The sequence below is a fragment of the Arachis stenosperma genome, chromosome 5 (genome assembly GCF_014773155.1).
Source record: "Arachis stenosperma cultivar V10309 chromosome 5, arast.V10309.gnm1.PFL2, whole genome shotgun sequence".
NCBI lineage: Eukaryota > Viridiplantae > Streptophyta > Magnoliopsida > Fabales > Fabaceae > Arachis > Arachis stenosperma.
In genome coordinates this window covers 3,118,664-3,171,408 of record NC_080381.1, presented here as the reverse complement: position 1 = coordinate 3,171,408, position 52,745 = coordinate 3,118,664, and the positions used below count along the sequence as shown (strand labels likewise).

The 52,745-nt window shown below is 33.3% G+C and overlaps 8 protein-coding genes and 1 pseudogene across 12 annotated transcripts; all 9 read right to left on the bottom strand.

Annotated features, from left to right (window-relative positions):
- Window positions 1-3,946: 3,946 nt before the first annotated feature.
- LOC130979064 (probable apyrase 7) lies at window positions 3,947-8,178 on the bottom strand. Of its 3 annotated transcripts, none has more exons than XM_057902421.1 (3): window positions 5,845-8,178; window positions 4,997-5,364; window positions 3,947-4,849 (listed from the first exon to the last, which is right to left on the bottom strand). In XM_057902421.1, exons 1-2 carry the CDS (start codon window positions 7,784-7,786, stop codon window positions 5,030-5,032), a joined length of 2,277 nt encoding a protein of 758 aa, XP_057758404.1. In that variant the 5' UTR covers window positions 7,787-8,178; the 3' UTR covers window positions 3,947-4,849; window positions 4,997-5,029. The 3 variants fall into 3 exon arrangements, with proteins under 3 accessions (XP_057758404.1, XP_057758403.1, XP_057758406.1); XM_057902420.1 differs by having other exon boundaries at window positions 3,947-4,834; XM_057902423.1 differs by having other exon boundaries at window positions 3,947-4,834; window positions 4,997-5,340.
- Window positions 8,179-12,492: 4,314 nt separating this feature from the next.
- Window positions 12,493-13,821, bottom strand: LOC130979826 (F-box/kelch-repeat protein At3g23880-like). Its single transcript, XM_057903373.1, has one exon. The coding sequence runs from the start codon at window positions 13,819-13,821 to the stop codon at window positions 12,493-12,495; it is 1,329 nt and encodes a 442-aa protein (XP_057759356.1).
- Window positions 13,822-15,360: 1,539 nt separating this feature from the next.
- Window positions 15,361-18,498, bottom strand: LOC130981808 (WAT1-related protein At3g45870-like). The gene is made up of 7 exons (XM_057905521.1): window positions 18,095-18,498; window positions 17,917-17,979; window positions 17,708-17,824; window positions 17,361-17,625; window positions 17,009-17,164; window positions 16,620-16,771; window positions 15,361-16,516 (listed from the first exon to the last, which is right to left on the bottom strand). Exons 1-7 carry the CDS (start codon window positions 18,481-18,483, stop codon window positions 16,360-16,362), a joined length of 1,299 nt encoding a protein of 432 aa, XP_057761504.1. The 5' UTR covers window positions 18,484-18,498; the 3' UTR covers window positions 15,361-16,359.
- A 362-nt stretch (window positions 18,499-18,860) lies between these two features.
- LOC130983211 (WAT1-related protein At4g19185-like) lies at window positions 18,861-20,477 on the bottom strand (annotated as a pseudogene).
- A 4,855-nt stretch (window positions 20,478-25,332) lies between these two features.
- Window positions 25,333-28,594, bottom strand: LOC130983243 (WAT1-related protein At3g45870-like). Its single transcript, XM_057907450.1, has 7 exons — window positions 28,274-28,594; window positions 27,507-27,569; window positions 27,296-27,412; window positions 26,955-27,204; window positions 26,302-26,457; window positions 25,977-26,128; window positions 25,333-25,856 (listed from the first exon to the last, which is right to left on the bottom strand). The coding sequence occupies exons 1-7, from the start codon at window positions 28,477-28,479 to the stop codon at window positions 25,712-25,714; spliced, it is 1,089 nt and encodes a 362-aa protein (XP_057763433.1). The 5' UTR covers window positions 28,480-28,594; the 3' UTR covers window positions 25,333-25,711.
- A 157-nt stretch (window positions 28,595-28,751) lies between these two features.
- On the bottom strand, window positions 28,752-31,347 carry LOC130980083 (WAT1-related protein At4g19185-like). The gene is made up of 7 exons (XM_057903707.1): window positions 31,023-31,347; window positions 30,506-30,568; window positions 30,284-30,400; window positions 29,916-30,183; window positions 29,525-29,680; window positions 29,232-29,383; window positions 28,752-29,088 (listed from the first exon to the last, which is right to left on the bottom strand). The coding sequence occupies exons 1-7, from the start codon at window positions 31,211-31,213 to the stop codon at window positions 28,953-28,955; spliced, it is 1,083 nt and encodes a 360-aa protein (XP_057759690.1). The 5' UTR covers window positions 31,214-31,347; the 3' UTR covers window positions 28,752-28,952.
- Window positions 31,348-34,356: 3,009 nt separating this feature from the next.
- Window positions 34,357-38,103, bottom strand: LOC130980081 (WAT1-related protein At4g19185-like). 3 transcript variants are annotated; one of them, XM_057903704.1, is made up of 7 exons: window positions 37,474-38,103; window positions 36,809-36,871; window positions 36,592-36,708; window positions 36,121-36,406; window positions 35,359-35,514; window positions 34,966-35,117; window positions 34,358-34,790 (listed from the first exon to the last, which is right to left on the bottom strand). In XM_057903704.1, exons 1-7 carry the CDS (start codon window positions 37,692-37,694, stop codon window positions 34,589-34,591), a joined length of 1,197 nt encoding a protein of 398 aa, XP_057759687.1. In that variant the 5' UTR covers window positions 37,695-38,103; the 3' UTR covers window positions 34,358-34,588. The 3 variants fall into 3 exon arrangements, with proteins under 3 accessions (XP_057759689.1, XP_057759687.1, XP_057759688.1); XM_057903705.1 differs by having other exon boundaries at window positions 36,592-36,635; window positions 37,474-37,646; XM_057903706.1 differs by lacking the exon at window positions 37,474-38,103 and having other exon boundaries at window positions 34,357-34,790; window positions 36,592-36,635; window positions 36,809-36,859.
- Window positions 38,104-43,229: 5,126 nt separating this feature from the next.
- Window positions 43,230-43,959, bottom strand: LOC130982654 (protein PELPK1-like). Its single transcript, XM_057906698.1, has one exon. The coding sequence runs from the start codon at window positions 43,876-43,878 to the stop codon at window positions 43,450-43,452; it is 429 nt and encodes a 142-aa protein (XP_057762681.1). The 5' UTR covers window positions 43,879-43,959; the 3' UTR covers window positions 43,230-43,449.
- A 1,064-nt stretch (window positions 43,960-45,023) lies between these two features.
- LOC130982636 (conserved oligomeric Golgi complex subunit 6) lies at window positions 45,024-50,897 on the bottom strand. The gene is made up of 11 exons (XM_057906679.1): window positions 50,610-50,897; window positions 50,464-50,516; window positions 49,681-49,828; window positions 49,462-49,569; window positions 48,787-48,854; window positions 48,145-48,268; window positions 47,729-47,875; window positions 47,363-47,626; window positions 46,992-47,276; window positions 46,288-46,434; window positions 45,024-45,749 (listed from the first exon to the last, which is right to left on the bottom strand). Exons 1-11 carry the CDS (start codon window positions 50,832-50,834, stop codon window positions 45,234-45,236), a joined length of 2,085 nt encoding a protein of 694 aa, XP_057762662.1. The 5' UTR covers window positions 50,835-50,897; the 3' UTR covers window positions 45,024-45,233.
- Window positions 50,898-52,745: the final 1,848 nt, after the last annotated feature.

The window sequence follows — 52,745 nt, the reverse complement described above, 5'->3', positions numbered from 1 at the left end:
GTTCTTCCGAGGACGAAAACTTTTCTTTGGTGAATAACTGAATACATGAAACTCTCCAAAATCTATATGATCTGTAACACAACCATACTGTCTACAAAGAAGGGGACAAAAATTACTACAAAAGAAAAAAAATAAAGCAAATTACAAGTGATGTTTAAATACCAAATTAAAGCAAATGCACACCAGAGCAAAAAGAAAAATTAGAACAACTCTAATAATAAGATATTTTTTGGATATTATTTTATTTTTATAATAATTAAATTAATTTAAAATTAAAATTTGTATTTGATATCATTTTTAAAATAATATTAAGATCAGTAAAAAGAGATAATATTATCTTAAAAAAAACTAATATAAAATATTATATATTCATTAAATTTAATAAATAAATATTGTAATTTTATTATTATAATATTGTTAAATTAAAATGAGACTAAATATGTATTGAAAGACAAATTTTACATTGAGTCTGAAATTAATTTTTATAATATATAATTTTATAATAAGTAAGTGATATTTTATAAAATTTAAAATAAAATAAAATTAAAATTAAGTATTAAAAATGCTAAATATTCGAGAAGAAGAAGGAGGGAAGAAGAAAGGAAAGAGTATTATCACATGTGTATTAAATGAACATAATTTATTATTCATATCTCTTCTTTTAGACTTTTAGTAATTATTATTTCAAATAAGTAGGGGGTGTATATGGCTCGGTCCGGTCTGAAGATTCGGTCCGATTCCGAACACTTTAAGGACTAATTTAGTGTGATTTTATTGGGTTTAGGGTCGGATAAGGGTCTCAAAAATAGATTTAGTCATTATTTCGGGTCAGGTCCGGATCATATCTCGGGTCACCCGAATTCGGCGTGGTGGTCCGGTCATCATACACAATTAATACTTTGTGTTATTAGTGATTGATGATGGCTATTCTTATGTGGAATTTAAATATTGTAAATCTTAATATTTTGTGTTATTAATCATTATAAAATTATAAGTTAATGTTTTATGTTTAAAATGTATAAGATTTTAGACTAATGCATAATATTGTGTTATTTGTAGTGATTTAAATATTTGGTATTATTAGACAATATTAGCATTAATTATGGTTATGCTTTAATTTTAGAGAATGATTGGTTCTTGTTATATTTTTTAAATGAATTTTAAAATAATGGTTGGAGATTATGTGATTTTTACATGTTAAAGACCAATTTTTTATCCGATCCAAAGTTGCGTAGATTTTACCGGATCTAAGATCGAGTTAGGATCTAAAAATTAGATTCGGTCTATATTTCGAATCGAATCTAAATTAAACCAAATCCGATGTGGTCCAACCCATATACACCCCCTATAAGCAAGGACTAAATACAAAGATGTAAGCATTACGATAGATGCCCGTTATGGATTTTAGAGGAAAAAAAAAATCTAGGTTTTATATACCGAAAATAGTAAGCCATTATTAGTAGAATGTATCTTTATATATATTAAATGAGAGATTGAGAGGAAGATGATAATTAAGATGCCAAACCATTCTTAGATCTTAATAAGCATTCAAAGACATATCTTAATAAGCATTCAAAGACGAAATTATTATTTTCTAGGACAGTTTAAATTTTATGTAAAATGTACTAAAAAGGTTTTTGAAAATATTAATGAACCATTCTCAGATAAAGGTTAATTAATATAGTTTTAAACGGTGTAACAGATTTTATAATTTCGCTACGTAACCAATAAGTGTTTTATCAATTTTTTTCATTCTTATTTATAATTGTATTTAAGGGAAGTATTTTTTATGAATGTATTTAATAAAAATATTTTTTTATAGCGATGTCTAATAAAAGAAGTGTCTTTATAAATATATTTTTTAAATATATATTTTTTAAATATATCTCTTTATACATGTGTCTTTTAGTAGATATATCTTTGATATTAATTATTATTGGTAATAAATTGACAGATAGTATATTAGTACCCTATATTTTCCAAGATTTTATTATTATTAGAGCGAAACCCACTCATAGCGCGAGATGGTAAATTAATGATAATATCTAGTATATTTTAAAAAATATTATATTATTTAAAAATTAATTAAAAATATATAAATAATTATTAAATTTGATGTGTTTTTTACTTAAAATATTTTATAATACAAAAATTTTTTATATTAAAATTATATAGAGCTATATCTTCATTTTGTGGTTTTTATTTTTATATTTGTTTTAATTGAAAAACTTAGACTTAGTCTTTTTATATAGTGTTTGTTCTTTTTTATTTTTAGTTATTGTTGGAGTTGTTTTTTTTTTATATGTTCTTATAGAGACATATTTTTTCTGAATTGTTAAGTTATGTATACATTTTTTTATTATTTTTTCTGTTCCATCTTTGTAGTGGCAGAACTTGAACAGAATAATTGAGGGAAAAAATTTTTAAAATAAAATTATATAATATTTATATTAATTATTTTTAAGTTTGTTACTAGTATAACAAAAAATAAATAAAAAAGTTATAATTATAAAAAAATTAGACTATTATAAACCATGAAATATGTAAAAAAAAATTATAGTTAGAACTTAAAACAATAAATATTAAAAATTATAATATTTATTAAATATTTGAATATATTTTTTTAGAGAAAATTTAATTGAAAAAAGAACGAAATATAAAATAAATACTAAATTCAATATATAAAAAGTTGCCCGATTTATTAAAGACTTGTAAATTTTCTATTAGTTTATATAAATAAAATAAAATAAATATTTATTTAATTATGTTTATATTTTGTCTAATGTAAAAAAAATTTTAAAAAACCAATAAAATCTAAAATAACACTAACTTATATTAAAAAAAAAACTAAATAAATAAGTTTGTAGTTGGATGAAAATAGTGAATAATAATAAGATTGTGTTAGTATCAAATATAAATTTGTTAAGTTGTTAAGCTCATTCTAGCAATTGTCCATTATTAGTCAACATACATATTAAGTTTAAAATAGAAAATATGTTGAATGAATGGTATATATAAAAGTTGAACACAAGTCATTGTGGCTAGAAAAATATAATGCTAACTAATTGAACTAATTTCATTTCTATCTATATACTACTTATGATTTTATAAAATATTTAGGAGGGCCATAGTTCTATTGTCCTAGAAAAGTTCTGTCATTGTATCTTTGTATATAATTTAATGTATCTTAAATTCGTTTATTTTTTTTTATTCTCTTTATTATTATGTTATTTAGGTCTGATAATATTAGTATTGGTAAAGTTAGTTCCTATAATAAAAAAGAATTTATTGTATTACCTGTTTTATTTGTTGTAATAAGAGTTGAATTTTGATATTGTTTGTTGGGATAAATGTTTTTATAATAGTGTATTGTTGAGAACATAGTTAAAATCATTTTTTGACTTAAAATATAAATGTGAAGTTGTATAAAATTTTTAATTAGGATGGTACTTGAGTATCATTAATATCTTGGAGTGTAATTAGATTTAAGGTAATTGTGTCTAATAATTTTTTTGTTTCTCTATTAAATAACACAAAAGTTATTATAGCACTTTTAATCTAAAACCTTTAATTTAATTTTGAATCTATAATAATTTTTACATATTCGTTCATAGGTTAAATTAGATGTTATTATTAGAATAATTGTTGGAGATTCAAATGATGGATATGCAAGTATGATAACATTTACTTGCATTGTATTATTTGATCTACATACCAAAATTGATAACATTCGAGATTATAGTATAAGTAATAAGGGTATTTTTTTTTTCATAAATTTGTTTTAAAAATACAAAAAAAAAAATTCATGGTTTTATTTATTTTTTATTTTTATTTTTCTAAAATTTGATTGTTGATTTTTAAACTTTGTTAAGTAAGCAAATGTGTTGACGTGGCATCATTAGAAAAAACAAAAATGCCTTAAATTTAATGTATAAAAATTTTGGTATCAACTTTGGTGAGTGTGTTGCCTCCTATACTTTTTCTTGCCGACATAGCTACGTTTGATTATTTCGCTGGTTGCGTAAAATGCTTAAATGAAGCCAATATTCAATTGAGAATTTCTATAAGCAATATTTTCTGCTCAATTATATACTAAAAGAACAACCGGTAAAGGAAAAAAAAAGAGTGCAACACATTGCTGTTGATGGTAGAGACAAAGATGTAGTTCTTTCTTAATCAAATTTTGGTGACTTCATCCTTATCGTTCAACAATGACCCGTTTTGTTGTCTTGAAGTTTTATTATTTTGTTGTCTTGATCTATAATTGCCAAAACCAGAAGCAAATCCACTCTTCCACGCCATGTTCATTCACCAATAATTGGCTCCATTTAGAACAAAAACACTGTCCTTATACACAGCACTAATGTTGTATGGTGTAATTGAAATCATATCCAATGGCTTGTTTGATGTATAACATGTTTCATGTTTGTGTACTTATAACTCCTCTCTGTGGTTCATCTTTCCAAGTCAATACTCATCTATGAAACAAGGGGAGATTCTCTAATCTCTATAGTAATGGCACCTAATTAGTCTAAAGAATGGTATTAACTACAGAAAACAGCCATGAATTAATGGATCTAGTGAACTATGTTAGCCATTGATGCTTGAGTAGCACCACAAAAGCTACAATGCTGAGGCAGAAATGGAGATATCAAACAGCTATAAATCGTCCCCGGTTCGAGTGCTTAATGGAAATGGATCCTTTATAATCTGGAAAATCCGAATTGACCATGTCAAGTGTAAATTTCCACAATTGCTTACTTGGCATGATCAATTCAATTTCTCATTTGGAATCAGTTCTTCTGGCTGCTGCTGCATCTTTAGCTCCACTTTTCTGCAAGACAAAAATCTAAAAAATGATGAGAAAAATATAAATTCTTTTACCCATAGAAAAATCACCAGAAAAGATTGTTTGCTTGCTTTACTAATTACTATTACTTATGTTCCACTATAAGGAAGTAAGTATAGAGAAATATGTTAATGTAATCATTCATACCAATCAATGTCAATGTCTACAGAAAATGATTCCCTAAACCTTCACGAGATGTGCTTCAGCCACCGAGGAATCCAGGTCTTCGCGAGATTGTGACCTCCTACTCTGCAGCCGCATCTGAGTTCTGTGGGGAGACCAGAATGCGCCCATAGTATTGCTGTCAAACTGCATCTGCCCTAAACTTGTCGATGAAAAACTATGCGAAAAGCTACTGGCTGAGGGGTACAAGGAAGATTCCATAAGCTGGATGCCACCACCGTCATCACCAAGACCATGACCAACGCCAAAAGGGCTACCTTGTGAGCATGCGACGGTTGGGCTGAGTGGCATCTTTATTCTTCCATCCCCTGAAGACGCATAGGCGTAAACAACTTTAAAGCTCAATTATATAAGGACATTGTGAACAATGCAAATAGAGTGCACAAATCAGCCCATGATAGCCGTTTTGGTTATAAATGATTCTACAGAGCTAAAATCATGCCTAAAATATTTGAAAAAAGAGTTCATGATCAACACTTGCGACAGCAGCAGCTGGGATGCATAATGAGCAGACACTACATAGTGACTAAGTTATAATAGTAAAAATTTAGTGCAAACATGATCAATAGCATTGTTTGATCTATGCAGCTGATCCTATCCAATTGGATACGACTTTGTTGTTATTGTTGTTGTAATATAATAGTAAGAGTCTACCACTTATACCATATCTAGTAGTAAAAGTCAAAAGTAAATCTAAAAGATAACAATTGACAACTCGATATGCATCTCAATTCTCAAACACGTGTTGAAGAAATAGGTCATCAGTTTAAGTTATTTGGTAATCAAAATCAACATGTATTTAAATAGCTTACCGGAGTTGATTGGACTCCATCGCTGGAACTGAAAGGGAGATGGGATATTCAAAACAGAAGCACTGGAAACATTGCTATGTCTGAAAATGGGAAGATATTTCCTCCGGAAGAACCTTGGTATCGAATTGCCAACACATGATAAAGCGCAGAGTAGGATAATCAAGGAAAGCAACAAAATGAGAAAAAGAATAAGGGGATTTATCTTCATTGGAAGCAATTCCAAACCACGAAACCCGAATCCGGTGGAATATGCTTTCCCTGCTTCCAACAAGGCAACACCAAGAGTCCAAGTGATACTTCCAGAGCCAACAGATATTTGGTCATCAGTAATGCGCAAACCTTCTCTCAGCAGTGATGCAATGTATGGCGCTCTAAAGCAGTATTGCTCGATAAAGGGTTGAGGGGCAACACTTTTCTTTGCAACATCCCATTTCTTCCCACAAAAAGTCCTGCCTTTTTCCACTACATCATCAAGTGTGGCCTCAGAACTCAAGTTGAAAAATCTATACACCACATAAAATCCAGAAATCACATAAAAGTGGCCATATGGGCGTGGGAGATTCTTGCGCAAAGCACAAGGTTGTACTCCACAATCAAGTGCTGCACCGATATTGGACCATTCGGACAAATTGACAGCAATTTTTGCAAGTGCATTACATTCTTGCCAATTCGGAGCACCAACAAGCACTACTGAAGTTCCTGATGCTCCTATCTTACCCAATTGTTTCTGATTACCAACAGGATTTCCACCTCCTTTGTTACCAAAAGAACAACGAGGGCAAAAATATTGTTCCTTGTACCCAGCTTGCAAGCAAGGATGTTTGAGCTCTCTATTTTCATTAGCTATGCCGGCATTGGCAGATGATCCGAACTCTCTCTTAAAGAGATGCGCCACAGATTTACCAAATGCCTCATTAAGACCATACCCTGGGAGAGAGTAAGCAGTGAGATGATGGCTCACTGATCCCATCCGAACATACAAACTAGTCTCATTATTCAGCTGCTGATCACTCTCAAATGTTACTTGCAATGATGAGCCACCCAAATCAAGCGCACCATAAGTTGCCTTCCTAGGTCTAACACCCAAGATGCCACTATAATAATTAAGTGATATCCATCCAAAATAAGCCTCCTCAGTACCAGATATAGTCTTAACCCAATCCTTCTTACACAAGAAAGGAGATTGCTTTAACACAGACCAGGCATTATCTAGCAGCCACTTCGAGTCAGTGCTGGGGAGTCTCCGGACACCTGCGGTAGCATAAAGGAAAACCGAAGTACCCCTATGAGCATGTGCCGGTATTTGCTTCTGCGCCCAGCGAATTAATGGTTTCAATGCACCCTTCAAACCAGTAACATTATTCACCAACTTATCAAGGCCAGGCTCAGTTTCCATTCTATCATACGCACGACCACTCTGAGAACGTGGCTTTTTCTGCAAACCACTCCTCAGTGACTTGATAACTATTGGAAGACTATTATATTTCTTGTGCTGAATGGAAGCATGATAAACATAAATCCTATTCCCGGTGCTACCACAATCAATCACAACAAAATACTTCCCAGACCCTTGACTCCAATAGGAATAAGCAATCACCAAAACCATGTAAACTATAAAAAGGAACAGCGTAAGAAAAATTGCAAGCTTGATGGCACTGACCCATTTCTTGCGAGAACAGTTGGCAACACTTTGAACAGGCTTCACCTTATGAAGTGGTTGCTTCAAATGGGTTGGAAGAACAACACCGGTGACATCATCAGCAACATGGCCACGTTCAGGACCAAATTGGGGGTACGAGGAGAAGTCCTGAAGAGAGGAAGAGACTCGCAGGTTGTTATTTTTGGTGGCTGCGAAGGGCAGAGAGAGTGGGTATGCAGAAGAAGAGGAATTTTGGGTATGCAACAAAGTGGATAAAATTGCAGTGATTTTACTAAAGATCATGTCTTTTTTATATGAAGAAGAATACCCACTTTTGATTGAAGAGGTTTATGGATAGGTGGTGGTGGTGGTTGAAGAGCGCAATTGCATAGCATTTGGTGGCACAGGCATAATAGTGCGATCAAATAGAAGGGAACAACCCAATGCGAAGATTGAGTTGAACCCCACTGAGATTTTGTGATGAATTGGAAGAATTAGTAGTCAAAGAGAGATTTTTAGACAAAACGTAAAAAGAGGGTAGAAGTTGGTTGTGGTGCAGACATGAAAAATGAAAGAGAGTTTGAAAGGGAAAACTGAATGTGGAAATTGAAAGAGATTGGAAGGGCAATTGGGAGAAAGTTTCAGAAAAGTTGGTTTTTTATGGTCGTTGATTAGGTCGATGACGCAACAGAAGGTGCAAGTGCAACTGCAAAACTGAGGAAGATGACCATTGTTTTTTCTTTTTTGGCGTTTTCATGTTGGTAAAATTAAAAACTCCCCCCTGTTTTTTTTATCAAGAACTCCCCCCTGTTTTTTTTGGACTGGGCCCCCTGTTTTTATATTGTTCCTGTCACTCATGGGCTTAATGGGCTTCATCAATTACCAATTTAAACGGAAGCACTTTTTGTGGCTTTTTTTTTTAGATATTGTAAAATGAAAGGTGTAATACAATATTATGTAAATTTAGTATAGTACACTGATATGAAATAGATTAATGTAAGAATAAATTGTTGCTAATAATTTGAGCTAGTGACAAAAACTACACTTAATACGTGAGTAACAATTTGATAGAGAACAAAATTTTCTGTTTAATAAAAATAAGAGTAACGTTTTATTTTGGAATCAATGATATGAAAAAATTGATATTTTTATTTTTATTCAACAACTTCCAATTGTTGATCAATAATCTGACTATTCCTGACTCTTTTTTTCTGGATTTTACTCTCAGATCGTGATTTACGAATTGATTAAATCTTGTATAATAATTTATGTAAAAATCGTTATTAATTTTATACATGTAGATTACACACTTAAACTCTTATTTCCACGTATTATACTTATTTGATCATCATATTAAAAATAAAAGCGACTTTTTGTGGTGATAATTTGATTTTTCTATAAGATTTGATTGGATTGTCCTTTATCATAAGGACAGATTAGGTTTTGTGTTATCATAGACTACGACGAATAATTTCGTAATATGTTATACAATGAGCAAGTAAATCTCTTCTAATCAGTTTGGCAATATATTATAAGAATAGGATAGAAAATATTGTAATATTCTTAATATATTATATATTATTAAAATCGAATTTTTTCAATTAATAACATAGTTGATCTATAATATTTTTTAAAATATTTTTTGATTTATTTATTAAATTTATTTAAATATATTAATTAATTAATTACTTTATTTGATCATATTAATTATAACTAATCAATTACGTCAATCATTTAATTTGAATAGAAAAATAAAATTATTTTATTTTAATTTATATTAATTTTTTATTTTATATATTTTGATTAATAATTTTTAAGGGTGTCATAATTAATTATTTATTTGATTTAATTATATTCTTTACGTTTTAATTTTATTTTTAATTTAAAAAATTGAATGATGAAATAACATTAATAAAGATTATTGTATATCTTCTTTTTTTTGTCTTTTTGGCTTGTTTATCTTTTTGTAGGGATCATATTAATATATTATATATAATGTCATTTATGCATAATGAGTAATTAAGTATAAATTGTATCCTATTTTTCTTAATATAATTTTATTTATCCATCTTGAAATAAAAAAATATTATAAATTACTTTGGACCAATAAGTTTATCATCGTTATGACGAAATATTATGCATTCATATTATCTTAAGCAGTTTTGTAAGTGTTTAAACTAACAAAAAATATAAAATGTACAAATACAATTACTTCAACTTAAAAATAGATAAAATATATTGGTAAATTTTAATATGTAATGTTGGTCATGCTATTTTGATTCAAAGAATGAATATGATACTAGAATATAAAATAATTTTAGGTATATTTTAACACAAATAGTTTTTCATAATATTTTTTTTATTATGATAATAAAAAAGATAATTCAAAAGTAAATTTTATCTCATGTTAGATTATACTTGTTCAAATCGGTTTTAACATAAAAATAAGAGGGTATAAAGTTTGAGTTATGAATCATGAAAAAATATTTACAAATTCAATTATTAATGTCATTTTAAAAAAAAATCTTTAAAAAAATCTTTAAAAAGGTAGGATTATAATGTAAATATTTCAATTTAATCACAAATTATATATTATTATTAATAAATAATTGTTATACTTTAAAAACAAATAAAATTATTATTTACTAATTTTATTATTTTCAATATTAAAAATAATTAAACTTTAAAGTTAATTAATTTATAAATCTTTTATAACAAAATTATTATTCGTGATTCTATTTAAAACATTCTAAAAAAATATTGGGTAAAGTATATTTTTTATCCTTAAAGTTTGACAAAAGTTTTAAAAATATTCCTAAGTTTTATTTTGTTTCAATTTTTGTCTCATAAGTTTTCGATTTGCATCAAACATACCCATAACGACTAATTTTTCAAAAAATTTAAGACCAATTCAACAACAATTTCATGAGAATAACCATTAACACAAGCAAATCAAACATAATTTTCATACATTATTGTTAGATTGGTCTTTATTTTTTTGAAAATTTAGCTGGTATGGATATATTTGATGCAAATCGAAAACTTTTAGGACAAAATTGAAATAAAATAAAATTTAGGGGTATTTTTAAAATTTTTATCAAACTTCAAAAACAAAAAATATACTGTCCAAAAATATTTTATATATTTTTGTATATTATCTAATGCAAAAATAAATACATATACTAGTCTTTTTAATAAAATACAAGTCCCATTCAATGAAGGGTCCTCAAGAAATTCACATATTCTTGTTTGGTATAAAATCAGCACTACATTTCAAAGGAAATATGTATCTAGTTAGGGGAGATAAAACTGCATTTCAAACTCAAAATATATTTTAACTAGAGGCATTATGGAAAGAAGAAATTGCAGATATCAATAGGAAAAGAATAATTTTGATGCTTACCAATATACTATAGACATTATTACCCAAATCAGTTCAGTTTTTTTAATCCAATGTGAGCTTTTTAATACTCTGTCTTTACATGAATAAGTGGATCAGAAACACTACATTCATAATCAACATCTGTCTTTCTTTATAAGATTTCCAAGTAACAATGTATAGGCCACAAATGATAAAAATTCCTCCCAATATACTATTGTCAATTAAAAAAATAATAAGAAGAAGAAGAAAAAAAAATAATTTTAAAATGACACTTTTAGATGCCAAAGAACAAAAATGCATCAATAACTTGAAGCAATACATACCTTCCCAAGTAAAGAGGACTACCAAGAAAACTTAGAGATAGAAAGATAGAAAGCAAGGGCAGATGCAACAATTCCCTAAGACAAAAAAAAAAAAAAAACAAGATGAAAAAATATTTGTCACAACTTCTTGTTGAAAACATATTAAGCATTTATTACTTACTCCTCTCTGTCATTAATGCATCCCCTTATTATTATTATTATTATTATTATTATTATTATTATGACCAATTTTTTATTTATTTTGTTCAAAAAAAGGTCAATAATTCATACATAATAATCTTATTATTAAAAATACTTAAAAAGAGTACTATAAAAAAATCTCATAAGTATTTATAACATATAAAATAACATATTTTAGTACTTTTTAAGTACTTTCAATAATAAAATTATGTATGAATTGTTAACCCATTTTGGACAAAGTAAATAAAAAATTTATAATAATAATAATAAGATTATTGAGAATACTTAAAAAAGTAGATATAAAAATATGTTAAAGGAATAAATTTATAATAAAGTAGATATAATATATTTTTATTTCTCTCTCTTATAAAAATATTTCTGCAAGTTATTAATGTGGTTTTATTAAAATTACAAAATTTAATAAAAATTAAAAAATTATTTATTAAATATAATTATTATTAGTTGTGTTTATTGAGATCGGGTCAACTATCCCCTTCCTTTCATAGTCCTTCTACGTGAATCGGAAGTTCTTGCTACTTGCTTCCATGATACCTCTTCATTTTCATCCGAATTGCCATGCTAGAGTGTTACGACAGATGAATAAGAAAGTACCATTTCTTCTGCTATTGAAGAGGTAACATAAATTAATTTCGTTAAATTCCTGTTTTTCTTTATAAGGTATCAAAGGTTAATGAAGTTCTTGAGAGGTGGAGGAACTTGCTGCTATAACAGCTCAACACATGGATTGAGGATATTTGGTAAGTGAAATTGCATATCCTCTCCTTCTTATTATTATTATTATTATTATTATTATTATTATTATTATTATTATTATTATCAATTTTTTATTTATTTTGTTAAAAAAGGATCAACAATTCATATTTAATAATTTTATTATTGTAAATACTTTAAAAAGAGTACTATCAGAAAGTCCACTATCAGAAGCTCCTCTGTGCAGTTGTTGGATACAAAACATAAATTATATAGCATTTTATGATGAATACATATTCTAACTAAAACAAAAGAAAATCGGTATTCATAAGGAACCTAATTAAAAAACATCAACATGAAGCCAGAGTCTATAAAATACAAAAAAAACAAGGCACTACATTAATCATAAGAGATTATAGGCTTGGCTTAATTAAGCGCATCTCAGATGAGCAACTTGGAAGACCAAAGTGCGAGGGTGAAACTAAGCTTTCATGATAGAGTTGAAAGACCCTTGTACATGAGTGCTGAGTTAAAGGAAGAAGTCTGGGCATGCCATCACTGGAGCTGTTAATATTAGGAAGATCTATGCTGCCATCTTTTAAGTTACATAAAACAAACTTGCCACTCGGAGAAATTGCAAGGAGAACATCTTTCAACATGTATATAGGCTGTAATGCAACGCATGAGGGACTATGAACGAGTAGCGGGTGGTGGGGGATTGTGGTCAATTTAGTCCAAGACTGAGGAACTCCATAGTCCTTCATGAACCAGAGAGTCCAATGAGTTTTCTTAGTCTCATAACAAACAGCAAGACAATCCCTCAAGATACCCAATTTGGGTTCCATCAAGAGATTATCATCTGAATCCCTGCTGGGAAGGGAAAACTGACTATAAGTCTCTTTGACCAAGTCAAGGGAAATAACCTTCACAAAACTACTATAGCTGTAAAGAAGCCAATTAAGAGTGCCAGTGCCACTTAAATAAAGCCCTGCAAGACGCTCCAGATATTCCCCGGAATGAAAGTCAAAATAATTATGGGGGAAATCCTGGATTGTTCTCCAGGTAGAATTTGGGCCGAATGTAAACATTCTGGTGGTGACGGGTTCGCCTGATTTCTTTCTCACAACAGCCAAGAGCTTATACTTGTCATTGACATGATCATAACCGAATCCGCAAATGGAGAGGACACCTCCAATTTCAAGCGGCTGAGAAGTGAATCCGGTGCAGGGGTTCCACAGCATGGCACGATGGCTTATTATGAATCCATCCTCGCCGCGCTCTTCATCGTGCAAGCACAGCAATCCATTGCAAGAGCCAATGATGATGCGGTAGCGTCGTCCCTCATAGGAAACTACTTTAGTGGGTTCCTGGGGAGGGTTCTCCATCACAGATCGTACGGAGAACACTCCGATTTTGAGGTATCGGCAGGCTCGGGCAAAATAGGCAATAAGTGGGTGGGTCAAGGCTGGATCCACCGCCATTGAACGTCGAAGGTGGTCCTTGGCAAATTGGGAACTGGAAATTAGGGTTCTCCATGAACTGCACACGCTGTTCCTTAATCGAAGGAGAGACCTCGCCGGTATCCTCAGCAGGATTTCCGCTATGAGCTCGTCCAGAAGGATAGCTGGTGGTTTTGTCGTCACACAGCGGAGCAGTTCCGGCCACCCCCCGGTGGTTGTGACAACCTTTCCCTTCCTCGGAACAGCATCATCATCATCATCAGGAATCGGACCCCTCCTCATACGTACGAGGAAGCTCCACAATATAGCAGGAATAAGAAATAAAAAAAACAATATAATTACTAAAATTCAAATCTCAGCGGTATTGCCATTTAGTTTACAAAATAAAACTATTAATTGTGTCCAATATATATAATGAATTGAAAAAAAATTAAAATTGAAAGTTAGATCATTATTTAATTTTAAATTTTAAAATTTGAAAATTAAGATTAGTATTTAAATTTATTCACACGGTTATTTTTAATTTTACCTTAATTTTCAATACACGTCTAAAATTCACCGTCATCTTCTCCATTCTCACCTCGTGTCACTTAATTTTTTGCTGGCCATACCGAAGTCGCCACATCTTCCTACCGACACCGTTTTTACCTCCACTGGTGAGCCGATGCGCCTCGCTCTCTGATGCTCAGCCTAAAGTTGTTGTCGCTCTCTTCTGAACCGGTTTTGCTTTCTCCCATTGCTTCTTCTGAACCCTATACTAGTTCTTCAAAATTATGTTATGTTTTACCACAATAATAGTTTCTTCTGTTTATTCATCTTCTTCTGGTTAATTTATGACATTTTAGTAGGTATGCGGATGATTATTTTATTTTTGGGTAGATAACTATTTTGATTGGATTGAGTTTAGTTATATATAATTAAAATATGTTAGATGTTCAATTCATCTGATTATTTTTATCCTTAAATGGATGGTTACTTTTATTAAGGGTGAGTGGCGTGTGGCAAGCCAAGTAGCGACAATAAAATGGGATGATTATTGATGAAGGTGGGGTGACCACCGGTTGAGAAAGAAGAGAGTATTGAAAAATTTCAGATGGTTATTTTTTTGAAATAACTAACTGGATTTTTTACAAATTTGAAATTTGAAATTGGAGAATTTGAAATTTGAAATTTAAAATTTGATATTTGATGTAAAATAACTGAATAAGAGTTTTTAAATTTATTATTTCATGGATAATTTTTATTTTTAACTCATATTGAATCAAATAAACAGTTTATTATACACATTGTATAAATACTCCATTGACTCTCTAGAGAGACATACATGGAGATTCTATAAAAGCAACAGCGTCTACATAATTGTCCTTTCTGATTTTGTATATAACATAATTGTCCTTTCTGAGATAAAGAAAAAACACTTATGTGAATTTAAAAAGGGAAATGTTGTTGTACAAAGCAAGTGGAGAATTGTCCTTTCTAATTTTGTATATAACATAATATATGGGTTAAAAAGTGAGTCTGACAATGCTCTTTCATTAGGTTATTTAACTTATAACACCCCAACATTTATTAGAAAATGTGTATGTATAGCAGTATAGATTTAGTAGAGTAGAAGTATATGTTTATCTTTCCTTATTTTTGTGTACTTGTTGAATGTTTATAGGAGTGGTTTGTATAACATCATCTTTATCTTACAAGTGTTATCTCATAAATATTCATTTTCATTAACATAGTTCAGATGTGTCAAAAATTGAAGTATATATAGAGATCAATACATGAATTTGCATTAATTAATATGATTGCAATATTTTCTGTTATGTGTGTCTTGAACAACAAACATAGTAGCCATAAGGGAACACTGATTATACTAATTTGTTTTAGTTTTCTTCTTGTTTTCTTTGTCTACCGAGAAAAACAAAGAATAAGTAGCTCAAACACACAAGATTCATAAGGAATAACTTGAGCAGAATCTTCCTGCTTTTCTCTGAAACCCAAACATAAAATACAAGAGATTAATAAGAAACTTTGAAATAAAATATAACTTTAGAATGTCACTTCTGGATGCCATAAAACAAAATGTATCAATAACTGGAAGCAACATATAGGAGTTATATAGTACAACCATGCATATTTGGCCCCAAAATCTTGTTGCACCATGTTTTGAGTACATAACCAAGTGCATAAGCAATAATTCCCTATGGAAAGAAAAATGCAAGAATTCTTTTGTCATAAACTACATGTTGAAAACACAAGAAAAATATGTTACTCCCTCCATTTATAACTCATTTTAACATTTTCTTTTTGCTACATTTATAAATCAATATATTTGGATTCAATTGCAGATACTGAAAATTATAGTGACTCATAGCAGAAAGAACGGCAAGTATTTTAACAATGTCAAAGTCCAGTCTGTTATTCCAATTTTCATGAAAATTGTACTCAATGAAGTCAAATTTGGGATTTTATCCTAAAAATGAAACAAGGATCCTTATCATATGGAACATAAATTTCTCACTTAAAATGATGTAAAAATTGGTCTCTCTAGAGTTGGTCCTAAAACAACATAGGATAGCATGGGACAAAGCCTTTCACATTATGTAAACTCTGGAAAATGACCTATCCACACGAGGTTCCGAAAAAGCTCACTCAAATTGTATAAAGTAGGCGGCCTAACCTGATGCAAGCATAAGCAGCTAACATAAACATTTTTAAATTCACAGGAACCAAATATGGAACAGAACACTTTTGATGCACACTAATATACAATATTATACAATTCAGTTCAGTTCAGTTCCTTAACCCAATGACTTGAGGGATGCACTAATCTTGAGCCTTCTGACACACTGTCTTTTCTTGAAGAAGTGGATCAGACACACAAGATTCAAAAGCAATAACTCCAGCATTTGCCTGGTTTTCTTTGTAAGATCCCCAAGTAACAATATATAGGCCAGCAATGATAAAAGTTCCTCCAAGTATACTGTTGTCGTTCAGGAAAAAAAAAAAAGAAATAAACAATAATTCCAAATTCCAAACTGCCACAGAACTAAAATGAATCACTAACCAATATGAGCAATACATACCTTCCCAAGTAAAGAGGAGTACCAAGGAAAATTAGAGATAGGGAAGTAGAACATGCAGGTTGAAGGGAGCTAAAAAGGGCAATCATAATTGGCCCCAAAATCTTGTTGCACCATGTTATCAGTCCATAAGCAAGGGCGGATGCAACAATTCCCTAAGAAAAAAAAAAGATTAAAACATATTTGTCAAAACTACTTGTTGAAAACATAAAAAGTATATATTACTTACTCCTCTCTGTCATTAACCCCATTTTAACTTTGTCTATTGTTGCAATCATGATCAATATGTTTGAACATAATTTGTATTTAAATACATTGAAACAATTTGAATAGTTCTGGAAATGGTAACAACAAATAAGTGTTGAGAGTTGCTAAAAATGTTAGAGACTCACAGCGTAAAGAACAGCAAGTATTTCCGACGGCATCAAAATCCAGTCTGTTATCTCATTAGACATAAATATTGATATTAACACCATCAATCCAGCTCCAAAAAAGTATGAATACGCTGTGAGAGATATATTTGTGGGGTACTTTTTCAGTAATTGTGCCTGAAAATATAGTTCATAGTAAGATATTAAAAATATCAACAACTTTGCATATAACCTGTCATCAAATAATGAATATAAGTTTATAAATTTTATAAGTCCTCAAAAGGGAAGCAGATATTTTATTAATTAGAATCATAGTCCAAGGAAAAACTCTTGAGAGAACCTAGTATAGTTGACACAAATTAAGGATAGATACCTGAATGGCCAGATAAGCAGCCATGGACAAGCAGTGCCCTATTATGCATATAACCCCAAGACTGAATTGATCTAATCCTATAAACTTCAACCCATCAATTAACATTCCAGATGCATCTTGTGATACATGTTGCAGTCCTGTTTCTGAATTTCCTATAACAACTGGACCATGATATACAACCATCAATATGGCACCAGAGACACAGACAACAGTTCCAACAACCTTTGCCACACCTTCATACCTTAACAAGTTCACTTTTTCTATGCTGCATGAATAAGTTGAAAAATTATATGGAAAATTGCAAAAACACACAGAAATATATAGGAATGAGTGAGAGAGAAACTGACCCCATGATTAGAGAAAAGAGAAATGTAAAGACTGGAACTGTTGGCTCTAAGGCAGAAGCATATGATGGATTAGTATAGCTTAGACCAATAACAAATAAAAGGTGGTTGCCAACTACCCTGATCAAGATTCAAGAGGCAACCAAAGATTATTCTATATTATATATACTTCTTAGTTATATTAATTGAAATAACTAAGTGTAGAAGGTCACCCAAATAATCCAACAAAGAAGAATGAGATTAGTAGACCCTTAGTAATTGGTGGTCTTCTCTGCCTATAAGTGAAAAATAGATCACAAGAGGAAACAATAAAATGAATATAATTCAGAATTTGAGTTTCTAAAGTTTGAATGTGTTAGAGGATTATAGAAGATATGATATGGTGCATACTTTTCATGGAAATAGGCAAGAGGAGCAAGGATAGAAAGGGCAATGAGATCTCTGTAGGCACAGTAAACTATTTGGTTGACACCATCATTGAGTACCACTTTGGTTATCACATGGTAACCACCATGGATCATGGGCACTATCAACATCCCTAACCGTGCCTTCCATGTCTCACCTCCACCACCACCCCCCACCACTGATGACCCTAATCCATTCTCTGCCATCAACTCTAACTGCCCAAGTGGTAAATTCTTGAAAGAGTAAAGAAAGTTTTCAGCTTTTAGCTCAGTGCTAATACTACTACAATTATTAGATTTTTGGTCTTTGATCAAACTGTTGTTCTTCTTGGTAATTATTGGTGGTTGACTCTGAAGCATCCAAGAGTCAATCATAATTGATAAGATAACATAGTTAATTAAAGAACTTGTGGACATGGCTGCTCTCTTGGTTGTGTCACTTGTCCTTTTCTTATTTTATTATTTCCATGCAGTGTTGTAAGAAGGTGTTTATTTTTTCGGTTGAGACATAACTTTATATAACATCACTTTTTATTTTTCTGATAGGTGTTGCCTCTTAAATATTCAATTTCAGTAACATAGTTGGCCCACAATTGGCATAAATAAAAAATTGAAATTGCAGAATTAAGCTCCTTAGCAGTAATGGGCTTTTTAACACACTGTCTTTTCATGAATAAGCGGCTCAAGAACACAAGATTCACATGGAATGGAATAATTTGAGCATGAGTAGCTAATATATACATTTAAAATTGACAGAAACCAAATATGGAAGAGAACAGTTTTGATGCACACCAATATTCAATATTACACAATTCAGTTCAGTTCCTTAACCCAATGACTAAGGGGATGCATTAATTTTGAGCTTTCTGATACACTGTCTTTTCTTGAATAAGTGGATCAGACACACATGATTCATCAGCAATAACTCCAGCATTTTCCTGCTTTTCTTTGTAAGATCCCCAGGTAACAATATATAGGCCAGCAATGATAAAAGTTCCTCCCAGTATACTATTGTCATTCAAAAAGGAAAAAGGAATAATAAGAAATAAAAAATAATTCCAAATTCCAAAATGGCACTTTTAGATGCCAAAGAACAAAAATGTATCAGTGACTTGAAGCAATAGCAGCAATACCTACCTTCCCAAGTAAAGAGGACTACCAAGGAAAATTAGAGATAGAAGGTAGAACATGCAGGTAATTATCATCTTAAAAGAAATACTTTTCTATCAATTTATGTTTCTTGTCTTTGTAATTATCATCTTAAAAGAAATACTAAACACACCAAATCTACACTAATCACTATCATCAAATGGATATATAACACAAAAATTAAGGATGAATACCTGAATGGCTAGATAAGCACCCAGGCACATGCAGTGCCCTAGTAAGGACATAACCCCAAGACTGAATTGAAGTAATCCTATATTCTTCAACCCATCAATTAACAATAATCCAGATGCATTTTCTGATACATTCTCCAACCCTGCTTCCGAATTTCCTATAACAACTGGACCATGATACAACACCATCGATATGGCACCCGAGACACAGACAGTAGTTCCTCCAACCTTGGCCACACCTTCATACCTTAACAAGTTCACTTTTTCTATGCTGCATGAATAAGTTAAGATATGTCATTAAACCATAAAAATTATATGCAGAAATATATAGGAATCAATGATACAGAAAAACTGACCCCATGATTGCAGAAAACAGAAATGTAAAGACCGGAACGGTTGGCTCTAAGGCAGAAGAATATGCCGAGACCAATAAGAAATAGAAGCAGGTTGCCAAGTACCCTGATCAAAATTCAAGAAGCAAAGCAAACAAGGATTATTCTATATATATAATATGCATGCATATATAACTGAAATAATTAAGTGAGTAAATGAAGAAGGTCACCCAAATAATCCAAGCAAGAAGAATGAGACTAGTAGGCCCTTAGTAATGGGGGTCTTGTATGCCTATAAGTGATGAAAAGTAAATCATAAGAAAACACAATAAATTAATATAATTAAGTTATATTATAGGATCAAGTCTCAACATTACTTGTCATAGAAGTAAGCAAGGGGAGCAAGGACAGAAAGGCCAATGAGAACTCTGTAGACACAGAACACTATTTGGTTCACACCATCATTTAGTGCTACTTTGGCGATGACATGGTAACCGCCATGGATCATGGGCACCATTAACATCACCAACTGTGCCTTCTATGCCTCACCACCACCACCACACCCCCCAGTGATGATCCTGAACCATTAACCGCCATCAACTCTAATTCTTAAAAGAGAAAAGAAAGTTTTCAGCTTTTAGCTCAGTGCTAATACTACTACTAGATTTTTTTGTCTTTGACCAAGTTGTTGGTTACTAGTGGCTGTTAACTTTGAAGCATCAATAACCAATAATAATTGATAAATAATGATAACGATATTGTACAGAGGTGGCAACATGCACTCTACCCACGGTACCCAACCCGACTCCACCCGGTCGGGTAGGGTTTGCCAACCCGATCTGCAGCGAATAGGTAGGGTGCGGGTTGATCGCACTATATATATATATATATATATATATATATATATATATATATATGTTATATACTTATATAAAAATATGTTTTAAGTGGATGTTGAATTAAAAACCTCTCACTAAATGCAAAAGATCCTTAGCCACTAAAAAAAATTATTAATTGATAATTTAATACTTTTTTACATAAAAATCAGTTCTATTTTAAATTATCATCAAGTTATATAATAATGTTGCATCTGTTTATAACCCGCTGTTTAAGAACGGGTAGAGCTAGAGTTGGGATATTCTCAACTCGCGGATAGAGTAGGGTTAGGGTTGGCTCCAAACCTTACCTTAGTCTAACCATTGCCACCCCCTAATATTGTAGTTGAATTGAAGAACTTGTAGACTTGGCTTCTCTATCAATTGTGTCATTTGATCATTTCTGATTTTATTTCTAACATGGTTTAAAGAAGCATACCAGGTAATGCTTTTTCATGTTTCATTGGTGTTTTTTTTGAAGGTTCTTGTTGGCCTATAAAAAGGGGTTGAATCTATAATTTTTTTTTTAAACTTAATTAATCTTGCCTCAAACCAGAAAATGTAATTTAGCTTATGTTCTGTCTTCGAGATAGATTATGAGGAAACAATTTCATTTTGTCTCGTAAATCGTGAAAAACAAAAAGAGAAGATGACACAACCATGTATCCTAGTTCAGTTGTCTCGTGCAATACAACCTACATCCAGTCTCCATTATAACAGCGGTAAAAATTTCACTATCATATCAAATATTACATACACCAATTTCCTAAGATTCAACCTAATCCTATCTGGGACAAATTAAGCTTCTACCTAAACTTGACTTAGCTAGGTAACTTCTTATACTCTCAACACACTAAGGCCCAAATACCAACTTAATTAAGCTCCTTTTGATAAAATAACTTAAATAATAAATGACTCTGTTAAAAGTAACTTATAAATAATTTATTTTGTGTTTATATTTTTAACTCTAAAAGTGCTTATTTTATAGAAATATAATGAAAAGTAAAAGTATTATAAAAAAAGTCATTTTTTTTACTTTTCTATAAGCTCCTAAATAGCTTCTTAGAAAGTTGTAATTTTGTTTTGAAAATTGCACCAGACATTAATATTACTACTTTTCATAAATCAAAAATTAAAAAAAAAGTTACTTCTAAAATTTTTCAAACAGGCCCTAAGTGTTTACCCAACTTAGCAAGGGATATAACTTAGACAACAGAAATACATTCAAAAGATATCTGAAATAAATCTTGACTTTTCTCTCAAAGTTCCTCTCTTTACTTTTTCTCTCAATGATTTTTTTTTAATGCTTCTTTTTTATGCCTTTTACCATTGAATAGAAATAAAGAACATACAAACAGAATACTTAATGATAAACCATAAAGGAGATGATGATTCATAGTTCAAACTTTATATGTTGAACCCAACTTTTGAACTCTCAAATGTTGTTCTTTATCTTGACGGAATGCTCCCTTTAGTGTAGGTACAATGCTTTCAAGACTTCAAATTCTATTTGTGAGGTTTCACTCTTCTCTCTTTCGGGTTCTCTCTCCTTGAACGAAAGTGAAGATTGTTTTCCTTTTTGTATGAACTTTGTTTTCTCTCGGCTAGGGTTGTTTACAAGGTCAACTTCTTGAATCTTGAGCTAGCTGATATTTTCCTTTCTTTTTCTTCCAATAGTCTAAAAAATCAGGGATTACAAATCAGTGTTAAGCACGACAGCAGAGGGTAAAACAGTAGCAAACTAGCAATTAGCTTTTCAGAGAGCTTGACAAAATCCAAGCCCTTAATCTTGTGCTTTGTCCCCAAATTTCATTATCAACCATTGTTGGGAATAATACACCATTCCCCCTTGAGAAAACACCTTTGACAGAGAAATAAAATAGACACAATCACAACACAAGAATTTAACGTGGAAACTCCAATTACCGGAGAAAAAACCACGGCCGTTGTCAAATGACAACCAGAGAATATCATTATGTGAAAATTGTTACAACACATAGACTTCTTACTCTCTAACACCAGCACCCCAGTACACCCACACTCTCTCAAAGCAAATATCTAACTACACCTCACAACACTCTCTAATCAAAGAGTACAGAGGAAAGAAAAATTAGATACAAGCTTAAAGTGTTTCTGACTGGTGCAAAAACAAATGGAGAACTTAGCCTCATATTTATAGCCTAGGCCACCCACTCCATTTGCTATCCTAAGCAATGTGGGACTAATTCAACCAAATCCTAACAATCTCCACCTTGATTGAAATAGTCACACATCTTCAACTTCCATTGTCAACACCGACAATTCTTTGCTGCCATTGTCTATACCGACAATCATAGTTCAGAGAACTATCATACTCCACCATGAAAGTATACTCACTTGGAATTAGACCACTCCAAGCATTTCGCCTTGGTACAGATCGAAACCTTGCTGAAAATTCATGGTGCAACTTCCAAATTGGCTTTTCCTGGAAGTTCTTCAGCCATCGACCTAACTCCGCCACACACCTTGCATCTCAACGCCAACCAATGCCCGTGTGCAATTGTGGACCCGATTGCCACAACTTATCCTTATCCATGGCAGTGCGGTAATACCATGAGGATACTTCTTGTCTTCTAGAGAACATCATCTTCTCTCATAGAGAGAGCAATATTGCAAGTATCAGATTGAGAGTCTTTTTCTGAAACCGCATTACCTGGACAATTTCTCCTTACATGCCCAGGCTTTCCACATTTCCAGCATGTTACACTCCTTCCACGATTTCCTTTTCCATAATTGTCACTTCTAGCTACAAGCGCCAAATCTGATGAAGTGCTACCCTCATTTTTCATTCTTCTTTCTTTAGCAATGAGCTTACTGGCAACTTCTTCAAAATTCAGAGTTTCCTTCCCATACATTAAAATAGGTTTAATATACTCATAGGAAGAAGGAAGAGACAATATGAGCCTCAGTGCCTTATCTTCATCATCAATTTTCACTCCAATTGCCTCTAATTCAGAGACAATACCATTGATAGCACTAAGATGGTCGGAGATTTTCACATTGTGATCCATGCGTAGATTATGGAACTGCTCCTTCAATAACAACCGATTTGAGATGCCCTTTGCCTGATACAACCCTTTGAGTTTATCCCAAAGTTCCTTGGCTGTTTTCATTCCTTGCACATTTGCAAGAACATTCTTAACCAAACACAGGCGAATAGCACTTGCAGCTCTCAAATCTAGTTCCTCCCAATCTTCATCCTTCATACCAGAGATCATCTCCTTCAACGCCTTGTGCAAACCTGATTGTATCAACACATCCTTGACTTGTATTTGCCACAAGCCAAAATTGATTCTTCCATCAAATTTCTCTATTTCAAGCTTCACAGCACTTGAATATCCTGACATTGTTGCAACTGTATACTGGAATAGTATAACTCAACTGTAGACCGTGCACTAGGAAGGGTCCCCAGGAAAGAGAGGTGGGTCACAATGGACACACTTAAATACCAAGTCTTTCCTTAGCCAGAACCTTTCCAAACTGCACTCTCACAGTGTCACACTGCCTTCCAGCAACAACAACAGCAACCAAAGATCAACCTCAAGCCACAGGACAAAATTCTTTTCTGAAGTGGAAGGTCAGACTAGGCTGCAACCACAGAGCATACTAAGAATAAATCCCACCGAATCGAAGCTCTGATACCACTTGTTGGGAATAATACACCATTCCCCCTTGAGAAAACACCTTTGACAGAGAAATAAAATAGACACAATCACAACACAAGAATTTAACGTGGAAACTCCAATTACCGGAGAAAAAACCACGGCCGTTGTCAAATGACAACCAGAGAATATCACTATGTGAAAATTGTTACAACACATAGACTTCTTACTCTCTAACACCGGCACCCCAGTACACCCACACTCTCTCAAAGCAAATATCTAACTACACCTCACAACACTCTCTAATCAAAGAGTACAGAGGAAAAGAAAAATCAGATACAAGCTTAAAGTGTTTCTGACTGGTGCAAAATCAAATGGAGAACTTAGCCTCATATTTATAGCCTAGACCACCCACTCCATTTGCTATCCTAAGCAATGTGGGACTAATTTAACCAAATCCTAACAACCATTAATTTACAGCATAGCAAGATAGCCACTAATTTCTTTAACTTACTTGAAATAGTGATGCAGAAAAAATGAGAAAAAAGCAAGCAATTGACTTGCATGTAAATAGAAACAAATTACATTTAGCCTTTTTTATTGTGCTTAACTTGCTTTTTTTTTTTTATCTTGATTTGACATGGCTTCCTTGATTTTGCTTTTCTTTTCTTCCTTTTTGGTGTTAGAATGAAAAAGTGAAACTCCATTTTTTTTTTCTCTATGCTTTACCCGAAGTGAACTTAGAGAAGCTTACGGTTGCTTTCCCTTGGGCTTGATTGGCATTGGGCTGGGTTGCTTTCCCTTGGGCTTGATTGGCATTGGGCTGGGTTGTGGTTTTAATTTCCATTCAACTGCCTTGAGATCACTTTGCTTTTGTCATCACCAAAATATTATTTGTTTGCTAAACTCAACATTCTTAATTTATTACACGCCAACTTTCATTGGATGTCCATACAAGGTTGTGTCCTTATCAAAAATACCAATAGACAATTCTATTAATAACTTCCATCAATAACTCACAAAAAATAGAAAAATATAGAAAATGTGTATGTATAGCATTATAGATATAGTAGACATATATGTTTATTCTATTCAATTTCATTAACATAGTTTTGCCCACAATTGGCATAAGTAAAGAATAATATAGAGTAAGAGATATGATGTGAAACATATAAGCAGAAATGAAACTGCATAATTAAGTTCCTAAGCTAATAATTTTTTTTTTGGTTTTTCACGGTATCCTCCAACCCGGTAGATCAGGGACTAATCCGTCGCGATACTGAGCTCCATTTAAGGGTTTGCCGCTGGCCAATGGGTTGCTGCATGCACAAGGCGGGATTCGAATCCCCGACATTTGTTTAACCTAAGCTAATAATTTAAGGGAAGCATTAGAGGACTATGAAATAATGAGCCTTTTAACACACAGTCTTTTCATGAATAAGTGGCTCAGAAACACAAGATTCACAAGGAAGATTTTCAGCAGCATCTGCCTGCTTTTCTTTGTAAGATCCCCAAGTAACAATATATAGGCCAACAATGATAAAAGTTCCTCCCAGGATGCTGTTGTCATGCACCAAAAAATAAAATAAAATTAAAAAAAAAAAGATTAGTGAGAAACTTTAAAGTAAAATATAATTTCAGAATGCATCAATAACTGGAAGCAATATATAGCAGCAATACCTTCCCAAGTAAACAGGACTTCCAAGGAAAATTAGGGACAGCAGGGTAGCGAATGCAGGTTGAAGGGAGTTATATAAGGAAACCATAGTTGGCCCCAAAATCTTGTTGGACCATGTTATGAGTCCATAACCAAGAGCAGATGCAATAATTCCCTAAAGGGTGAAAAGAAAAAGAAGAAATAATTTATCATGAACTATATGTTGAAAAACCAGAAAAAATCTATTACTCCCTCCATTATAAGTCATTTTAACTTTTTTTTTTGTTTCATTTGTAAATCAATATATTCGGATCCAATGTTAGAGACTTAAAATTTTTGGTGACTCACAGCATAAAGAACAGCAAGTGTTTCTGACTGTGTCAAAGTCCAGTCAGTTATCCCGTCCGTCATGAAAATCGATACTATCACCATTAATACAGTTCCAAAGAAGTAGGAATATGCTGTGAGGGACAGGTTTGTGGGGTACTTTTTCAACAATTTTGCCTGAAAATATAAGTCATAGAAATAAATTAGAAGTGACAACTACTTTCCATGTAGCAGAACCTACCAGCAAATATTGAAGTGTGTAAATTAATGAATTTGATAAGCCCTCAAACTAGAAGCAGATAATTTGTATCAACTATATTTAGAATCATAGTCCAAAATAATGAATCCTATTATCAGTGACATAAAAGACTTGTTTGAATTTGAATACTATACCTATCCAAAGTTCTCAGTGTTTTTCATCTGAATCATAAGAGATGTGATAAGAACTTGAAGTGCTGATATATGACAAAGCATTAGAAAATTGCATTCTCAATAACTTGGGCATGTAAGAGTTTGGCTCATGGTGGTGGTGGCTAATACTGGCAATGTCAGATTACATTAATTTTTCGATGTATCAAAAACGTTAACACAACATTGATTGCTGATCACTGATTATTACCTTTTACCTTAATGCTATAAATATATTTAACACTACATAACAAAAGGATACAAACCTGAATTGATAGATAACCTGCCATGCACATGCAATTCCCTATTAAGCAGATAACCCCAAGTTGGAATTGATCGAATCCTACATCCTTCAACCCAGATGGATTCTGTGATACATGCTCCATTCCTGTTTCTGGATTTCCTATAACAACTGGACCGGGATACAACACCATTGATATGGCTCCAGAGACACAGATAATAGTTCCTCCAACCTTTGCCACACCTTCATATCTTAGCAAGTTCACTTTCTCTGTGCTGCATCAGTAAGTTAAGGTATCTAAAATATAAAAATGATATGCCAACAGACAGAAATAGGAATCCATAAAAGGGAAAGTGTGAAATTGACCCCATGATTGCAGAAAACATAAATGTTAAGACTGGAATGGCTGGCTGAGTGGCAGCTGCATATGTTGGATTGGTCAAGTTTAGACCAATAAGAAACAAAAGCTGGTTGCCAAATATCCTGATCAAGATTCAAGAAGCGAGAATTCTGTATGTATTAATATAACAAAAGTTATTAATTATATAAACTGAAATGAGTAAATGAAGAAGCTCACCCAAGTAATCCAAGCAAGAAGAATGACATGAGTAGGTGCTTAGTAACGGGCGGTCGCGTCTGCCTATAGACAACATGGTAAGGTAAGGATACCACATATTACAAATGAAGTGAAGATAAAGTTTGAGTTCTAAAGTTTGAAAATGTGTAGGACTGTTAAATTTGCAAAGAAAGCAAGTATTATACATTTCTAGTATAGTACACTTTTTAGATTATTATTCTTGTTTCTCAGTTCCTGTTATCTCATTATTTCTTATTTTTCATCCCAAGACACTTACCAATTACAACTATATCTACAACTAACACAGATCCTGCTACTATTCACAATTGAAAGGCCTAATCTACCAAATGAAGTCAATGATAAGGGTAAAAAAAAATGCTGAAACCACAAAGTTGCAACACTGGCCCAGTTACAAATTATAACAATCAGCAGCAGCAGAACCCTTTGTCCTTTATCCCTTAAATATTTCCTTCTATCCCCCAACTTTGTAGAAATATTTTCTGTTAAGAGGTGTGCAGAAATAGGATTTTGTATGGATTTTGTAGAATTTTTTAACAAGAAGATGTTGATATATAACAGCTTTTTGTAATCATTGAAAATCAGAATACACACTCTTTATTATTTCATTAGTCTTATCTTTTTCTTTAAACAGTCATATATAGTGTTAAGTCAACAATAAGAAGGAAAGCATATAGTTAGTTAGCTCTTTTTAATATAATTAATGGTTGAAACAAGTGGGATAAATAAGAGCATAGATAGTTACATACCTCTCTAGGAAATAAGCAAAAGGAGAAAGGACGAAAAAGCCAATGAGAACTCTGTAGACACAGAAGACTAGTTGGTTGACTCCATCATTGAGTGCAACTTTTGTGATGACAGGGTATGCTCCATAGATTAGGGGCACCATTGACATGGTCAACTGTGCCTTCCATGTCTCACCACCCCTCACTGATCCTGAAGCACCATTTTCCATATCACACCACTGTAATTTCCACACAATCAATCACACACAAAATGGGGAAAGTGGTTGTCAAGAAGGAAGGGAAGTTTTTGTCTTTTAGGCATTTAGCTCAGTGGGTGCTACTAGATCTTGGTGTTTGATTAAGCTAGTATTGTCTTCTATCAGCAATTAAATATTATTTTTTAACTTGTCTCAATCAGCATAGTTGGCTAGCACAGGTTAGTTAGTGACTTAGTGATAACTCTAGTTAGTTTGTAAGTAACTCAGGTTAGTTTTGTGTTGATTTAATATGACATTTCACATAGATAAAATCAAATATACAGAAATTAATTTCAATACACAATGAAAATCAATGTGTTGCTATCCAATTCTATTACAATCATAGCATAATCAAATACACAAAAATTGCATAATTCAATTCATTAAGCCAATGACTTATGAGAAACATTGAAGGGTCCCGGAGTAACAGACTTCTAAAATGTTGGCTATTTCTGAATCAGTGGCTCTGAAACACAAAATTCATAGGGAATAACTCCCTCATTCGCTTCTGTCTGTCTTTCTCTGTATGATCCCCAAGAAACAATGTATAGGCCAGCGATGATAAATGTTCCTCCCAAGATACTGTTGTCATGCACCAAAAAATAAGACTGATAAGAAACTTTCAAAATAATAAGATATAATTTGAGGATGCCATTTCTAGATGCCACAGCTCATAGAACAAAATGCATCAGTAAGTGGAAGCTATTAGGACTTAGGAGCAATACCTTCCCAAGTAGACAGCACTTCCAAGAAAAATTAGGGAAAGGATAGTAGCACATGCAGGTTGAAGGGAGATATATAGGGAAACCATGGTTGGTCCCAAGGTCTTATTGCTCCATGTAATAAGTGCATAACCAAGGGCAGATGCAAGAACTCCCTGGAACAAAGAAAAAGGGGGAAATATTAGCTTCATAAACATGGCTTATGGATGTAAATGGACCAGAAGATGATCAGCATTAAGCAATAGCAAACAAGGGCTCATGAGGATGGAGATTGATTTAAAGATTCAGACACTTACAGAATAAATAACAGCAAGAATTTCGGACCCCGTTAGAGTCCAGTCAGTAATCCCATTAGTCATAAACATTGATACTATCACCATCAATACAGTTCCAAAGAAGTAGGAATATGCTGTGAGAGATATATTTGTGGGGTACTTTCTCAATAGCGGTGCCTGAAAAGAGATTGAAACAAATTGGTTCAAACTGGAAGCAAGGAAATGAAGATACTTCCTCCACTCAAATAAATGTCTCCTTTGACAAATTAGTACATCTAAAATCATGTATCAGATATAGTTATATCTAGATAAAACAATCTTTTGATGTATTGATTTGTCTCAGGTGACATTTAATTTGAAAGGATGGAGTGATTAAAAGTCATTTAATGGATACAAAAAAAAGATTAGATACCTGAATGGCTAGATAAGCACCCATGCACATGCAGTTACCTATTAAGCACATAACACCAAGACTGAATTGATCAAATCCTATATGTTGCAAACCATCAATTAACCATCCAGATGGCTCAGTTTGAGATGCACTTTTCATTACTATTTCTTCATTTCCTATCACAACTGGACCGCGATAGAACACCATCAACAAGGCACCAAAGACACAGATAATAGTCCCTCCAACCTTTGCCCACCCTTCATATCTTAGCAAGTTCACTTTTTCTACCCTGCATAAATAAGTTAAGGCATGCTTTACTGTGTTTCAAACATTATATTATATGAAAACTCAGAATTAGAAATCAAAAAGAGTGAAAGTGAGAAGCTGACCCCATTATTGCAGAAAACAGAAATGTAAAGACAGGAATAGCTGGCTGTGTGGCAGCAGCATATGTTGCATTGGTATACTTTAAACCAATAAGAAACAGAAGCTGGTTGGCAAATATCCTGAACAATATTCAAGAAGCAAACATTATTTATGCATTAATAAAACACTATAGTTCTTACATCACTGAAAAATTAGGAAATAAGTGAGTATATGAAGAAGCTCACCCAAGTGATCCAAGCAAGAAGAATGACATTAATAGCTTCTTAGTAATGGGTGGTCGCATATGCCTATAGACAACATGGTAAGATAAGGATATCAAACATTATGATAAATTGAAAAAATACCATCATAATAAGGGGACAAAATAGTATAGACTATACTTAAAGTTTCACTTCTATACTCTTGATGTTAAGGACTGTCAACTTAAATGTGCAAAGAAATTACATTTCCAGAATTTCCAGAACCATTAGCAACAACAATCACACACAAACATAGTACATATATAGAATCAGGTTCTTTATGATAATTATTATTAAATGCCTCAAATCAATTTCCAAAAAAAGTAAGCACATTTGATTTCAGTTAAATGGAAAGCATGTTCTATATTAACAAACAAACAAACAAAAAAGATTATTTTTTAAAAAAAAAAGAAGGAATCCGTACAACTATGATAGCGATGACTCCAATAATTGCACCTATCTATCTACAAGTAATGGAGAAAGTGAAGAGAAATACACATACTTTTCATGGAAATAAGCAACAGGAGCAAGAACAGAGAGGGCAATGAGATCCCTGAAGACACAGAAGACAAGCTGGTTGACACCATCATTGAGTGCCACTTTGGTGACAACATTGTAACCTCCATAGATTAGGGGTGCCATTAACATGGCCAACTGTGTCTTCCATATAATTGATCCTGAACCAGTTGCCATCTCACAAACACTTGAACTGCAAAATGGGGTTGCTAGAAATGAAAGAAAGTTTTCAACTTTAACTTCGGTGCTACTTGTCTTGGTTCTGGTATCTTTTGAATCTAATTTTGCATTCAAGCAATGATGATGTTGACTTCAATATTTTGAAGACAAGGCTGCTGTTCCCTATTTGTCCAGACACTTGCACAAGTTGCTATCATGACAATCACTAAATACACGTGTTTTTTTATTACAATAAAAAAACATGGATTTAGTTTTAGATTACTCTCAAATTAAAATAGTTTTAACCACAAACTCTTGAATAGATTTATGATTCGCGACGAATTAATCTTTGATTTGTCAAAGTAAAAGATATTATAAGAAAAAAAAATTAGACATAAATTTAGTTAGTTATATAATGTCAACAAAAATAACTAGTTTACGTAAACAATTGTGTAAAATAATAATTATAGCAGGAAAAAATGAAGAATACATTTTTAAAAAATATTAATTTGACAAAAATAATTAAATATGAGATATATATTTTTAAAATTTTGATGGATTAAATTTGGATGTCATTTTTTTAACCATATTTAGAAGAATGTGAGATTTCTATTCGTAAAATTAGGTGACATTTATTTAAGTAAATCTTTCACAATTTTATTTTTACATTAATAATTACAAATTTTAAAAAGAAAATGGAAAAAGGATGAATTTTATCCCCATTTTTATACATCTTTAAAATAATTATTTAAATATTTCTGTAAAGAATTGAACCAAATACACAAACTTCTTGTCAGTACAAAAAATAGTTTGTGTTATTTTTTATCAAACTCATACTATTTTTTTAAAAAATTATTAGTTACATCTTGAAATTATTTTTTCTGTGCCAAAATTTTATGTATGCAATTTTGATAATTTGGTTCTTCTTCTAAATATATTATTTGAACAAAGCAATGAATTATTGAATTTTTTTTGTCTTGTGAATTATTGATACTTTAAAGTGCACGTTTGTTAATCGAATTTTTTATTTTTAATATTGGAATAGTAATAGTATTTTTTTTAAATGTGAATTGTTGTGGTGTTATTCTCAAATGTGGAACCGTTTAATTAGAGAAGTAGAAATTGGACTGTTCGATTTAGTAGAAATACAGAAATTGAACCGTCCGATTTCTAGAGGTACATAAATCGGACATCCGATTTGTGAAAAGTACACAAATCGGACGGTCCGATTTATATTTAAAAAAATTAAAAAAATTGAAGTACATAAATTAGACTCTCCGATTTATAAATTTTTCACAATTTTAAAAATACTAAAAATTATCGTATTAAAATATATCATTAATTTTACTTTCATAACAAAACAAAATAGCTTTGTTAATCCCACAAATCACAAATGTGGTGGAGAAAGTAATCTTATTGGTCTTAGACTTTCTACTTTCTAATTCCTAGGTCAGTTTCAAAAATAATTGATACTGATAAGTGATAAAGACCACAGACACATATTATAATATTTTATTTTCTGAAAATGCAGATTGGCCCAGGTAGATGGTGGTGTTTGTTGAATTTTGTGATGGTCGAAGTTCCACGTGTGTGATAAAATAGATATTATGTGAATTCTATGATATTTTTTATTGTAATATTTAAATTTTTTAATTTATTTTTAAAAATAAATAATAAAATGTTTAAAATAAAAATAAAATATTTAAAATTTATTATATTATTTATTTGTCTTTTTTTAACAAATTAGCCGTAATGTGATAGATATTATAACATTCGCTTTAATTATGAGTCATAACTTAATAAAAATTAATAGTTAAATTAATTTTTTAAAAATAATATAATTTTTTAAATTTGTTCCTACAAAAAATTTTTAATTAAATTAATTTATTAAAGATTAAAAATTAAAATTTATCTAATTTGTATTCTAAAGATATATATTAAGATAATAAATTAAAATATATATTTTTTTAAAATACAAAAAATTTAAATTTTTAATACATTTATTTTTCATTTATTAAATAAAAATATTTAAAATAGTTTATTAATAGTAGTTTTATTAAGGATACATGCTAGCTAAACACTAAAAATTAATTATATTTGTCCTTCAATCACTCCATTCACAATTTTCGTCAATAATTAATATTTGTGAAACATTAATTGACAACATATATGATATTTGACATGTTTAATTAAATATTTACCAAATATATTTATGAACATCTATTAATTTAGTCATTTTTTCAATTACATAAATCAGTCCAGCTATACATCCAAGTATTTTTGACAACTAAGTCCAACCAAGTTGGTCTAAATTCAACAAAAACTACTTTCTTCGTATGCGCGTTTCAATAACGTAAAACATGTCCTTCTTTGTCTTTGTCTTCGCGTTCTTCCTTCTTCTTCTTCGCTTTTCTCCTTCTTCGTCTTCGCATTCCTTCTTCTTATAATTTTTTTGCCCATATTTTACGATATTCTTGACCGACTAAGAATTAATTTGTCGCGGATCGAATTTCTATTTAAGAGTTAGCTACTGGCCAATGAATTATTGTTATATATATACATGTTCTAAAACCGGACCGGACCGGCCAATTCAACCGGATTAATCGGGAATCGAGTCGCCAGGCCAGTCCGGTTGACACCCAAAACCGCTTTGCAAAAAACTAGTGAAAAACGATCGAACCGACAGTTAACTAGTGAACCGATTGAACTGATCCCTTTTTTTTAGGTCCGGTTCACTCCCCTCCCTTCTTCAAAACAGTGCGTTTTGAATTTTGTTTTTTTTTTTAAAAAGGAAAAAAGGGGCAAAGGGAGAGGGGGTTGTTCACTATGTTGCCCTTTTTTTCCTTTTCTTTTTTTTTTTAATCAAAATTCAAAACGCATCATTTTGAAGAGGGGAGGGGAGTGAACCAAGCCTAAAAAACCGGTCCGGTTCATTAGTTAACCGTCAGTTCGACCAGTTTTTTATCTTTTTTTTTTTTTTTGCAAGGCGGTTTTGGGTGTCAACCAGCCTGACGACCAGTTCCTGATTGAACCAGCCAATCCGGTTTTCAGAACATTGATACAAATTCACCCGGCATCAAATTTATGAGGAAATATTTTACTCAAGTGACACAAAAATACATTTCAAAGCCCTGGAGTATTTTGACTTAAGATACAAAATCACATTTCAAATTTGGTCTCCAAATTTAAGCACAAAATTTCATTGCAAAATGTTTAGGCCAATTTTGATATTTTGTCCTAAAACGAGATAAAATGTTCATTCCTACAATGATAGCAGACACCAATTTTCGGATGAAATTTTACATAGACAGGATCAAACATAGAATTCACAACTAAAAAAATGATAGCATAAACCAATTTTTACATGATATATATATTGCATAATTTATTTCCTTAATCCAATGATTTTGGATTAATGGAAATGCTGGATGACCCTGAAATAGCATGACCTTTCTGGTATGCAGTCTTTTCATGAATAAGTGGCTCAGACACCCAAGAAGCAATAGGAATAACTCCAGCATTTGCTTGTTTTTCTTTGTAAGATCCCCATGTAACAATGTATAAGCCAGCAATGATAAAAAGTCCCCCCAAGATACTGTTGAAGTTTTTGCCATGCACCCAAAAGAAAAGAAAAAGGATGAGCAAAGAATATGCAAATTTCAAAAGGCTAAATTGCTAGATGTCTGTGGAAATTGTTTAGAAACAATACCATTTTTGGATGATATAGGAGAAACAAATGCATGAGTAATTGGAAGCAATAGGAACAATACCTGCCCAAGTAAATTGGACTTCCAAGGAAGATTAGGGACAGAAGGGTAGAAAATGCTGGTTGGAGGGGATTGTAAAGGGAAACCAAAGCTGGCCCCAGAATCTTGTTGCTCCATGTAATGATTCCATAATTAAGGGCAGATGCAATAACTCCCTGAAGAAACAGGGAAAATATTTGTCAAAAACTATATATTAGAGTCTCCACCAAACAAGATAATATTTGTATGAAACATAGCTAGCAATCCGTTTCAATGAAACAGCAGAAACAATGAACAGGTGCCAAATTTAGAGAAGACAACTCAAATGTTAGGAAGAGAATTGGACTGGATGCTCAATAATAAGTGATAACTAACAAGGGCTCATGAGATTGAAGATCGATTTAAAATTAGACTCACAGCATAAATAACAGCAACTACTTCTGACCGCGTCAAAGTCCAGTCAGCCGATGGATCAGTCATGAATATCGATGATATCACCATCAGTACAGCTCCAAAAAAGTACGAATATGCTGTGAGAGATATGTGTGCATGATACTTATTCAATAATGGTGCCTGAAAACAAGCCATGGCAATAAATCAAACACACCAAGTTGCATATAACATAAGGTCAGAATGAATTGGTTCGCAAAAGTTGATGAGCAAGCACAACTAATCTGATCAATGTAAATATATGCCATGCCTGACATTAGGATTGGAGCTTCCAGAAAAAATTCACTTGGGAAGATCTCTTATCTTCCATCATGTTGTATTATTCTTCTGTTAGTATTAATGATATACTTCAATCCAAAGGGGAAAAAAGAAAGTTATAACTCTGAAAAGCATTCAGAAGCCATCCAAATCCTATGCCAAAGAGTGAGTATATAATGTGTGTTTTATGAAATGTGGTTCAAGTGAATCCAACAAAGATATTGGTTTAACAAACAATAAAATTTACTGGCATTTTCGGACCAAATAATTTTATCAAGTCAGGTCAGAAAACATTTTAGCAATATAGAGACCTATATATTCCAAAGTAAATTATCTCTAGGGAAGTGAAAGAACTGTTTGCAACAGAAGAAACTATAACTACCCAATCTCTATAGTCAACACCCTTTGTCACAAGACATGTGAAAAGGAATCGGAGCCATGAAAAAGAATAGTCAACAAAAAGGTACATACCTGAAGGGCCAAAAAAGCAGCCATGCACATGCAGTTTGCTATCAAACACAAAACCCCAATATGAAATCGATCTAGTCCAAAATCTTGCAAACCATCCATTAACCATCCAGCTGGCTCTGGCTGACCTCTGGCACTAATTTCAGTTAGTGCTACATGGTCTAGATCTGAATATCCTATCAGAGCCGGACCTCGATACAAAACCATCAATACAGCACCAAAAACACAGATGAGAGTTCCTCCAATCTTTGCAATCCCTTCATATCTTAGCAAGTTTACTCTTTCTGTACTGCACGAATAAGTTTAGGTAAGCATTTTACTGAATGTCCTAGGGTAGTGGGATATGCTTATTAACATACACAATTCCGGTTGACAGTTTAGAATGTGCATTCGCTTCTATAGGCTCTATAGAAAAAGAAAATTTAATATTCGGTTAACACATGAAGTAAGAAATCGCTTAAGAGTGAAACTGACCCCATCATTACAGTAAACAGAAACGTAAAGACTGGAATTGCTGGCTGCGTGGCAGAAGCATATGTTGGATTAGTATAGCTTAAACCCATAAGAAACAAAAGCTGGTTGCCAAATATCCTGATCAAGATTCAAGAAGCAAACGCAGTATACGTGATAATAAGATTATTGTTCCTATATTGCCAAAACAGTAAACAAGTGACTACATCAAGAATCTTACCCAGTTAATCCAAGAAAGAAGAATGACAGCAATAGGCGCTTCGTGATTGGGGGCCGTGTACGCCTACAGGCAACATGGTAGATTAGGAAATCACAAATAATAATGAAATAAAGATTTGAGAATACCGTCAGTGGAAACAATAAAACTCAGAGCTAAAACTGTTTCTAAATTACTTCGAATCTGTAGAACTGTTAAATGTGCAAAGCAAGTATGTATAACCTATGCTGTTAGGTGCCAACAATCAAAATTAGCAGTCTTCCTGTATAAGATATAAACATGATTAGCAGCCTGGAACCAGTAATAACAATCAAGCACAAACATAGTACATTTCTTGAACCAGGTTTTAGATTACTATTGTTCATTGCCTCAAATTAATGTCCAAAAGGAGTAAGCCATTCAACATCAGTGAAATACAGAGCATGCTCTAAATTTGCAGGAAGAAATTTCTAAATAATTAATATTTTCATACAAATAGAATGTCCCTAAACAGTGGAAAGTGCATCAATAAGAAGAAAATGCAAAATAGTAATTATTCCAACAGGTTAAATTTTTCTACAACAAATTGAAAAGTAGTAATTATTTATGGCTAAAAACAGAACACAATTAAAAATTTCTTAAAGGTGAATCCGTAATGATTGGAGAAAAGGGAGATAAAAAGAGCATACTTTTCATGGAAATAAGCGACAGGAGCAAGGATAGAAAGGGCAACGAGATCCCTGAACACACAGAAGACTAATTCGTTGACACCAACATTGAGGGCCACTTTTGTGATGACATGGTATCCACCATATAAGAGCTGCACCATGGCCATGGCTAAATGAGCCTTCCATGTATCAGCACCCACTGACGCTGACCCTGACCCTGATCCTGAAGCTGATCCAGCCATCACAAACCCACCTTTTCTTCTCGTTCTCTGTGGAATTCTGACAAACACCTCGCAGACAAAGAAAAGAAGAAGAAGATGGGATGGTGGTTGTTGGAGATAGAATGAAACACACGCCAAATCAGATGCTTGGTTTGCAAGGCACACACAAACAAACACGCGGAGAGAATTTAAGGGGTGACTGAAAATGAAAGAAAGTTGAGAGCTTTTAGCTCAGTGGTGGTTGATCTTGGTGTTTTGATCGAGTTTGTGTTTGTGGGTGGAGGAACTCGTCTCCGATGGAAAAATAATAATATCTGCTGTATATGTGGACTGCCTTGTCAGCTCCATGGTTGTCGTAGAAACATTTTGTGATAAGAACAACGTGTTGAACATACGTGGAATATTTTGTTGGTTTTCTAATTTGTTGCATGTGCCATCATCATCCCACTTGTTAACGTTGAAGTTTTGGTTCATGAATTGATCATCGAACTGCCACTTCCAATTCATGTTTCCTGATGATTATGACAGTAGTATATGAATTTCATTTTCAACTATGTTTAAAAATTGTGACTAGTATAAAATATATTAAAAATAAATTAATAAAATAAATGTGATTGAAATATTAAATAATTATGTGAAATATTTTATATAGTATATTAAGATTAAATTTATCTTTATATATCACGTTATATATACACACAAAAAAGTCTATGTATAGATAAAATATAGGGTAAAAAACCATAATAAGCCAACTGGCTCAAAAAATAACGTAAATACGCCAAAGCAAAAATCGTTTCAGCAATAAGCCAGACCGCATTTTTATATAATTCGAACCAGCTTGGTTCGAACTAGAAATGGTAGTAATTCGAACCAGGGTGGTTCGAATTAGGTTATTTTATTTGTTAATAAATCGAACCAACCTGGTTCGAATTATGAATGAATGTAATTCGAACCAAGGTGGTTCGAATTATAGAGAGAAAGGGTTTTCCGTGTAAATCGAACCGGGCTGGTTCGAATTACACAAATCATAGGTCGAACCAGACCGGTTTGAATTAGGGTGAGACTGACTGAGCTGTTTATCTATGGACGAGGCAGATCCGAATCGGCCAAAGAGGTGCGGCCTATGGCGCCAACCCGGCCTATGTCACCATTCATAGTTCGAACCAGACCGGTTTGATTGTTTATGAATAATGCAACACTTTCCGTGGATGCACAATTTAATAAGAAAAAAATAATCACTAAACTGTTTCAAGATTCGTTGATCGTACGAAGTGAATGTCCCACAAGAGAAATAAAAAAAAAAAAAAACATAGGTGAACAGACTACAACATAATAAAGTAAATGAACAAAATTGGTGGAGTGAAAAAATGGGTGACAAGACATAACACTGTCACCGAATTTCAAATATGATGACGGAAAAGACTCTAACATGCCTCTTTGTTTGAAATGCTCTTCTTTGGGGTTAACTTAGCGGAGAAGTATTATTTAAAGACAATAATTAAAATAAAATATTATTCAGTAATAAAAATTAAATATTGGAAACTGTCCAAACTATGGAAAAAAAAGTACAAACCACTATCATACATGATTGAACTTTAAAGAAAAAAATACATGAAACATGAATCATCTAAACAGATGCGACCCAGTGCCACAGCGACGGGGTACCCGTGCCCTCTGACCTCGGCGGATCAACGGCTCCACATCCTCGATGTCATCCTCGTCATCCGGTGGGGCAGGCTGTGCTGGTGGCGCAACATGCAGGGGTGTCGCCGAAATCCCTGCGACAGACTGTGATGCAGCGGTGAAGGCGGATGGAGGAGTACCTCCGAGACAGAACTGGTGACCAGCGGATGAGGATGGAGGCTCATTCAGATCAACATCTAACGGGGCCTGTGTGCCTGAGGTCTGACCACCACTGCGCGGAGTGGCCTCCCCCTGCATGATGGCGCTGATCTCGTCAAGGAAGCGTGGACTCCCAAAGTCCCCAACAAGCGTGTCTGACCCAATGAAGTCTGACCACTGTGATCCGGAGATGCGCCAAGGTGTCCCCCCCTGCTCAGGCTGGTCATCGGCTGGCACACCAACGAAGTAATCTCCAAAACCTCTGGATGCACAACCTGAAGTACGTCCGGAGTAGTATACGGCATCCATAGAAACTGCAAAAGGAACTCACCCTTGTCAGGGCAACTTTATCACACAACTAGAAATGCTAGATTCTAAAAGGAGACTTGTTAAGTAGCATACTCACCTCCCCATCCTGTAACATGTCTATCCTGAGCCTCCACATCTCCACTCTAGGACCCTTCTCGCTCCCGGAAGGGTTGTAACCTGACCATCTGCACCATACACATTTGTTACATGAACAGAAATATAAATGACTACGCAGTTATGTATGTCAAATTGAAATAGAGAAGGCATAGTATAGTACCTGGATGCCAATGGCCAGCTCGACTCCTCATATCCTGCTGGCCTAAATCGAGGAAAGCGCCAAAAGATCCAAGACTGGAGCAGCTGAAGCGGGCCCGCTAACTTGACCACATGTCTGTTTGCCACTCGGCACATGCACCGGTACAACCAAGCCAGTGCGGCGGAACCCCAGCTGTAGGTACCCATCTCCTCCAGCCTAGCTACGTACGGGAGCCATCTGATGTGAATCCGGTTCCCGGACTTGTCCGCAAACAGCTGCGTGCCCAACAACATCATGATGTACACACGGGCATAACGGCGCACAGTCTCATCATCAGCATCCTCAGGGCACTCCCCGAAGGTCTCCTGAAACCAGCTGCAGTTCACTGCGTACTTCTGAACCTGGCTGGGAGGAGGTATAACTCCGAGCAACTCCTGGAACCAGACCCAGGCTGGACGGCCACCCTCGATGTATATATGGAACTCGGACAAGCACCCGCTCACGTAACGGCCGTCCACTGGCAAACCCAGCTGGTATGCCACGTCCTGGAGTGTGATGGTGCACTCTCCGAACGGCATGTGGAACGTGTGCGTCTCTGGACGCCATCGCTCTACGAAAGCACTGACAAGAGCCTCGTCTAGCCGGAACCATCGGTCGTTCAGCCTTGCAAGATGGTATAGACCTGCCATCTGCAAGTACGGAACGTATCTGTCATCAAGTCGCATGCCCTGCTGCCGCCGCATGCTCCTAATGCATCGCTGGGGCTGCTCACAAAATGAAACGCTCAGTTAGAACCGGCTTGAAATCCAACCACAACCATAAGCAGCATCATAAATCATCACATACCATTCTGCTAAATAAGACCGCATAACATTACATGAAAGATAACCAACTAGAAAACAAATCCATAGACCGCACAACTAAACCGCATAAATAAACCAGCCTAACGAGAAACAGCTTAACTAAACCGGTTTACGTAAAAGAGCTACGGTAAAAACAACTAGCATAAAAAAGTCAAACAAATCACCAACATAAAACCACTAACGAAAATCACCTACCCTAAACCACTAACATAAACCGTTTGCATAAACCACTCGCAAAAACCGCTAACACAAACCACCAACATAAACCACCAACAGAAACCACTAACTTAAACCACTAGCATAAACCACTAACAAAAACTACTAACATAACCCACCTACATAAACCACTAACATAAACCACTAACATAAACCACCATCTAACCCACATGCAAAACCACTAACATAAACCACCAACAGAAACCACTAACTTAAACCACTAGCATAAACCACTAACTTAAACTACTAACATAAACCACCTACATAAACCACTAACATAAACCACTAACATAAACCACCATCTAACCCACATGCAAAACCACTAAGGCACAAATACCGCTAGAATAAAAAATATTTCCGTACTAACCTCCTCGTCGATGACCCCGGCTATATGAGCGACTCCGTCCAACCGATATAACCGTGCCGGATCGTCCCCCATGAGCAGAGTATTCCGTTCAGCTATTATTCGGAGAGAATCTCGGTCGTTTTCTCTGAGATTTTGTGGGGTAGGGGGGAGGAATAAGAGTTCGAATGAGGGTGATTCGAACTCCTTATATAGCCGAATCAAGGGTAATTCGAACCACCTTGGTTCGATTTATGAAGGAGAGTAATTCGAACCAGCTTAGTTCGAATTACATGCTTTGCAATGGTCGTAGTTCGAACTAGCCTAGTTCGAATTATGTGGGATTGAAGTTCGAACCACCTTGGTTCGAATTACGTTGAAATAACAACCTCTAATTCGAACCACCCTGGTTCGAATTACTACCATTTTGAGTTTGAACCAAGCTGGTTCGAATTATATAAAAATGCGGTCTGGCTTATTGATGAAACGATTTTTGCTTTGGCGTATTTACGTTATTTTTCCACTCATTTGGCTTAATATGGTTTTTTACCCTAAAATATATATATAAATTTTTATATTTTTATCTTTATTTATCAACGAATTTTATATAATATTTAAATAATGTTTTGAGTAATAAATTTAAAAATATGTTGTCAATACTCGATTAGATTTTATTACCATGCTTTTTCGAGAAAAGCAATTTATTATCTCTAGTGACTAGTTTTGAGTTTTTGTTGAAGAATTCCATCTCTTTCATTGTTGTCGATTTAAGTGACATTATAGATCAATTTTGATTGACTTTTAAAAAAATATTTATTTTTTTTAAGTGACATTATAGATCAATTTAGATTGATTTTTGAAAAAATATTTATTTTTTATTTTAAAAAAATTAATAAATAAAAATTATTTTATATTTAGATAATCTTTTTAAAAAAATTAAAATATTAAAAATATTTTTTATTTTATTTTTATGTAAGGATTAGAAACTTTTAAAAAATAAATAATTTATTTTTTAAATAAAAATACTTTTTTTAAAAGACGTATTTAAATAAATTTTAAAATAAATAAAAATATTTTTAAAATATTTTTTACTCAAAAAAATCAATCCAAATTAGCTCTATCTATAAGGTTGCATTTGTTTATAGAGACATGACATTGAGACAGGGACACAGAGATATAGGATTGTGTTTGGCAGAGGAGACATGGACAGATGTATTTTGTGTCCATCCTGACAAAAAAGACACAGAGACACTAACAAAGAACATAACTTATTTTTTATTTTTTCTTTTATTATTCTTGTTAATTTTTCATAATTATATTTTTTATTATTATATTTTTCATTTTAAATTCTTTAAATAAAAAAAATAAAAATAAATTAGATTTTTATAATTTATTCTAGTTTATCACCAAACACATTACAAGATCTCGAAAGCAAACGCAACCTATATTATCTCGTAATTATACACGTCGTATTCTTTTCTCCTCTTGATGTTTGACTTTCACAATCAACGTGTGTAAATGTGTAATTGAGGTGGGAGAGAATCACTAAGTTCCAGTAATTGAGGTGGTGGGAAAAAGTTTTATTTACGACATTTACGTATTTTATTCTATATCCTTCTGTATATTTTGCTTGTATCTATACGCCTATATATAATATTCAAGTCATCAACTCCTTTAATACAAGAAATCATATAATATTATAAATAAATATTAGTGATGAAACAAAATACAGAGAGAAAGAAATCTTCAAAATATCAAACACCACAGAATAATAACTACAAAGTACAAACAGCATTATCAGGGACTCAAAAGAACACTATGTGATAAAGCCAAATAAGGATTGTGATCCAGAAACAAACATGACACTCCAATAATAAAAGCTGTATATAAATAGCACCATGCCAAAATATCCAAACGCTCGGGAGAACCAGCCAATAAGCTGCATTCTTAGTTTGAGGGTGGTGGGGATAAAGCTGCTGGGATGGTTGGCATAGGGGGTAGTGTCAGTTTAGGTACAGCTGTTGCCAATGGTGGCAATGTGTTTGGCAACTGTGGTGGGATTTGGGTGCTTGGCAATGGTGGCAATGAGAGTTTTGGTTGAGTTGGTTGTGGCATGTTTGGCAATGGTGGCAATGAGAGTTTTGGCTGAGTTGGTTGTGGCATGTTTGGCAATGGTGGCAGTGTTGTAGGTTTAGGGAAACTTGGTAGAGATGGCAAAGGTGGCAGTGTGGCTTTAGGGAGTGGTGGGAGGGAAGGAAGTTGTGGTGCTGATGGTTGTGTCTGCATGAGGTGGCGAGCTCCTAGGCTCATTCTGGGGCTTGACAAGAACAACGCAAGTAGCATGCAAAGGATGACAGAATGCTTTGTAGCCACCATTTTTGAAAGATTTGTGATATGGCTTATGAGTTCCTTTTCTGCTAATTAAAGTACTTGTTTTTATGTGCAAATATTGTGTTTGAGGTGAGTTGAATCAGAACAAGTTGTAATGGGTATATATATATTTGTGTGAATTTGAAGCCTTTCCTTGTGTTTGATAAAATGTTGTTGAAGAAGCATTAGTTAGTTTACCTTAACATAGAAGGGAGGCCATCAAATTTCACCTACACCTATTTGTGGTATGGTTGTATCCCCAACCAATCTACACCAATGAACCTCAAAGTCAAAGATGATTAAACTAAGATAGTTGAATATTACTATGGAGCAATTCCGTATATAATAACTCCATATGAACCCAAAATGTAGGTTTGAACCCTAACCGACATTTTTCGAACCATATGCGTGGAGTATTATGGTTATCGTATTGTCTCTGCAACTAAACGTAAGCTTGTAGCGTATTGATGCGGGTGAATGCTATAGCCTAGTCAAGGGGGAGAGGAGAGTTTAAGTACTATTATTTTTAAGCAATAAATATTATTTTCAAATCAAGGTGTTAATTATATTGCCACTCTTTAAACATTATTGTTATTTGTGAGTAAATGTTTTTTGGAAGAAGTGCCTTTTCTTTTACCATAACCAAAAGGACGAAAGGAAAACTGTAATAAAAAATGGAATTCAGTTAACTTATGCCTTAAGAAATAAAGACACACGTTAAGCTTATAAATTAAAAATATTTTCATTAAAAATACAAAAAAATTGAAGTTTTCAATATATTAAAAAATAAGAAAAATATTATTTGTACACCAAAATCTGTCACTAAAATTAGCCACCAATGTATTTCTGTATAAATACATGTGTAGTTTAATTTATTTCCAATGTATATTTGTATTCTAGCATGTATTTTATACTAGTGGCCGACTTTGGTGGCGGATTTTGGTGTACACGTAGTATAACCCTAAAAAAAATTTAAAACTTCTACTAATAGTAATCTTAAAGACACATACCAGCTAAACTCCAAAAAATAAACAAATAAAACCAAGTGATTGAAAGATTTTCGGCGAAAAAATTCTTCAGCCAAAAACACAATAATTTCTTTTGATACAAAATTTCTAAAGCATTTCTCCTAGAATCTGATCATGAAAATATCTGTGTAATTCATTAATAAAATTAATTTCAATTTTAATATTTTGTATCGCAAAAGTTTAAGCACATGACGAAACTTATTTAATGTATAACAATACAATTACAAACGCAGGAGATATAGAGTACGAAAAAAAAAAACAAAAGGAAAGATATTTACGTAATCAACAAATAAAAACATGCATAGGTAAACAGCAAAACATATCAGTAAAGGCCTATATTCCTAAAATGGTTCTTATCTGATTAGGAGGATGCCTGGCCAACGCCCTGGGATCGGGATAGCCATTCTTGGGATCCATAATTGCTTTATAGATAAGCTCATAAGCTTGTGCCAGAGACCTGGCCACCCCTATAGAAGCTTCGGAACGCAACCTTGGAACTTGCATCTGCTCAAATTCAGGCAGAGAATTATCGCTTCCCAAAACAAGACCAAAAAGAGCCTTCAAACACTCGGAAAGGATCGCTGGACTTGTGCCTTCTATCTCTGCCAATGGCATACCAACTTCATTGTCTCCCTCGTGAACTGAATTGTGGAAATGAGGCATCTTTTCAGATAAATTACACCTTCTTAAGATTGCATCAACTTCTTTTTCCACGAGAACACGCAAGTGATTATCAATCATTGCTCCAAGCCTTTTCACATATTCAGCAGCAACCTCATGCCGAGATAGAGGTTGTTGAATAGCACACAAGCAGTTAATGAGAAAGATCTTGGAGGGGGTCTCACTAGTCTGCCAAAAAAAAAAAAAAACAAAGATGAAGGCATTAGAAGGTGAGGGCAATTATGACTCAACCAAGTGCTAGTTTATTGGATATTAGTTCTGTATGGAACTAATCAAAAAGTCCAGAGGCTGACCACTTTAACTTGCTGCACGTTTAATTTCTTCATCTTTACTTGTCATGTCCAAAATACAAAGATGGTAATATAAAACTTTGCTACATTTGAACATTGGACAATGTAGTAAGGGATTTACTTCAGTCCACATGGTTTTACATTTATGATTTGACATGAAATCAAATAAAAGCCAAATATTTTATGATTTTAAATTGGATAAAGTATGTTTTTTATCCCTAATGTTTGTGATTTTCTTTAAAAATACCCCTAACGTTTAATCTCATTCGATAAAGCATATATATAAGTGAAGATATTTGGGAATAATAATCAATTAGATTTAGAGCATCGTAACAAAGTTTGTATCATCTACCAACATCAAATATTAGTGAAACCCAAAGAAAAAAATGGATAAAAGATGGAGGAGCATAATAGACCTGTGAGGTTGAAGCAGGATTGCTACTTGACAAGATTGCATCAACTGACGATCTAGTAAGTTGTCCAGAGTCAGAACTCATCCTATTCCTTCTTGATGAGTGACCGACTCCCTTTGATTTGTGTGCCTCTGCTGCTTGTTCACACATCTGTAACAATTACACACCAACGAAATCCATGAGTCTATATAAGATCAGGTTTTTTCTCAAAATGAACAGCATGCATTTGGAACTGTCCTTAAATGGGATATTCTACACATCCTTGAGCTAGAGCTGAAAAAACTAGTTCCAACTGGAATATACAAGTATGGTTTAATAAATCTTCAGGAAGAACCAAAATATGCACCATTCTGTTCGGAATAAGAAATGACAAAAACAAAGGAAGAAACCCATTTAAAAACTTGGTCCGATGCCAAATAATATATGGGTAGATTATGAATCAGCCCGCTTTAGCTCATGAGAAGCAGGAAGGAGCTCTCCAAGTTTGAAACAATGCCAGACAATATCTTGGAACCGAAGCAAAGCAGTTTAAAAAAGATTTGGTGGTCAGATCATCACGTTCTCATACAGATAAGGCAAAGATGTTCAAAGATCCTAAGTTACTATTATGTAAGAAGTGATACAATATTAGAAAGGAAGGTCAAACTTCAGAATATCATTTGGAATATAAAGGTCACAGCATAAAATACAGAAACCAGATAACAAACCTGAATAATTGGGTCCAGTATCGCAGATATAACTGGATCAAAAGCAGGTTTCTGGCCAGAAGCAGGAACCATCATGCTGTTGTAGGTGTCAATAATTTCAAGAAGTATGGATACTCCTTCTCTAACTGCTGGAGGCGGGGAAAGATCAGATGCTACAAGTGGGGGATATCGTAAAAGTTTTTCTCCTCGACCTTTCAGAATATCAAAAAATGTTTTCTGAGCAGCATCTTTCAGCACCCATAGTGTATTACATAGTGCAGTATCTCGTCCAAGTAAATCTGCAATCTACAAGGCCATTACAAGTCATGACGTCATTTGAAAAACATGGGATTATTGCTTTCATGGAAAATCGACTGAAGTGAAAAACTCACGGTGTAGCTGTAAAATTCAAGGGTATTACTCAGTTTGTAAGAGACTATCAAGCTCGGTTGAGATTGCAAAACTTGTTCAACTCTCAGCTTAAACGGCCTGCATACTCCTTCGAAAATTCTATCAAGAACAAACATCAAGTCACTTTCTGTCTTTGCAGAACCATTCACAGGGTTATTGGAGAATTGCTTTGCTGTTGGTCCAATATCCACACTTGCATCTGGATCTAATAAAACAAGTACAAGTTCACGTTCAGATGCCAGGGCCTGCATGCATATAGAAAATATATGAAAAATAAATAAACCATGATCGAGAAACAGCATCCAGAGTGGCTTCAAGGCATTCATCACAATGCTTTCACACAATACCTGATGCAACCAGCCTAGCATATCACCAACATATCTTAATGGGTCATGAGCATGCACTTCGATTGGTCGAGGCATTCCACCAGGTCCTCCACGTGTAAGAGCACTAATAAATCTTCTGAAAAGTGCATTGTGTCTCATATTGGCTACCTGCAGAATTTAGTGACTTAGTAATTTATAATGTGCAAGTAGATGATGATAAAGAAAATCCAGGTTTAAATTTGATATTATGTAGATTCTTTAGATTGTATTGTTAACAAATGGTTCACTAGGAATTATATTAGCTGGTGCATTAACATGCTTCACGATACAAAACATATCAATTCTAATATGGAAGATGACTGGTTTCTAATCCAAACAACAATCACTAATAGACCAGCCAAGTTTTCAATAGGTTGATTGATCAACATTGAACGTACCTCTTCTGCACAATACTTGAAAAGGACAGATCTTTCCTTGAGGTATCTCACAGCTGTTTTCAGAAGCTCACTAACTTCCGGATTGTCAGTATCACCCAATTTTCTACATTCTGCCTGAACCCACCTAAAAGTGAAGAATTTATATATATAATCAAACAAGCCAGTTTCAATGAGAAACAAGTTGTGAGAGTCTCTAAGAAATCTTACAAGACATGAGATATTCTCTGACATAATGACATTATAATGTTAAGAGTAAATTAGACAACCACTACATTGCTCCAGAGTCAAGTGAAGTAGTAGTGCAACCATTATAAGTTAGTGAAACTTGTTATAAATTTTATAATCATGACAGCTGTATTCAATGATTACATATAACATATGTATATATCCTGTTGTATCAGGTAAAAAAATTCAAAACGAATGGTACAGATTATTCGCAAATGGTTTTCTTTCTCATGATTCTCTGACATCTCACAAGGATCTGATTCTCTTTCTATTTTGTGCTACTTATCTGATTTCCACATATATCAATGACACATGCAAGGCTCAAACTCGAGCATTAAGCATGTATAAACCGCACATATAAACAACAATTGTGCATCACACGCAAGCCAAATGACCCTGAATTATATGAATGCTCACCTGCATAGGTGTTCATAAGCTCCTTCTTGATACACAGCCATCATATCCATTAGCTCCAAACCAGCACGCTGCAGTGAAAGTATCTCATGTTATTCAATAATATACAATGAGAACTGACATTGCATAATGCACAAAGATAGCTCAACACATAAAGCACAAATTAGTAATACAATAACAAGATCACTATTATGATAAACCTTGATCAAACTCCTACCCTCTATTTTATAATATAATTTTCCTCGTCTTGATGAGATTCTTCTTTTATATTAATAATAATAATAATAATAATAATAATAATAACAATAATAATAATAATAATAATAAACCATAATCCAAATTGTATAGGTTTATGATAAATATGAGACTATAGGACTAATGCTAGAAGCTAAGCCATGTAAGATGACATGGATGCATGTCATACTTAAAAGAAAATAGTAAACAAATAAATATTTCCATACTGGGACAAACAGCCGGCTAGCAGTACTCTTACCACGTATGTCATGGACAAAGTATCCCCCTTTTTTATTAGCCCCGAGGACAAAGTATTTCTAACTTACTCATAATCTTATATGCATAATTATTCAGACTTTGGCTAACATCTGCAGACTGCAGAATTCTGCAGTAACTCACAAGAGTGAAAATAGGATAAGAAGGATATACATAGAACAAGATTACCTGATGATGTGTCCTAAGCAACACTTTGCAGTTGGCGTGAATCTCTTGGACATGAGAAAGTGCCTTGAAAAAGTTCTCATTCAGCTCTTCATCTCTAAGTGCATTTATCTGCCGATAATCAATAATTATTGATAAGCAAGAACACTGTATGATTATCTTGAAATTAATTCACGAAGCCACAGTCCAACAATAGGAGAGACATCAAGCAGTAACTTAAACCTCTTCAGGGGAGAGCTGATAATTGCGTAGGAAACATGCCACAATCTCTAGTCTTTGGCTAGTAGTTTCAAGCTCTTGTTTGAGCCTCTCTGTGGTGTTGATAATGTCACCAGTGCTATCACTACAACTGTTTAAAGCCTTTGCTATCCTGTAAATTATAAAACCTTAAGATTTTATCAGAAGATCTACACACTAGTAAAAAAAATTATTAAATTTAGAGAACAATATGACCATTTTTAAGATAAATTTGATATTCTCTAAGGTAAAACTCAAAATCTTAATTCATAAACCCTAATGAACAATTTCTGAACAAATCATCAATCTTAATTCATCACCCTAATGTTTCTGGAGCTGGGCCGCTAATGAAAAACTAGGGTTTAGTAGAGTTTCTCAATACGATTCTTGAAATGAAACATATCACACTCAAACAAATGAATTGTCCTTGCCATTTCTAAAACCTATAACTTATTACATTGCAAACAACACAAGCATTGTTCTGCCACTTTTCGCACCTCATAATCGTTACATCATTACATTTTATATACACTTCTGCTCAATTCAAGTGGTCCAGTATAAAAGGGATTAAGTAGTCATACATTCACACTCCTATCTCAATTTGAACACTATTCAGCTCCTTAATAAGCATGCAACTCAGCTAAGCACAAAACTTGAGACCAAAAGTTTCATTGCACAAGTTCAAAATGATAACACCTACTGCCTCTACGATAGGCATGAAATCAACGAAACTACAACTAAAGAATCATTTCGAATTGAAATCCACACCTGTCGCAGCATTCAGTAAGCGCATTGACCTCGTTCTCGACGCTATCCAAAGCCTAACAGACGCATTACAGAGATCGGATCGGATCAGAATCGCAGCAAGTAAAAGCAAGCAGAAGCTTTAAGAATGAGAAGGAGATTGGAATTACCAGCTGCGCGGGGCGGGAAGCTTCGATAAACTCGAGGTTGATTGAGAGAGCGCGCTTCTCGATGGTGGATCGGAGATTGCGGCGCGACTGTGGAGTGTTCTCTTCGTAGAAGGAAGAGAGTGTGTTGAGAGAGGACAACAGATCCGGCGTGTCAGTCCTCGATTCTAGAACCTTCTTCAGCTTCCGTGAAAGCCCCGGCGCAAGTCCCGCCACCGTCGTCCCCATTCTCTTCGTTCTTCTTCTTCTTCTCCGTTCTCTGTTCAGATCTTCTGATCCAACTGAGTTTCTTCTTCGGTTCTTATGGTTTTGCATCTTTATTTCCTTTAATTTAATTTTGAACCCACACGTTCACCCGGTTTGGATGAACCGGGGTTTCCTTTTCTTTTTTTTTTTTTGGTCTAACGTAGATAGCGGGCTGCATGAGAGAATAATTTAGGTCCTTTGTTTGTTAGATGGGCTTCTATTATATACTGGACCTGATTTTATTGGCCCTTCCTGGGCCCAAGAAATGTTTAAATAAGAAGAGGGTTATGTCTTTTTGTTTTAGTATAGAATTCATTTTAAAGATTAAAATTGGAGTCTCAGACCCAAGTCCAAAAAAAAAAAATTGGAGTCTCAGACCAAAACACAATTGAGGTCATGACTGAAAAAACAAAAATTTCCTTACCAAAAAAATAAAAATAAAAAAACAAAAATTGAAACTAGGTAAACTGCACTTATCTTCCTTAAGGTTATGTAATATTATACTTGACAGTTCACCGAAAAAAATATTATACGTGACATTTGACAATCTAGTCATCTTGATTTCTTATACCGACACTAGGGTTTTGACTTTTTGAGTTTAAAAGTTTGAGAGGTCAATGTCTTGTTTGGAAAGATAGTTAATATTATATTTTACAAAATTTAAGGATATCAAATGTCACATTTCTTGAATTTCAAGAGAGGGTAGCATGCAATGCACACCTATAAATATAAATAGAGAATATTATGTGTAATATTGCCTATTTCAAAGAAGTGTGTATATTTACCCTTGAACTTGTGAAACCCAACTAAGTTTCTTTTTGCTCAACACTATTATTATTATTATTATTATTATTATTATTATTATTATTATTATTATTATTATTATTATTATCAAAAATATTATTTATGTATAAATATATGTATAGTTTAATATATTTTTAATATTATTTTATATTTTAATATATATTTTATTCTTATAGCTGTTTTTGATGGTTGAATATGATTCATTAATTATAGCATGGACAAGTTTTCTTAAAAGTAGAACAGAATAGGTACTATGTATGACTTTATTAATTAGTACAATATTGTACTATTATTCATGATAGTACAAATTATTTATTTCTGGTATCCTATAAGGTATTTTAACATCGTTTAAATATATGAGACATCTTTTTTTTGCTCAATCATCTAATGCATGAGGTGTTTCTTACAAGAAAGTAGGAAGAGAGTGGAGCTAACTTTGGCCTGTAAAAATTAATAGATTATATTTAAATATAAGCTTAATAAAGTGTGGGCATTTTCTAAGCACATGCATGCATGTTTAACTCACTAATATATGCCTATTTAGGGATTTTGGGCTGACCCAACACTCAAATTACACAAAATAACAACTTCGTTATGTATACATACATATGTCTTTTATGCTTGATAAGTTAGGCTGCATATGATAACTTCAGTCATGGATCAACGAGTAAAATATATTAAATTAAATGAAACTTAGATTAATAATTAACTTCGAATTCCGCGTCTTGTACATGCAATAATTCATTGGCCAGTAACAAACTCTTAAATAGAATTTAGTACCACGACGGATTAGTCCTTAGTCTGTCGAGTTAAGAAATACAGTAAAAAACAAAAAAAAACTTACTAGTCTACTTAAATAAGTGAAAGGAATTTAAATCTCACTTTGTGCATGTAATAACTTATTAGTCAGCGACAAATTAATTTAATTCGGGACAAGTTTCTGTCAAATTAAAAATAGCATGAAAAAAATACAACTAATACAATAAAATGAACTCAATACCTTCATTTGGTTAAAATTATTATTAGATATAATTATTCGATGAACAATGTTAGAGGATTATTGTTTTAAATTATTTTAATTATTTTAAA

What these genes read in the sequence shown, in the direction of transcription:
- LOC130982636 (XM_057906679.1), bottom strand. Translation starts at nt 50,834, where the DNA reads ATGGGGACGACGGTGGCGGGACTTGCGCCGGGGCTTTCACGGAAGCTG. An exon ending in ATCAGCTCTCCCCTGAAGAG is followed by an intron (nt 49,570 to 49,680) that starts GTTTAAGTTACT and finishes GATTATCGGCAG; the next exon opens with ATAAATGCACTTAGAGATGA. An exon ending in TCAAGTATTGTGCAGAAGAG is followed by an intron (nt 47,876 to 48,144) that starts GTACGTTCAATG and finishes TAAATTCTGCAG; the next exon opens with GTAGCCAATATGAGACACAA.
- LOC130982654 (XM_057906698.1), bottom strand. Translation starts at nt 43,878, where the DNA reads ATGGTGGCTACAAAGCATTCTGTCATCCTTTGCATGCTACTTGCGTTG.
- LOC130980081 (XM_057903704.1), bottom strand. Translation starts at nt 37,694, where the DNA reads ATGGCTGGATCAGCTTCAGGATCAGGGTCAGGGTCAGCGTCAGTGGGT. An exon ending in CTGTTTACTGTAATGATGGG is followed by an intron (nt 36,407 to 36,591) that starts GTCAGTTTCACT and finishes TTATTCGTGCAG; the next exon opens with TACAGAAAGAGTAAACTTGC. An exon ending in TAGTTGCTGTTATTTATGCT is followed by an intron (nt 35,118 to 35,358) that starts GTGAGTCTAATT and finishes CTGTTTCTTCAG; the next exon opens with GGAGTTATTGCATCTGCCCT.
- LOC130979826 (XM_057903373.1), bottom strand. Translation starts at nt 13,821, where the DNA reads ATGAGGAGGGGTCCGATTCCTGATGATGATGATGATGCTGTTCCGAGG.
- LOC130980083 (XM_057903707.1), bottom strand. Translation starts at nt 31,213, where the DNA reads ATGGCAACTGGTTCAGGATCAATTATATGGAAGACACAGTTGGCCATG. An exon ending in GTGCTTATCTAGCCATTCAG is followed by an intron (nt 29,681 to 29,915) that starts GTATCTAATCTT and finishes ATCTCTTTTCAG; the next exon opens with GCACCGCTATTGAGAAAGTA. An exon ending in AGTGCTGTCTACTTGGGAAG is followed by an intron (nt 29,089 to 29,231) that starts GTATTGCTCCTA and finishes GCATGACAACAG; the next exon opens with TATCTTGGGAGGAACATTTA.
- LOC130983243 (XM_057907450.1), bottom strand. Translation starts at nt 28,479, where the DNA reads ATGGAAAATGGTGCTTCAGGATCAGTGAGGGGTGGTGAGACATGGAAG. An exon ending in TTTGCTTATTTCCTAGAGAG is followed by an intron (nt 27,570 to 28,273) that starts GTATGTAACTAT and finishes TGTTGTCTATAG; the next exon opens with GCAGACGCGACCGCCCGTTA. An exon ending in CAGGTTATCTATCAATTCAG is followed by an intron (nt 26,458 to 26,954) that starts GTTTGTATCCTT and finishes TTATATTTTCAG; the next exon opens with GCAAAATTGTTGAAAAAGTA.
- LOC130981808 (XM_057905521.1), bottom strand. Translation starts at nt 18,483, where the DNA reads ATGATTGACTCTTGGATGCTTCAGAGTCAACCACCAATAATTACCAAG. An exon ending in CTTGCCTATTTCCATGAAAA is followed by an intron (nt 17,980 to 18,094) that starts GTATGCACCATA and finishes TTTCACTTATAG; the next exon opens with GCAGAGAAGACCACCAATTA. An exon ending in TACTTGCTGTTCTTTACGCT is followed by an intron (nt 16,772 to 17,008) that starts GTGAGTCTCTAA and finishes TTTTTTTCTTAG; the next exon opens with GGAATTGTTGCATCCGCCCT.
- LOC130979064 (XM_057902421.1), bottom strand. Translation starts at nt 7,786, where the DNA reads ATGATCTTTAGTAAAATCACTGCAATTTTATCCACTTTGTTGCATACC. An exon ending in ATGGAGTCCAATCAACTCCG is followed by an intron (nt 5,365 to 5,844) that starts GTAAGCTATTTA and finishes TGAGCTTTAAAG; the next exon opens with TTGTTTACGCCTATGCGTCT.